Consider the following 52,281-nt stretch of genomic DNA (forward strand, 5'->3'; position numbering starts at 1 on the left):
CAAGGCTAAATAAGTATTTTATAGGCTAGATACAAACTTACCTGTCAAGGTAGAATTGTAATCTGAGTGATACCGGTGTTTTTCAAGTCACCATAAAATGACATACTATTAGTTTGTTAATAAGAAATAAGGTTAATCAACTGACCTGAATATAAGAATATTGAAAATCCAAGAAGTATAATACAAATCATCAATGTCAGAATTGAATATATCAAGCAGGAATTTTTCACTACATTCCAATATGTCTGCAGTCTAAATCTACCAGAAACAATGAAAACATATAGTAAGACCTTTGGTCTAAAGATTGACCAATCAAAAGGTTAGAATTTTCCCTCCAAAATGATATGAAAGAAATGAGGTTCACCAAAGGGAAAAGAGAATGATACTAGAACAATAGTGCTAGAAATAGAAACAATGAATAACCAAACTATCAAACCCTCCAATAAAATTAATATCATCAATATCATATTTGATATATCAATCAAATATGACTCTGCCACACTTACACACTTATAGAATAAAATGGGGGACGGGATATGCTGTTAGATATAATGAAAAAGAAACATAACTTGATCTATCTTAACTTTTAATATTCTTTAAAACGATTTCAGTGAATATAACGGAAGAAGATGTATACGAAGATTACTATGAATACACGCTGGAACCAGATGAACCAGTCTTTGTTAACTACACCCTAAGTTTTGTGACGTCAGGTTGCTATTACTGGAGTGATATGAAGGATAAATGGACGACCGATAACTGCTCTGTATGTTCTTATATATATCAGTTAATTTGATAATGTTGTTCAACTTTTTCATTGACAATTATAGTTTATTCGTGACTATTTTAACTTTTAAGTAAAGTATATTGATTTCCTCGACATTCAGGTTTTAGAAATATTGGACAGGTTTTGAATTATAACGATTTTATGTGTTTAACCCCTTAATATGAGGCGAATGAAATCTAAGGGATATTTCAAATTAATAAGTAGAAGAGAAAAATGAGACTTTATAAGTCCATACGGAATTTTTCTATTGTACTATTTTCGCACCTGAATTCAAATCTTAGTCCTTTACGAATAAATAATGTACAAGTATTGACTCATGCATCTATCTTTTGGCAGGTCAGTCCATTATCAAACACAAACTTTACTAGATGTCTTTGTAACCATCTGACGTCATTTGGTGTTGACTTTTTTGTCCCTCCAAATGAAATAGACTTCAAGTCCGTCTTCAACAACTTAGACCAGAAACTTAAGGATAACTGGGCTGTTTTGGCAACACTGTGTGGATTTATATTGTTCTATATTGTGGGTATCATATGGACCAGATACCAGGATAAGAAAGATATAATTAAGGTACTTGGAATAGTTAAATTCACTACGAAAATATACATTAATCATTATGTATGTAACACGTAACACGAACCTTATTCAAAACAGGGAACGTACTTGGATGCTTTAGAAGGACATGAAACTTCTTTTTATGGCAAGTGCAAGTTCGATGAGCAGTAACATTCGTTGTTATCCATAACACATGGATTGTCGTTGTTAAAATACTATTGCGAAAATGTGAACATACAAATTAATAGTCCTTTGTTAATTTATGTATCGGTGTCATTTTGTTTAGTTTCTTTTGATACCTTTTCTGACATCTGGTTAAGACTTCTTTTGAACTGAATTTTACTGTGCGTATTGTTGTGTGTTTGTTTTGTCAACATTGGCTAGAGGTATAGAGAAGTATGAGATATCAAGAAACATGTTTAACCCCGCCGCATTTTTGCGCCTGTCTTAAGTCAGACGCCTCCGGCCTTTGTTAGTCTTGTATGATTTTTAATTTTAATTTCTTGTGTATATTTCGGATTTAAGTATGACGTCCATTATCACTATACATTTTTGTTTAGGGGCCAGCTGAAGCACACCTCCGGGTGTGGCATTTCTTGCTGCGTTGAAGGCTCATTGGTGGACTTCGGCTGTTGTCTGCTCTTTGGTCGGGTTGTTGTCTCTTTGACACATTCCCCATTTCCATTCTCAATTTTATTATAGACCGTGAGCGTTAATCTGGTATTACACCCCTTCGTAAGACCTACTCAATAAAATGGTTAATATACCTATATATCCTCTTCGTAAAGCTAAAATCTGATAACAAAATGTTCAAACTAATTTGCTTTTTTTAGTGGGGAGTTTCACCTCTGATGGACAACATAGTTCAAGACAATTACTGCTACCAGGTAACAGTGTGTACAGGAATGAGGCGAGGGGCAGGAACCAGGTCACATGTCAACTTTATACTGGCGGGTGACTTGAAGGATACGGGTGTGCGACAATTAGAAGATGAAAAACAAATAAAGGTGAATATTTGGAATAGCAAAATAAAATCCATATTATAAGTTTAACATTTTTCACCTGATTTCCATAGTTTGTTCTCGTATTGTGCTATAACACTACTGCCCCAGGTTAGAACAGTCTTTACAAACATGTTTAACCCTAGCACATCATTCTTTATGTGCATGTCCATCAGGAGTATGAAGTTAAGTGGTTGTCGTTTAAATCAGGAGTATGAAGTTAAGTGGTTGTCGTTTAAGTTATGAGTATGAAGTTAAGTGGTTGTCGTTTAAGTCATGAGTATGAAGTTAAGTGGTTGTCGTTTAAGTCGTGAGTATGAAGTTAAGTGGTTGTCGTTTAAGTCAGGAGTATGAAGTTAAGTGGATGTCGTTTAAGTCAGGAGTATGAAGTTAAGTGGTTGTCGTTTAAGTCAGGAGTATGAAGTTAAGTGGATGTCGTTTAAGTCAGGAGTATGAAGTTAAGTGGTTGTCGTTTAAGTCATTAGTATGAAGTTAAGTGGTTGTCGTTTAAGTCAGGAGTATGAAGTTAAGTGGTTGTCGTTTAAGTCAGGAGTATGAAGTTAAGTGGATGTCGTTTAAGTCAGGAGTATGAAGTTAAGTGGTTGTCGTTTAAGTCAGGAGTATGAAGTTAAGTGGATGTCGTTTAAGTCAGGAGTATGAAGTTAAGTGGTTGTCGTTTAAGTCATTAGTATGAAGTTAAGTGGTTGTCGTTTAAGTCAGGAGTATGAAGTTAAGTGGTTGTCGTTTAAGTTAGGAGTATGAAGTTAAGGGGTTGTCGTTTAAGTCAGGAGTATGAAGTTAAGTGGTTGTCGTTTGTTTTATATCAGTCATATTTGTTTTTTCGTATTTTGTTTTGTTTGTAAATAAGCCATTAGTTCATTGATAATATAAAAAAGAAGATGTGGTATGATTGCCAATGAGACAACTATCCAAAAAAGACCAAAATGACACAAACATTAACAATTATAGGTCTCCGTACGGCCTTGTTTCATGTTGGTGCCTTTTATATCCGGCTATAACGGTATACATTTTTCTCATTGATGAAGGCCACACGGTTGGCTATAATTGCTAACATTCATTTCAATCGAACGCTGGTGGATAATTGTCTAGTTGGTCCGTTCACAATGTTTTAATATGTTATACAATAACTTTGTTTCTCTTGCCAAGCTTAAAAAAGAAATCATGTTAATATTTAAATTTGTTTCAGACCTTATCCAGAGGAAGTATAAATCATTACATAATGAGTGTCCCAGAATGGCTAGGACCTCTGACCTATATTAGGATGTGGCATGATAATAGTGGGAAGGGAAGGAATCAGGGATGGTATCTCAACAAAATTATTATCACTGACCTACAAACAAGAGAAACGTAAGTAAAAATCTGTGAAGTTAAAACAACAAAACAACAAGACTGTGATATACTAGTATAGTATTTTAATGACGTTGTAAAAATTAAAATATGAATCTTCCTTTTTCAAAAACGATCGTGATTCCAGCTTTACAAACTATATATCTAAAGTTTACAAAGTTTCTTTTTAACAAAACAATTGCTACGCTTTAGATAGTATATAACGTTACGTATTTTTATAGTCCCGTTAATATTTTTATCTAATAAGCGCAAGTGTTCCGTTATTAAGTTTATTCAAATTTAAAACGATAAAGAAAATATTTTAATCGCACATTGGATGATGACGGAACTTAACAATCAACAAATAAGATAAGCAGACAATAAGAGAATAAAAAGTAATGGTGGTTCTTTTCTTTGCAGGTTTTTCTTTCTGTGTAATAAATGGTTTGCTGTAGAAGAAGATGATGGCATGGTCGATAGGTTGATACCAGTAGCAGGATCACAAGATCTTACAAGCTTTCAAAACGTATTTATGACAAAGACAAGGAAAAATTTCAGTGATTCTCATCTGTGGATATCTATATTCTCTAGACCACAGAGAAGTAGTTTTACACGAACTCAAAGACTTTCCTGTATCTTATCGTTAGTGTTTACCACAATGGTGGCTAATGCTATGTTTTATCAAGCTGAAGAAAAAGTTACAAATGTTGAGTCATTTAAAATAGGACCCTTAGAGTTTACATTGCATGGCTTATACATAAGCGTTGTTTGCAGTTTTATTGTGCTTCCTATAAATATATTAATTGACTTAATATTCCGAAAATCACGTCCAAAGGAAACAAAGATTACAAATGCATTCATGGGAAATGTTAAACCAGTGAGAACACTATCAGAAATTAGATTAAAACCAAGAAATTTTAAGTCTGATGATATGTCTATAAAAGAGGTATCAGACTTTGATATTGTACCACAGGAAGATTCAGAACATAAAACTTGTCTGGATGATGAAAGAAATAAATCTGGTACTCCAGAGTCATCGACCGAGCATTCTCAAACAGTAAAACGTAAAGAAAAGTTCAAATTGCCTCATTGGTGTGTTTACATTGGTTGGTTATTAGTTTTTATATCCGCTGGAGTGTCCTCGTTCTTTACGTTCCTGTACAGCATGGAATGGGGTAAAGAGAAATCCTTAAACTGGTTATCATCTATGATCCTATCAATATTTGAATCGGTAACAGTCATACAGCCTACCAAGGTAAGTACTATTATGTCAATTTAATTAATAGATAGATATATACTTCGCCCTATCGGACACATTAAAATTATTTATTTGAACTGATCTGAATTTCTGATATATAAAAGTGCAACTGGAGGTTTAAAAGAAGTTACATTCATCAAATATATCCATAAAAGGGAACACACATGTTTTTAATTCTTGCCAAACAGAGAAAATATTAGTACACATTTGAGTAAATCATTTTAAAACATGTCGTAATCTATAAGTTGTTCACAGAATACATACTGACAAATTATCATGCAATCTTCGTTTTGATTTCGTTTTAATGTTGTCTTGACTTATTTCTTGTCTTTCGATAGATTATCGTCATTGCTGTACTTATTGCTGCATTACTGCGCAAACCAGATATTGAAGACGAAACAGACTTTGATGAGGATGCATCTAATCACCCAAAACCAGATGAGGAATTAATTCATTCCTCACCAAAACGAGGTAATTCTGACAGATATGTATTTGTTTATTTGATATTTATTGTTTTATGTTCAAGACGGGCATGGAAGACACACTTATTTGCAATCACTTATCAAATTGTTATGATAGAATAGCTTTGATTTTGCATACATTTTATTGATAGCAGAGGAATAGGTCCGTTTTTTCGTGAAGTGGTTTTTTTTTATATTGGAGATATATGGTATCTAAGAAAATGTGTTTGTTGGTAAATAATTATATCGCATTTTGGTTATTGTGTTCTTTGGGTCCCTTTGCTAATATAGCTCCTCCTGTGTTTAAACATATCCGAGCCTTTAATATTTGATTTAAAGCGTTCTTGGTGAAGCGGCTTAATAAAGAAAATCTTTTCAAGCACATCAAATTCATAATGAAGAATATCAACTTTTAAACAAACATTCCACTGCAATGATGTTTTAATTATAACATGATTATTTGAAAAGCTTTTTGACCAAATATACAAAATAAGAACCGTTTTATTAGTTTTTAAATGTTTTTACTTTTTCAGAAATGCGACCATCTTTACATATTGAACCACCAGATCCTGAAGAAGTTGCTAAAGCAAGAGAAATAAGGTTGAAAGAGATGAAAATGCACGCTGCATTGAGGGAAATCGTATTTTATTTTCTATTTCTGGCGTTGATGATATTAGTAGCAAATCACAACAGAGATACTAGATCGTTTAACGTAAAAGATGCAATTGTTCAAATGTTAACAGTGGAACAAAATTTAACCAAGGTTTGTTAGCTAATGCTCTGAGAGATTTTTCTTCACGTTTTATGAAATTTTATAATTAACCTGTGACGGCATTTTTTTTGTGGCGATGAAAAAGAGGGGCGAAAGATACCAGAGAGACACTCAAACTCGTAGATTGAATATAAAATGACAACGCCATGGCTAAAAATGAAGAAAGACAAACAAACAAACACATAGTACACATAACGCAACAAAGCAAACTAAAGACTAAGCAATACGAACCCCATCCGAAAACTACAGGTAAGCAGATCCTGCTCCATGTGTGGCACCCGTCGTGTTGCTCAATAAGTTACACGCCCGGTAATAGTCTTATTCGGTAGGTCACATTCATGAAAGGGAAGGAACATATCCGATCACATAAGTGAAGCGATTATTCCATAACATTCTTGTGATGCACAGTTCGTAATTTTGTCATGCTGTGTTTGTGTACTGCTCACATTACTTGAGGCATTCTATGTTATTTTGTGGTTAACATATCGGAAGGTATATTATTTATTTATGTCTTTACTGAGTGTCCATGCATTTATTTTTTTTGTCATTCGAACGGTAAATTTAACATTGATTTAAAGTGCGAGGTTTTGCTAGCCATAACACTAGATTCAACCCACCATTTTTTTTCTTAAAACTTCCTGTACAAAGTTAAAAAAATATGGCAGCTGTTATCTTATAATTCGTTTCTATTTAAATGGCATTGTAGTTTATTTTTTGTTGCACTTCATGTTGGTTCGTTATTTTCCTCTAATACTAGTTGATGTATTTCCCTCGGTTTTAGTTTGCTTTCTCTAAGTCGATTTATTACTTTTAAACAGGGTGTTTACGGTCGGAACGGGGACGTTAAATCCGATGCCTCGTGTAAAGAGAGTGTCACGCACTTTGCACGTTAAGAACCCTTGCAACCACTCTTTGAGGGGTCCGTAGGTGGCCTGTTGCACGGCAAGATTTCTGTCCCTATCCAATATACTCTCATTTTCCTGTGGCAGTCAGTGGCGGATCCAGGAATTTTCATAAGTGGGGGCCCACTGACTGACCTAAGAGGGGCACCGCTTCAGTGATTCCCTATATAAGCAACCAAATTTTTTCCCAAAAACGGGGGCCGGGCCGGGCCCCCTGGCACCCCCTAAATCCGCCTCTTCTTGCGAGTTTTTGTAAAAAAAAAAAAAATGAAGGCTGATGTTTTCAATATTTTGGTTATCATATTCAAAAGTATGCCTTATCAAATCTAGAAAATATCAGATTTTCAGTTGTTTTTACCTTAAAATATTGTTCTTGTTTGTTTCAGATCCATAAACCAGGGCACATATGGAAATGGATAAAGTTGGAATTACTTCCAAATCTCTATGTATCTAAACATTGGAATGGCGATCCGTTGGGCTCTCTCGGGGAAAGAATTGTTTCAACATTACAGTCGTACAGAGTTGGTCCGATAAGAATAAGACAAGAACGAGTAAGACCCGGTAAAAACTTTCTTTAGTGTTACTTATTTTATTGCTGATTGTAAACATTTTGTTTTGTTTTAAATTACGTCTAGTGTCTATTGTATAAAGAGGGACGAAAGATACCAAGGGGACAGTAAAACTCATAAATCTAAAACAAACTGACAACGCCATGGCTAAAAATGAAAGAGACAAACAGAAAAACAATAGTACACATGACACAACATAGAAAACTAAAGAATAAACAACATGAACCCCACCAAAAACTAGCGGTGATCTCAGGTGCTCCGGAAGGGTAAGCAGATCCTGCCCCACATGCGGCACCCGTCGTGTTGCTTATGTGATTACAAATACCATGAATCCGGTAAATAGTCTAATTCGGTAGGTCAAATTCAAGAAAGGGAAGGGGATTGTAGCTACGACGCAAGGAACATATCCGATATCATTTGTGAAACGGTTGTTCCATAACGGTAAACCAACTCGTATATAGGGAACACACAGCGCATCAAATTTGAGAGTTTATCAATAGGAATAGCATTTATGGTTCTTAGTGGATATATGTCTACTAAAAATTTGACAAAGGGAGACGCTTTGAAAATTTTATCAATTAAACACGAAATTATGCACAGTAAATTATTGCCTTAATTTATCATGTACCATGGTTTGACACTTTGCTATCGTTACATAAAGCTTCTATCATTGATTGAGAAGCTAAAATAACTCAAATAACGCAAGCCTAGTCAAGAACAACCCAAGGATAACTCTGACAATGCTTCTAAATTATTAACGTGGTGATTAGTACATTATCAAAACATCATAAAATGGCATATTATTTTTGTAGACAAAACGCGCGTCTGGCGTTCGAAATGTTAATCATGATATATTTTATCAGATAATTAAAGCATTTCGTGATTTGAAAAAAGTAGAACAAAATATATCAAACGATTACAAACAAACAATATACATTTTATTTTTCGTTGCAGAATCTTGTAATATTCCATTAGTTATCAATTCTGTTATCGATGTCTGTAGTCTGGATTGGTCAACCGATGTGGGAGATGAACAAACGTATAGCAAAGGCTGGTTAGCACTGCCATCAGGAATGACGTACCGTAATGTTCCAAATTATCCTTGGAAATATCGAGGTCTAATGGATAATGAAGGCATTCCATATAAGGGTACATTTGGTACTTATCCTGGAGGAGGCTATGTAGCAGATCTAATTGGAAAATACGACCGTGTAAAACAAACGGTAGAGGAATTAGAAAAAGATAATTGGATAGATAGATATTCGAGAGGAGTTTTTGTCGAATTTACTTTATATAACCCAAACGTCAATATGTTTTCTAACATATTTATATCATTTGAGCAGAGTACTTCTGGGAAAATGATACCAGAATTTTTCTTGAAAACATTTCGTTTATTTTCCTATATTGGAGGCTACGGGCTATTTGTTGTGGCATGTGAGATTTTGACTGTTATATTTATTGTTTATTATCTTGTACGTGAAATAAGACATATACGAAGGCAAGGCCGACAGTATTTCAAAAGTTTCTGGAACGTTTTAGAACTAACTAACCTGTTGTTAGCTATTGTGAGTGTAGCTATGTATACCATGAGACATGCCATTACCACCCTGGCACTGAAAAGTGTGACGAAATTAAGAGGTAATTCAGTATCAATATTTCAAATTTAATCAGTTTGTTTTCCGAATTCAGTTTTTGTAAAGAGTTTATGGACATTTTGATTTTGTTCGTTTCATCATTCCTTACATTATGTTGTATATTTCATTTGTAGTCATCTTTTTTGTATGAAATATAGGAAATCGGACCACACTGTTTAAAAGTTTTCTATTCAACCAATGAATAAAAATATAAAATACAATTAATTCGACGATGCTTGTGAATTGTCAATGCCCGGCTAAATTCAATTCGAAATATTAATTTTAGCAGCTACTACAGACACAACCTTGAAAAGTATAGCCAATATATCTGAGCAGTTTTCAATTAGCATTTTCAGTATCGCGGTCTTCATCATTTCTTTTATATAATGTGATAAGAAGATTTATTTTTATCAACAATGCTGCTAACAGGGTTTTTTACGATTTCTCTTTTCAGATAGATTTTATAATTTTCAAAGACTGGCTATGTGGGATGAGATATTTGGATACCTCGTAGCTTTCACAATTTTTGTGTGCATTATTAAACTTTTACACATGTTTCGATTTAACCGTAAGATGTCTATGCTTGCGGGTGTCATAAAGAACTCAGCAAAGGAGCTGGCTGCTTTCTCAGTAGCATTAACAGTATTTATGCTTGGCTATGCTATATGGGGCTACATGATGTTTGGACCAAAGTTAGCTTCATATCGGACTATGCTTGACTCTTTAGAGACTCTATTGGCGTTTGCTCTGGGAAGTTATGACTACAGATCATTGGAAGAAGTAAACAGAGTATTCGGTCCGATGTTTTTCTTTGCATTCTTTTTTTCTGTGATGTTTTTGCTGATCAACATTTTTGTTGCTATATTGAATGAATCTATAGCAGCCATCAAAAAAGATGTTTCAAAACAGAGCAACGAATATGAACTTGTTTCTTTTGTTTGGAACCGATTTATAGCATGGACAGGAATAAACTTGGACAGAATTGTCCAAAATATGAAATTAAAATATTTCCTAAGTAAGTATTGCACATTTCGTATAGTTATATATATTTGTTGTCTAAAATCCGTCATTGTGGCCTCGCACTACCCTCATGATAGGTACATGTATTTATTTTTGATATATCTGTGATTCTTTAAAAATTGATAACATTAGTTGTAATTTTATCTTTATTCAACTTTGTCATAACAGTTGTTTATTAATCAAGTTTATGTAAACGATTCTTTCTGAATCTGTTAATACTGTCATACAAGTCGGAAGTTTAGCTAGCTAATAAAACTTGGTTTAATCCACCATTTTCTACATTAAGAAAACATTAACCAAATCAAAAATAAAGTAGTTGTTTTTCATTCGTAGGATTTGTTTGAGCTTTTAATTTTGCCATTTTAAAAACTGCCCGTTTTGAGTTTTTCTTTGAGTTTGTTATGTTTTTTATTTTACTTTTTGTATATTGTAGGTGATGAAGACATCAAAGAACTAGGAGAATCTGTTGACAACATCGAGGATAAGTTGGATGATATATTTGTACGGCTTGATAACCTAGCCGCTGCATGCACAAAAACCGAAAATTCGTTTGGAGAGAGTAGTGGTCTACAACCTCCCGTCTTTACCCACCTTTTCCCAGGGTCATTTAAGAAACCAATCACGTTTAAACAAGGGAATTCACTACAACATCCCGTTTTCAAAACTGAAAAATGGTATGCACCAGATGCTTCCAAATGTTAAATTTTGCATCTTATACAAATCGAAAATAATCAGAAATAGAATTTGCCAAAACGATTGTGTATCAGTCTTCATAATTACGATTCGTTAACGTATTATAAAGTTAACATGTGTGCTGTGTCTATAATATTTGCAACAGATGTTCTATACCTATAAGGGTAATATGTATTTAATACAAGAACTTAATTGCAAATATAAATCTGTTGGGTCCTGATACATATGTTAGTTAGACATAGAAAATGTTATGTTTTAATTGTGTTATTAATATATATTTAATCTAATATATGATTGCCCTTGCCTTTTAAATTCCTAATCTGAAATAAAGAATAGTCGGAAATCAGGATTTATTGATTTCAATGCATCATTTTTAACTTGAAGTTGACTATTTTAGAGAAGACCAAAGGCCTATCTGGTGCACCGAATGACATGCCTGGTATCCTTGATGAGATTACCACTTGCTAGGTATATGCCACTGTTGACTGACCTTTGACGTTTCGTCCTAAAATATATCACTAAACTTCATGTGCGCAAAGTGATGCCATTAAGGGGCTCATTTCTCATAAATTTACAGTTCATAAAATGTCAAAATTATTCGGAACACTTAAAGTTTGTCAACCTAAAGGCATGAATGCTATAAGAGTTAAAGGTATTTAATACAATATCCTGGCAAGATTGTGTCTCTTTGAAATATGGGGTGATAATTTATTGTGTAATAATTTAGATTATTGATTTTTTTTAATTTTGATTGTTTACCATTGGTGGATCTATGTACTCGAAATATGCGTCTTGCGCATTGGTTATAAGCATGCTATCCTTTGTTTTGTTTTTTGTTGAGTTTTCCAGTTCTTATAATTTACATTAAAACATAAAATATTTGAATCAGGATATTTGTTCTTAATGAAATGCATGTCAGATGAATAAGCAAATAAGCAAGTTCATTCAATGCTCTTCAACTTTGTATTTGTTTGGCTTTTTAATTATTTTGATCTGAGCGTCACTGATGAGTCTTATTTAGACGAAACGCGCGTCTGGCGTTTAAATAATCCTGGTACTTTTGATAACTATTTACACCACTGGGTCGATGCCACTGCTGGTGGACGTTTCGTCCACGAGGGTATCACCAGCCCAGTAGTCTGTACTTCGGTGTTGACATGAATATCAATTATATGGTCATTTTTATAAATTTTCTGTTTACAAAACTTTAAATTTTTCGAAAAACTAAGGATTTTCTTACCCCAGGAGTAGATTACCTTAGCCGTATTTGGCACAACTTTTTGGAATTTTGGGTCCTCAATGCTCTTCAACTTTGTATTTGTTTAGCTTTTTTACTATTTTGATCTGAGCGTCACTGATGAGTCTTATTTAGACGAAACGCGCGTCTGGCGTTTGAATTATAATCCTGGTACTTTTGATAACTATTTTCATATGTGACGTGTTGCGTAAAGACAAGTAAGCAAGTAAGTCATAGGGGAATAATTGCATCAATTTTATTCAAACTAAAGTTCGAAGAAACATAACAATGAGATCTTTGAAGTTGCATGCATATAACTGCTAATTGTTTTTTGATAACTTTTTGTCATAATTGAATTAACAAGACTTAATTTTAAAATTGACAATGCTTAATTTATTAGTATGGCCACAAAGTGGAATTATTTCCCAATTCACTAAACCATTGTAATGTTTATATGTGAAAAATGCTTTGAAATAAATAATGTGCATATTGGCAAATCAATAAGATTTGTTGTCATACAAAAGTGCGGCACATTGGAGTAAGTGTATAAAAGAAGGCTCCGAGAATTATAAACTATATCTAAAGGTATTTTACTGTTTGGTCACCATTATGTCAAATACTTAACATGTGAAGAAATCTTGTTTGAAGATCATTTTTTCTGTATGTCTTAATATTCACCCGTTGACAAGATATTTGGAATCAGCTTTACAAATGAACTAACATGAAGATTTCCAATATTTCAATATATTCGTTCTTGTTCTTGTAGTAAATACGGAAAAAAATTCCCTGAGAAAAGGTCTAACACAAAACTTTAAAAAAAAATGCTTTGTGAATGTATGTATCAGTGAATGGCTCTATGTGAATTCTTTTTCTTCCAATCATTAATATTCTTAGTTCACTTTCCTTGTGAATAGCTATTGAAAACAAACAACAAAATGATATGAGTAAAACTTGGAAACTCTTAGTAATATAACATGAAACAATAACAAACAAGAATCGTCAAACTTTGTCAACAATTTTCTGGCTTCAGGATGTTCGCTTCCTCTTTTACAGATTGAAGCCGTTTAAAAGTTTGTAGGAAATCTAGATTTTTCCTACATCTAACATTGGCATACTTTTTCCTTGAAAAATGTGAAAAAATAGCAAGGATTTTATAAGATATTTATGGCTTGTTTAACTGTATGTAATACAATGATGAAAAGAAAGATAAGGTTTACCGTGCAAATTTTAATGGCAATATATGGATGAAAGCAGAAGATTCCGAACATGTGACAAATTTCGAAAACAAAAAAAGCGAACATCCTTAACAGTTTTATCCTATAACACCTTGAATTTTCTTCCACATGAAATCAACAATCTCATACTCGTTCGTTTGATTGGCGACATTTTCCTTCACGGTGTTAAAAGCATCTGCAATTATCGTTAGGAAAATACTCATTAACCCAACATAAACTATGAAAATAAACAAAAAGAAAAATATTGGGCCCAAAATCTTTTGTGATGCTTCCATTGCGGCGAAATCAAAACTACCCAACGTGAATGCAAACATTGATTCTGCTGCACTGACAAAACTGGCAAATGCATATAAGGTAGAACCAAAAAGGAGGAATCCAAATATGGTGAACGCTAAAAAGTACATAATGAACGCAAACGAAAAAACTTTCAGATCTTTTGATGCTAAATTTACTGTATCTCCCAACATATTCATTTTCTTGTTAAACTGTAGAAGCTTAAGGAACTGTATGGTAGCAAGAAACACGACTATTCCAACCATATAACTGTAAAGTTCATCATACGCAGCGAGAGACTGGAAATTAACGTTGTCAGCTATAATAAAAAAAAACTTACCGGTATTAATAAGTACATGGTTGTGTATATGCAGTGAAAACATATTCTTTTCTACAAGAGAAACTGTCAACTAAACAAGCGAATTAATGTTTTATATTTGAAATAGTCTAACGACAAAAATGATTTATCGATTAAGGGGATTTAGGTAATTGTAAAAATTTATGAAGTTTATACTTTGCGAATATGACTGTCTGCTTCGTGTAAAAACAGTTACCTGATATTTCACATTATTCAACGTGAACACTAAATAAGGCGATTTAAACATTGATAATATACCAAGTTATGATTTAGAATATAAGACGAGATTGATGGGCCCCTATTACAACCGGAGAACGACAAAACAAAATTATGTTCTTCAGTTTGATTCAATGGTGTTGCCCGTGTTGTTTTTGTACCCCTATATGTGAAATTTTGTTCATGCATCATTGACAATCTAAGGAAATTGATGCGACTGTCGTACAAGGTTTAGCGCTATAAAATCAGGTTCAATCCACCATTTTCTACATTTGAAAATGTCTGTTTCAAGTCAGGAGTATGACAGTTGTTGTCCATTCGTTTGATGTGTTTTAAGGATGTACTTATCCCAGACAGAACACCCCAGCCGTATTGGGCACAATTTTTTGGATCTTGTGCTCCTCAATGCTCTTCAACTTTGTCCTTTTTATTTGGCTTTCGAACATTTTTAAATAGAGCGTCACTGGTAATCATGTGTGGACGAAACGAGAGTCTGGCGTATGGAATTGTAATCTGGTACCTTTTGTTAGCTATTATTCGTGTGTTTCTCTGTCCTATATGTTCTCCTATTTATTTGTATGATAGTCCTATCATGTAATGTTGTTATTTTAATGTTACATTCAACATTGCCATAAAAGCGGGAGGTTTGGCATGCAACTAAACCAGGTTCAACCCACCATTTTTTTTTATTAAAATATCCTGTACCAAGTCAGGAAAAAGGCCATTGTTATATTATAGTTCGTTTCTGTGTGTTGCATTTTAATGTTGTGTTTCTGTTGTGTCGTAGTACTCCTCTAATATTTTATGTGTTTCCCTCAGATTTAGTTTGAAATCCGAATATGTTTTTTTCTCAATCGATTTATGAATTTCGAACAGCAGTATACTACTGTTGCCTTTATTTATCATTTGATTTTGCCATTTGATTAGGGACTTTCCGTTTTTAATTTTCTTCGGAGTTCAGTATTTTTTTTAATTTACTTTTTATAGGAGTGGGCTCCATCAGGAAGAAAAAAGCTCCAACAGAGCCATTTTTATGACGTCACATTATGTGGTGTTCATACATTCATGTAACGTACAGTTCATAATTTTATTACTGTGTACTATCGTAAATCTAATGGGGGTGTCCGTTTTCATTCTGTGGGTTACATGTTGTAATGTAATATTAAATTATGTATTTGTGTATTTCTCTGTACTATGGGTTTCTGCGTTCTTTTGTATGTGTTTCTGTCACGTAATATTGTCGTTTTAGTGGGTTTTAACATTGCTTCATAAGCAGGAGGTTTGGCTACCAATAAAAACAGGTGCAAACAACCATTTATTTTTGTCCAAGTCAGGATTTCAGCATAGTTCGTCTCAAAATATATGTTGTCGTTTGTGTTGGTAGCAGCTAAGTGTTTCTATTGTTTCGTTGTTTTCCCATTTTGTTGATGTGTTTTCCTCGTTTTTATTTGTGACCCGGATTTGTTTCAGGGAAATCGAGTTCTGACTTTTGAACTGCGGTATACTACTATTGTCTTATTTTTCACGAAAAACAAATGAAAATGACACTCCCACTGTTAACGGTCATCACCACGCATTGATATGAAATGTTTGTGTGTCAACTCGCTGACAACATTAACTACAGATTGTAATATTCTGTCCGAGTATCGTTTTTCTTCGCAGATAATGCGTGAATAGCAGGATGTGTTTACTCTATTTCCGAATGGGCCTGGTTCCGTTTGAGATTAGTGCAACTTCCCTCATTTTATGTTTGTTACCTGACTGTTTGCATTTACCTTATCAAATTCTGAGATTTGAAGACCACAAAACCTATGTTCCCAAACTTTACCCGAATGTGATCTACCGAATTTGACTATTTACCGGATTTGTAATAAAATAAGTAACACCACGGGTGCCACATGTAGAGCACAATCTGCTTACCCTTACGGAGAACATGAGATCACCCCCAGTTTTTGGTGGGGTTGGTTTTATTTTGTCTTTTGTTTTCTATGTTATGTTTTGTGTACTATTATTTGTCTGTTTGTATTTTTCCATTTTTGGCCATGGCGTAATCATATTTTTTTTTATCTATGAGGGTGGCTGTCCCTATGCTATCTTTCGTCCCTGCCTGAGTCCAATAAGTCAAAAGTTTTGTTTTTAAGACTGTTTACATGGTTGTCTTCCGAAATACAAACTAAATCTAGATTTTAAAAAACTTTGATTTGTTAAAATTAAACCATTTGTTGTTAACCAATATACGTACCTCGCTCTCTGTCTTTCAAAGCGTTCATTGCAACAGACGTCAAAATGTGTTTTAAAGCATACATAGCTATCACAGTAACACAAAACAGCATTAAAGCAAACTCTAATTTGTTCCAGAACGAATTGAAATACTTCTTTCTCTCCTTCTTTAGTTTCTTCACGAAGTGGACAAAGAAGTACAGTGTGAAACAAGCGTACAAAACTTCAAATAGCATAACAACAACTCCCATGCCTCCGATATAGCTCAACAGTCTAAAAATCTGTTGGAAGATAACATTATATTTGTTTATTTTTATTGAAATAAAATCATATGTATAATTAATTGTTTACATAACTTTAAATTATTCGACATACTGAATATTTTCTACTTCACGCAGATTATCATATCTGTATTTTGCCAAACAACTCGGAAATTTGGTTCATCGATGCTTTTGCAGTTAAGCCTTTTGGATTTTTTGTCATCGATGCTTTTCAAACTTTACCGCCCTGAATTTTGGGTTCCCATGCTCTTCCATTTCGTACCTATTTGGCATTTCATTTTTTTTTAATTTGAGCGTCCCTAACGAGTATTTTGTATAGGAAACGGGCGTCTGGCTTACAAAATTATAGGTCTCTTTGAATATCAATGGTAACATGAGGTGCTACCTAATCTTTTAATTGTGTTTAATGTTTTGGTTTATTTTATTCTATATGTAAATTTTAATGTCATGCATTATATTGTTTTTATTGCATGTAATTGTCATGCCTTTGGCCCTCTTTTGGGTGTAATTTGTGCTTTCAAAAAAAAATTGAGCATTAACTGCAGAAATATGCAAGAATAATATTTCTATAAATAAAAATAAAAAAACCATGTGTATTTTGATTGATAGTACATACATCAATTAAGTTTACTCTTCAGTATAAACATTAATAAAAGTAACTCACTGTGCTAGAATTATATATCTATATAGATTTTTTACCTTAAACTCCATTCTGGTTACAGCACCACCTGATTGCATGAATTCTACTAACATTATCATCGAACCAAATAAATTTAGATTGGGATTATACACAGTGAACTCCAGAAAAACTCCTCTTGTATAGACGTCTAACCAAACCTCTTTCCGTAAATGTTCAATAAGTTCGTTAGTTCTTTCAACATTTCTTTCAAACATTGCCACATATCCACCACCTTTATACGTTGATATTTCTCCAAGATACGGAGCATTAGCTAATTCAAAAGAACTTCTGTAAACCCAAGGTGTTTTTGACTCCTCAACGGCTGAGAGGTTACTTATATGAGGCTTCACCCATCCAGGAAGATAATCTTTAGCGTCATCGTCGGTCCATCCGTACTCGTTTCTACAGTGGTTAATTAGACTATCTAACCGCTGATTTACCGAACATGTATCTGCAACATAACATTCAGTTAACAATCGAAATGACATTTTTCATAACAAAACAACATCTCTTCCAGCACAAAATTACTGTACATAGTTAACTCCATTTTTTAACAAAATGATGACATCAAGATGAAAATATAAGAACATTATTTCACATTGAATAAGATCTAGCGGGCCAGCAGCAATATGTTTTAATCATAAAGCAAGACATTCACATCCATTTTGGTTTTTAATGTACATCAATGACAAACATTTTATCTCCGAAAAACCATCAAATTTCCATAATGCTAATTTATAGCTGTTATCCCCGTTTGTTTTACGAATTTGTTTTATTTGTAATACATATGCAACCATGCTTTATATCCCATATGTCTACTTTTGACAATTATTCAAACATTGTTTGGGGTTAATAAATTAGCACTTCGGGGAAACAATTTGACTGATAATTATAATTTTCCACGATCTTCTTCCAATATTCAAATGACTTTTTAACATACTAGGTCAACTGTTTCATAAATGTGCATATGTATTTTATTTTCCAATAAATGAATTGATGAAATCTTAGTAAATAAAATTAAGGGCTGCTGAAACTTTAAAATAATATAATCGAGTACCATATGTCTGAGGATAAATACTGCATTCAATAAACATGTGCGAGCAAAATTTGTGATTTTTATTGAAATATTATTTATAAAGGAGAAACGGGAGATAAAAAAAGGGAATTACTTTTTAGTAATAAGTACTTGACCAATCTTTACCTGGCTTTATTCGAAGCTGTCGAAGTCGCGGTATACCAACCCTACGAGAAACCATATCTGCTGTACACCTCTTATCCCACCACTGTATTATTTCAGTGCCATTGGCGTAATGCGAGGCATACATTGCTGGAATAAGCTTTTTATCCATCCATTTCCAATATCCTTCGGTTGTAGTTATCTGTGATGTGTTATAATAAAAACCAAAATATCAAGATTTTCTATGTTATCAAACAGATAATAAAATCAATTAATGCAAAAACCTTGGATTAGTAATGACAAACATATTATCTTCCGGAAATAATAAGGACCAGCCAGCAAAACATTCTGCAACAAGTGATTCTGGACGTCAAGGTAGATAAGTTTTTAAAATACAATGAAGGACAAAAATGTGAAAATGAAAGTTTTATGCATACTTGACCAAGAAAAAAATTTAAATCAACAATAATAACTCCAAGTAAAATTCTAAACGAAAAGTCACTTTTCAAATGGCAAAATCAAAAGCTCAAACGAATGGGAAAAATAACTGTCATATTTCCTTACGTAGAAAATGGTTGATTCAAAATGGTTTCTAGCTAGCTAAACTGCTCACTTGTATGGTAGTGACATAAAATTCTACTATATCATTTTAAACAATTTATTTACAGTGGATTGGGAAACAAGTTATTACAACTGACATTAATCCCTTTCCACTTAGCTTTATATCAATTTATTGATAACAATGTGTGCCCCAAACAAACATTAATAGTAAGTCGGCTGCAAATTAAAAGAATTACTGAATAATTACCGATGTAAATCCGTTATCGAAATAATTTCTAAGATTTGCAGCCATCTGGTATGAAAATGAATCCCTCTGTTGGTATGACAGGAAAAAAAGAACGAGAACAAATAATAAATAGATAGCAATCTCCCTTAACAGTGTTTCCATCTTGATCTCCATCATTCGGTTCTCTCTAGCTTTGTTCAATGCTTCCATGTCGATTGGCTTACAGTCTTCATTCGCTAGTTTTCTTTTTGCTACAATTGCTGAAAAAACAATTATCTTTTTATTTTGATTGTAAAACCACAATCTAAATACCTGAAAACAAGGTGCGGCATTTATAAATTTGATATTGTTCAGTATAAATAGCTGTTTGGTATGATCCATGTCTCCGTGTTGAAGGCTTGACCTATAAATGTTTGATTTTTACACATTGTGACTTGGATGGAGCTTTATCTCATTACCTCTCATACCAAGGCTTCTTATTTTTATTTGGTTAAGCCATATTTTGGTCAGTGCAATCAATAACTTAAATATAGTACCAATAATTAGAGGTCATTTCAGGCAGAACGAAATAGTGAAGTATAAATTTCATTATAATTTCACTTATTTAGAATGCCATTTTTGTAAGATCTAAACAAAAAAAGGAATATAGCAATACCATCTAGTTCTTCGTGATCTTTATGTAACATTTCTTCATCATGGGCTGCGATAACATTGTTTATATCTTCTGAAGCACCGTCCTCTTCGTCAATGTCGGGTTTTTTCACTATACATGCTATGAAGGCAACCAAAACCATAACCTTCAATACAAAATTCATGTAATAGGTCACCATGCTATGAAGGCAACCAAAACCATAACCTTCAATACAAAATTCATGTAATAGGTCACCATGCTATGAAGGCAACCAAAACCACAACCTTCAATACAAAATTCATGTAATAGGTCACCATGCTATGAAGGCAACCAAAACCATAAACTGCAATATGATAGTTATGTAAATAGGTCAAACAAAAACAGTGTATTGAGAGTGTGAGAATTTTAAAGTCATTTGGGATGTTCAACGATTCTATCTCCGTATTGTAACTTTGGAAGATTGATCATAATATCGGCAAAATCATTTAAGACAAGAATGTTTCCGTAGTACACGGATGTCCTTATCATTTTCTATATTCAGTGGACCGTGAAAATGGGGAAATTTTTCTTAATTGGCATTAAAATTAGAAAGATCATATCGTAGAGTGCATGTGTACTAAGTTTCAAATAAACTCATCATAGATACCAGGACTAAATTTTGTATATACACCAGACGCGCGTTTCGTCTACATAAGACTCATCAGTGACACTCGAATCCAAAAAAGTTAAAAAGGCCAAATAAAGTACGAAGTTGAAGAGCATTGAAGACCAAAATTCCTAAAATTGTTGCCAAATACAGCTAAAGTAATCAAATTGATTGGACTTCAACTTCATCAAAAACTACCTCGACCAAAAACTTGAACATGAAGTGGGACAGACGGACGCACAGACCAGAAATCATAATGCCCATAAATGGGGCATAAAAACCAGCTTACCAATAGTTCAACAAAACATTTGAATATGACTCTTTTAGTGAATTGATCATCCATCTGATCTGAATTCGAAGTTTCAGAACGTGCAATATTCTTTCTAATAAAATACCTTGAGTGGTTGGACTACAATCACTGACTGAAAAAATGACATGATGAACGTAGTAAGCCATTCATTTGCCTTCTCTGGTCCCCATTCCATACTGTACAATATAGTAAAAAATCCTGGTACTATCATACTCATCACAGTTACTGAAATTAAACAAAAACAATCAGAACAATATTCTGACTTATATATTCTATACAAAATTATTTACCTTTCATATAATCTAAACTATAATTGTGCTGCATGACATTTGTCACTTATTCACAAGAATAGATAAACATTTACAAACGAGTTATACATCAAACATGTCAAAAGTATAATACTTTGCGAAAATGTATGTGCTTCATGTACTATAAACAATGAAAACATGAACAATTATGGAAACCAAATAATAAGACTACAAAAAAAAACTATACCAGATTTAGAAAGTGCATCGAATTTTAATCACCATTAGGTTGTAACCATTAATCATAGAAGTGAAATCTCTGATGGAATACATTACTTGTTGTGTTCAGCTTCTTCTAGTTTATATTCAATTTTGTTCTTGTGCATCTACATTCACCCCTGTTAGGGTGCTTGTGTATTGCTCAATTTTCACTTAATTTTTTTACTATGTTTCTTTTTTTTTCTTTTTTGAAAATGGTATTTAAAAAGTAATATCACAAAATAATCGTGTTAAAATTATTTTCTTTGTATCTTCTAATTTCTAAAAATCAGAACACAAGTACGTAAGAAATTTCAACTTTTCTCTGAATAAACTGAATTGCAATATTTTGAATAAATAGGTACTTACATACATACGCAATATAGATGCACCAATGAGGAAAGGTTCCTGGCTTCTTTTTCTTTTTTGCTTGTTTTTCTTCCGGCATTCCTACAATTTTTGGCATTGGTTTGTCTTCTTCTTCAGGATCGATGTCCTGAGCATTGTATTTCGATCTTTGGTGAAAGTTAGTTATATTTTCTATTGAATCTTTGAACTTTTGCCATTTACTCCTTTTTGGTGCATTACCCCAGATCTGTGAAGTATTAGTTACATTCTTCCATTTCCCGCGTTTTGGCATCTGTTGATTAATTTGCATAATGGCGTTTTTCTTTGGACGACAACGGCGGAAGAACGTGATTATAATTAAGTTAACAGGAAGAACAATCATGGTACTTACAAAACTCACAAAAACCTGAAATATGATAAAAATAAATCTGAACATACATTAAATTTCATCTTCAACTCGAAATATTATTAAATGAAATATGATTTTTTTTATAAAACTAACCTAACATGGTAAATTCTGTTTTTAAAATGAGTAAGATGGGGAGGTAGTTTTAAAGACAATCATCCTAATTCTATATCTATGTTATGGACAGTTAAAGTAAGTCTGAATTATTGAATATGTTGTCTTGGTCTACTTTAAAATAGACAAATAACCTATAATTAAGTCAAAACTAAGTGCATCATAATTGTAACTGGCACATTTTTTTTATCAAATGAATACCGTAATTATTATAAAATGTTACAAGTAAAATCACAAAAACGCTGAACTTCGAGTAAAATTCAAAGGGATAGTCACTACTCAAATGGCAAAATTAAAAGCTCAAACACATCAAACGAATGAATAACAACTATTCCTGACTTTGTACAGGCATTTTCTTAAGTAGAAAAAAGTTGATAAAAGCTGATTTTAAAGCTAGCTTAACCTCTCACTTGGATGACAGTCGCATTAACAAGATATATTCAAGCAAAGTTTTAAAAAGGGTTCAGTTAAAAACTTATTGTTTTAAAACTTGCCTGTTGTAGAGTAAAGGAAACTGGTCCTATTGTCATGGCATTTGATTGCGTTCCGTTTTCTTCTGACTTGAAAAACATGGCATTTGATATCATGGTCATAAATAATAGAGACATACAGCAGGATATACGATGGACGCGTGTGAAATTACTTCTTGTTGGTCGAGAAAATATTGAAAACCACAGATGGTCACTAGTCAGTTTCTTTCTGATAGATGAGGTAAAGAGATGTTTGAATGCAGCTAAGTCCTCCCGTCCAGCAACAGGTATTATCCTATCTACCATACCATCGTCCTCTTCTACAGCTAACCAACGGTCACACAAAAAGAAGTATCTGCAAACATAAATTCTGATTTAATTAATTGAAATTACTTGATGGAAAAATGATTAATAACGGCAAGCTTATCTATTTGAAAAATTTACTGACATATCTTGTCTTCTCCAGGCCCCGGCGCCATAAAACTATTTAAGTAAAGTTTTTCTACTCAGCCTGAGAATTTTCTCAATTTTTTTATTCTCAGCAAAATACACCGCCATAAAAAAAATCTGAGATTTTTTTTACTCAAAGTTAAGAATATTCTTAAATATTTGAGTATGGCCAAGAGCATACTTAAGTATAAAAAAATCTTAAATGTTGCTATTTAGGGTATTTGATATAAAATTACAATTGTTGATAAAAAAAAAAAAAAAATTGAAGAACGTCACTATTCTACACAAACCAAGTTGTATCCAAAAAGAGAATTCACATATTTATTCAGTCCAAAAGTTTTGTTTGGTTAACGTCGTCTTTTTCATATATTTTGTAGAATAATTACTCAATTTTGTCAAAAGCTGTAAAAATTGAGGTTTCAGGCTTTTTTCCAAAGTTAATAATTTGTTGATTGATTTAAATTATTCAATCAAACTGTTGCTAAAACAAAAGAAAAAAAGTACTTACAGTTATATGATACTATGAATTTAAGAAAAGATTGAAAGACTTTTTTATTCTAGTGTGAAACAGCTTCACTGCTCCTTTGTTTTAAGAAATTACCCACATTTTAAAGGGCATCGCGGATATTTGAGCGAAACCTTTTTTTGGTTAGGGCTATTTGACTGATATTCTAGAACGGAAACCATTGTATTTGAATTTTTTTGAGGTACATATATCTTTTTACTTTACTACCACACGCAATAAATGTTAAATGTATTTTAATATTCCCCAAAGTATTTGAGATATAGACAATAATTGATATTACGTTAGACAGTTGGGCCTATCAAGGATAAAATATAGTCTAGGTGGTCGGTTTTTTTCTTTCTTTTTAGATTAATCTCTCTTATATCTACTTTTTACAATTTACATTTACTACTGCATGGTACCTTAATAATATTGCAATATTGGTACTTTATATCTACAAACCAAATATATGTATCAAATATACCTAATGTTACCATTTCTACTGTTTATTATCTTAGATATCCAAATTATTACAAAGATGTAAAATAATTTCCCCTCTGTTTGGCCTGTTTGTTCATTGATTCCTGTGCAATATGATATTCACCTCATTATGCTGCTTGCTGAGCAATTTTTATGACTACTTGATTAGTTATTAAATCGTTTTAAATTCTGTATCAAATTTATATTAAAAGTTACATACATGTATCTTGAATATTGATTACAATTATTTACTTGCTTTCATATTATAAAAATATCCGGTTTGTTGGTGTTTTGTTGTGTTTTGTTTTTTTGTTTGTTTATAGATCTGAGAAAAAAAAGTTATAAACAATTAACTAAAAAATGTCACATAGTGTCTTCAAATGTGTCGTCTGAATTCATAATGTATGGTATTGATCCGTCTTAATGTTTATTTGGCATGCCATACTCGATAGAAGTGCGGACGTGAAAGAAAGCACCCTTCACATAAAAGTCAACGCATATTACAATCCAAGGAGATAAAATATCGAAGATTTCGCCATTATTAATTAATCGTCATCATTAAAAAGTGTATAGATCTTAGACAGAAGTTGTATGAAAATAAAAAAAAAAAAATTGGCACCGATATAAATCTGTTGGATGTAGAAATTATCTTCAAAACTAGGTGTTTATTTATAATAGACCATTCCACACATATTACATGCTTAACAAATCTATGCAGTTTTCAACTTTGTCTAGTTTTCCAGACTGAAATAATTTGGAATAAATTATGGTATAATCAGAGACATATAATTAAGGAATACCACTATTATGTCTTAATGTGTAATGTTTTAACAGAGACATAATCTTTATAAAAAATTTAAAAAACTGAAACTCATTAAATAGTTATATATATTTATAACAATATAAGCTACGGGTAAATAACTTAAATATTTTGAGATCTTTGTCTTTTATTTCAAACAATTGTCCACAAAGTATTTGTGACTTTTAATATATCCTGTGACTTTCTCAGTTTCTGCCCATTTACAGATGCTTACAAAGCGCGCAATGTCCATTTACCAATGCTTACAAAATGCTAACGTTACTTGTCATTACATCCATCATTGATTTTTGTTATGTTTTACATTGTTGATAAAGAGATAAAACCTGCATTTTTGCGAAGTTTGGTACTCTTTTTAGTTTTCAAACATCTATTTTACCGCTTACATCACTGAGAAAAAAATTCTCAACTGAGAAAAAAATTACTCAGCTGAGAATATTCTCAACGTTGAGAATATTTTTTTATGGCGGATAAAAAAGTTCTCATTCTTAGCTGAGAAAAATAATTAATTCTGAGAATATTTTTTTACTCAGAAAAAAAAAGTTTTATGGCGCAGGTATAAAATTATATCGCAGGTTCTGATTGAAGGCATAAGGTAATATCCTGTGATAGTTTAAATGCGGAAAAAAACTTTAGAATAACAATAACAAATAACAATTAAATGTTGAATAAAGTAAAAGAAATTATTTCTCTTTTTGATTTTCTAACACAGTATGTAATCAAGATAATTGTTTGTTATCCGATAAAATATGGTTAAACGAATATGTTTTTCAATCTAAGGAGAGTGAAATATCTTTGAAAGGATAATTTACCATGTCTTAGAAACACATTAAACGTTTTCCTACCTTTCCCCGGTTTGTATATCTGACACCTGTATTTGGTCCAGTTTCCAAGATCTCATCTTTCCTTTTCCACTATTGTCATGCCATATTCGGAGAAATGATAATGGACCTAAACATCGTTCAACACTTAGAATGTAATTCAATATACTTCCAGTGGGTAGAATCTGTAAATAAATATAAAATTTTAAATATTTATTGTGTTAATTTGAATTTACGTGAATTCTTTATATCTATTTAAATAATAGTATCGGATAATGAAAAAATACGTTGTTACTGTTCGTTAATCTAAAAGATTAACTTCGATCATAACAATAAGAATGCTCTAACTTTCTTAACGTAATTTGAAAAATTGTAATTTGAATTTAATCGCATGAGGTTTCTTAATAGTCATTAGTACCTTTCTGTGTCCATCATAAAGTCTTCTAGCTCCAGAGTCGTTTGTTTCTCCAGACATTACAAAACTAATCTTAGAGGAGGTTCCAGATTTCTTTTTCATTCCAGTTTGAACTGTTACCTGGTAGTGATAATTGTCAGTAGGAAGGTTGTCTTCCAAAGGTGTCGCTCCCCACTGTGAAAAATATCATTCATTAGGTACTGGTAACAAAATTTAAAATATTGGTGTCTTACCTGTTGTCAACTGTAACAATAATTTAACTGGCGTTTTAGAGTTAAAAAATGACAAGACCATGAATGGAAATAAACATTTAATTTTAAAATAAAGTGTTCTAGAAATCATTGCAGTTTGACTGGATCATAAATATAAGCTTCAAACTGAATAGTTTTATGCGATTTTAAAGTCTCGTGTAATCCTTAAAATATACTACAGTCTTCCTTTAATTCAACCTTGTAAAATTTTTAGGAAAAGGAGTATATTGTAATATTCATATTTGGAGGCTATGAACGCTACAAGATGTTTAAGTCTGATATATTTCGATAATAGAGTAAAATGAACTTACTTTTAAAAGATCCTTCTTATCCATATGTTGTGCCCAAATAATACCAATGATGTATATACCTATTAGTGCAATAACTGTTGAGAATACGGCAGCATTGCTGGTCAAATCAAATTTAGCCCAAACATTGCTAAAGTCAATTGTATTAGGTGGTACAGCGAAGTCACCACCAAAAGATGTAAGATGGGTTGATAAACACTTTGTCTTCCAGATTGTTGTTTCATTGGAAACCTACAATAATTGAATCGTAAAAATTCCAACACTAAATCACATTTTAATGCAGTTTTCATTTATCAAATTATCTGATAGTATAAATAATCAGCCTTATAAAAATATGCATATAGGCAAAGCATATTTGTAATGAAACAGTTACACATGTACTACCTTTTTTAGATTTGAGAAATAGTTTTAAATGAACACATATGAATGAAGCTTTTGTGCATTCAGTATAAGTTAGATCAGTTGCAAGTTCTTATGATTTTTGTATACCAATAGGTTAAAGTATTATAACAAGAAAAATATGTCTTTGAAATTCAAGCTAAACATGTATTACTTCATTGAAAACAAAAATTTAAATGTCATGTACAGTTGTGAAAATAACAAGGTTTGCCGTATATAGTCATGAATAAATTTGCATTTCAAACGTGTATCACACAAATGAAGGCACTTATGTAACCAGAAATAAAGAGGAACTAATCACTTAATGAATAACATGATTTTTTAAAAGGTCTATTCATTTTTTACTGTGGACAAGTTCAGATGACTAGAAAAGATCACCATATCATTGATTTCCGAACGAATAGCCATTTGTAAAAAATATTTTTCAGTAAACGATGAATCTAAACTGTTCCATCACTGAACGTTTTGATTGTTAAAATGTTATCATTCTCTACAAACGTTTATATAGTTACATTTGTATTTAAAACGAAGACTACAATTTAAAATGTTCAAAAAGAAATTAGTCAAACTGTTTAATATATAAAACAGAAACATTACCAAAAGACCATCTCCTTTGTATGTTTGATCTTCTTCACTCCAGAATTTACATCCGGATATCATCAACTGTGTAGAGTAGTTCAGACAAACTTTGGTCTCCTCAAAATTTACAGTTGTCTTTTCTTATTTAAAGAAAAAGAAACATATGAATTAATGCCTTCAAATCAATAATCACATAACAGCAATAGTATATATACTAAACATTATAATAACAAATATCCTATCTCAAAGTCAAGGATTAAAATCTCATCACAAACAATCAAATCAAATTTCTCAGACATTTTATTTTTTTATTTGGAAACCAAATTTCATACCAATTAAATAAAGGCAACAGTAGTATACCGCTGTGAGACACTTTATTTCGCAGATTACATTTGTTAACTTGGAACCGAAATTACTTTTTTGAAATAATCAACAGGACAGACTCAATAATTAAAAGTCCAACCAACATTAGAGGTATTCATAAATAGGTGCATCCACATATAAAAACAGTCAAAACAAACTGTAATACCATCAATGATTTATTTAACTGCAATAGTTGTCATCTCCATTGCGAGGTGAGATAGGTTTCTATGAAAGTATTCACGATCAAGTCGGTAGGACAAAAAGATGCAGCACACAATAATGATAAAAGTAGTTGTTTAATAGAGGTGAAGATAAACAAAACTAAAGCATTTTGACTGCTCCTTTTGTTCACGATTCACTTTCAATGCGTTTCGAAATGATCAAAGCTAATGTTTCTATCTGCTGCTGGTGGTGGACTTTAAGTCCCTGAAGGTATTTTCTGCCCAATAGATTGTACTTCGGTAATCTAATTTTCAAAATTTAAATTCCTTTTTTTCAAACATCAATTTACTAATTATGTAATCGAATTTATCTTAAGGTTGCCACTATCTATCTATGTTGACCTATGAAATTGTTTGCTAGCTTATTTTCATTTTTTATATATCGAATATTAACCTTACATAGTTTGATCTCTGACATACACGAAGATCATAGTTCTATAAACGTATCAAACGCGAAAAGATTTGTACAATAGGTCCATATGTTAATACATCTATGATATCATAAAAGAGGGACGAAAGATACCAGAGGGACAGTCAATAAAGTTCTTATTATTTTAAAATTTTAAAATATGAAACGACATTTGTAGACCAACCTATTGGTATCATCTTTTATAAAAATCATATCTTTAAATGAATAAACAAACAATTATAAAAACTATATACTTTATTGCCTAACCAAATTAATGAAAGGAACATACAAGACGTTAGCGATGTCAATCATCCAGTCTAGTAAGCAATATTTAAGCCTTACCATGTAACTTGATAGCAACTCTATATGTTCCATTCAGCTTAGTTAAATGCTGAGGAGGGAAGTATGTATGCTGTAGATATCTTCTTTTCTCGGGATACTTATCTGGATCAATATGCTGAAAAGCGTCCTTGTCATGAGGTATGATGGTAGTGTGGTCATAGAAGGTTGCATTTGGGTAGTCCTCATACTTTAAAAACACTTTAAACCTATCTCCCTCTCTGTCAGGCCATATTGTAAAATGTATTGTTGAATCGTTTGTATCCACTTGAACTGGGTGATAGTTATACTCTCTGGGGTCTACGCCAGTTGTTTTTCGGGACAGACATAGTATAAATTCCATTGGACAATCTATTTTATCTGGATTACCTGCAGTTTGATGAGGAAATAAGTATAGTGTGAATTAAAATAATGGCAATACACGTCGTAAAAGTATATGTGTTGATAAACTGCTTTTATGATTGTGTATTATTTCGGTGTTATTTATAAATGAAACTTATACTTTATAGTAATGCATAGGCATCTTCACTATCTTAAAAGTGGTAAACTCATTGATTGTAAAACAAAAATATTATTCAAAATTGTTTTATCAGTTATAATAGTGATGTTTTTTCATAAAATGAAAAGTAACATGAAAAACAGCTTCTAAATTTTAAGTATATATTACCTTCCATTTCTACTTCTATAGGTTTAGACGTGTTTTGTACCACAGCCTTCTGTCCAGTGCAGGGATTACTCAAATCAATAGAAACTACTCTGGTCTTCACATTAGAATCGGAGGTATTACCAAATGTAAAAGGATTGTCTTTGTTAACTACCACCTGCAAAAATACAATGATTTTTGTTTACCTTTCTGAATGAAGTAATCAGCCAATAGGTATTATTCATTTGATCGCTAGTAATAATTTTGTATACGACAAATATATAGATAGTCTTATCAAATTCCGTTATATTTACAATGATGCGTGAACTAAATAGGCATAATAAATAAACTGCATGTACGTCTGATTATGATAATATATAACACAGATGTTGGTCATGATTAGAAGCTAAACGTTGTGCAATATCTATGTCATAGTTAAATTTTACAACATGAAAAAGCATGGATTGTGGAGACATCAATAAAGGAAACAATAGTATACCGCTGTTCAAAGTAATAAATTGATAAAGAGAAAAAAGTGTCGGGTTAAAGGAAACAAAACATTTATCAGAGGAAAACAACGGAACAACAGAAACCCTGAAGTAGAACAAAATAACCGCAAACATTCATACAAACTGGCTATTCATTAACATCTGATATATTCCTGTATTGGTTCAGGATAAATTAATAACAAAATGGTGGATTTGACCAGGTGCGATGGCTAGCATATCCCCCGCTTACATGACAATGTTTAAAAAAGATATCGCGAAAAAGACATCAGTTCGTAACAGGAATACAGTAAAAACATTCACAAGAAAACTCAGCACAGAGACACGCATCAATAAAATTGGTACCCACGAAAATAAATAAATCCACAGTAGCATAAATTACATGAAAAAGCTTAAATATCTGTATGAATGACTTACAGTGGCACCCACAGCACAACCTCCTTCAGCTCCCATATCACCAAACAAACTGGGATCCATTGAAGCTCCACCCGAGTCAGTTCCCATTGCCTGAGCGCCTGTCATGAATTAAGAAAAGTTACAAGCAAATGACAGACTCGTCTACCAAATTTGATAAAAGTCTTTCATTCAAATCATAAAAACTGAATCACTTGAGTTCTCAATACTCTTCAATTTCGTACTTTAGTTGGACTTTTAACTAATGTTACTAATTTGATTTGGACGTCACTAATGAGTCTTTTGTAAACCAAACGCGAGTCTGGTTTACACATTGTAATACTGATATTTATGATAAGTTATTTGGAGTGAAACCAGACACATTTTTAGATTTATTTTAAATAAGGTTGTCTGTAGGAGCTAGAACTTGCAGAAGACAATGTAACAAGCAATTTTTGGAAATAAAGGAATATAAAAAAAAAATCGTCTCTCTAGTTGAAACGAGGAAATGTTTATTCTGAAACGTACCTTCAGCATTAGGGTCTATATTCTGCATTTGAACAGCAACATTATCGGCCTCTATTGTCAAGCTCTGATCAACATCCTCAACATCATCGTCGTCATCATCACCGCCAGGGTCGGTCCCGTTAGCAATAGCCTCTCTCCTTCTCCTCCTGCGTCGGGATGCTTCCATCTTACCAAGCATCAAGTTAGAAACATCGCCAATAGCATTCATACTAGCTACTGCCACATCTTTATCCTACATTTTAGATTATCGTTTATTGATAAGACACAGGTAGATTTTTTTCTGTTTTTGATAGTCTTTTTCTCTATTTTGTACAAATCTCCTGTTTTACTTGTTTTTTAAGAATAGCTTTAATCATGCAGGGTTTTTTATCAGAGAAATAACAATTGTGTCGAGAAACGTAACATGATTGTTTTAGAATTTATTTAAAGATTGGCGTTATAAAAATTTATAATTTATATGATTAAATGTGGACGTTCAAATAGTAATATTGTATACCGAACCATCACAAACAAAAAAATCCATTAAAACCGAGTTTTTATTTTTGATTCTGCGTCTTATAAATGGAATTCGTTTAGTTAGTTAATATGATATAAAAACAAACTTACAGCTTCGAGTTTCTCTCGAGCAAGCCTCTGTATTTCCTTCATACAATATTCATTAATGTATTCATCCACATCAAAAGGTTCCCATTCCACTGAATATTTAGCAAAAATCTTCTCATTGTCCACTTCTAGAATAGACAAAGGAAACCACATGATATGTCCATACTTCCGAACGGCTCCTCGGAAAGCCTTAGGGAAATCATACAGACAGTCGTAAAAATACAGGAGTTCTTTTGAGGTTTTTAAGTCGTATCTTTTAAGGAAAGCATTATAACTATCAACTTCTTCTTCCTCCTCTGGTTCTTCAGTTTCTTCGGTTGGAACAGATGTCTCGACTGTACAATGGTCAATCTATGAAAAAAGAAAATATCCATTTAATTTGCTTTATAATGTTTAGCCAGCTTTAATCTCACCTCATATACATTTCTGTGAAAATCATTGTATTAAAGCAACCAATTGAAGACCATGTATATTTAATCTTTGGTCACTGTACATCTTAGCAACGCATTTATAAATGGCATTAATAATCAAATTATCCCTGATCAGGAGCCTTTTACGGCTTGAGTGGCATGAGACATTTTTGGATAAAGTATATATTATTACTGATTAAATGGAATATGGAAAATTTGATAATATTCACAGTATCTGATTTTAAAATAGTGTGACTACATACTACCAATTATTACAAAACTCATACTTATTCTAAGGGTAATTGTTGATTTTATCACTACTGTAACATACAGATAATGTGCATAAAAGACTAAAATTGGTTTTACATAATTATGAAAAGTTGTAAATACTTTTCAGAATAAAACACAACACATAAACTTTACCTTCACTGATAAGTCATTTTCTAGTTTCAGTTGTCTCTTTTTACGCTTTTCTGCCTTGTCTTTGTCTTCGGTTGATTCTTTAGGTAAAACATTGCTTATACCTTTTAATCCCACTGAAACAATCCAAGATTATTCATCTTAAAATAGATACAATGAAATACGCTTAAAATAAACAGTAGTATACCGCTGTTCAAATATCATATATTGGAGGAAACAAATCCAGGTTACAATCTAAAACCGATGAAAACACATTCACTATAAAAGGGAAGCAAAATAATAACAAAAACACTGAAGTGCAACAAAAACAAACGCAAACATTCACCAAAATATTTTGAAAAAACTGGTGCAGGACATGAAAAAAAGGTGTGTTGATCCTCGTTGTATGGCTAGTCTAACCTCCCGCTTATATGACAATTAATGTTACAAAATATCGATGAAATTACAACACTAAGTGACAGAAATACAGCACAAACAAATGCAAGAATACTCATTACAGAGAAACGAACAAATAAAAAATATAATAGACGTTGCCAGATTTAAACCACAAAATAACAACGAACAACTTTCATTGGCGACAGATAGCACAGAACATCACAACCAATGATTTACTTTTGTATATGTTACATGTGTAATATTGTATTTCATACAATAATTTTTAAGATATTAGTCTACCAAATTATCATGATAATGGCGGTATTAAAAGGCTAATTTAAATAAATCCTGTGATAACGTCATAAATTTTTTGACGAACACAATACTTTGTCCATGGGAAATTAAAATTAACTCGACTATACTGTCAAATAAGACATATGTAAAATGTATCGAAAGTACAGAATGTTAACCACAAACGATAAAACATAACACATTATCACACCGAAACCACAACAGAAACATAAATAAATACATAAAGGATGCAATTTCACACTCTGCAAAACAGTCATATCGGTCACGCTCTGTACTTAGATGAAGGCGACATAGATGTGAAACCACATACCCTCTAAGACGCAGTAAAAATGACATACGTAAGTTTAGACAGAGACATGTCGTATAGAATAACATATTCGTGTAATGTCCATAAACGTTTTTAATATTTCCTCCTCATAACTCAGTTGAACAGTTTCTACGGAGGAAGCACTTTCCTTCATATAAATTCTGTATAGTGTCTACATGCACGAGCCTAACATAATTGTACGTAAGTTGTATATTGATGCTTTAATATGAAACCATATTAATATTTCTAACCATTATTGTTGTGTTTTATCAAATTGTAGTTGTTTTTCAACTGTGAGCCCTTCGTCACAATAAACTACAAAGTTCTTACCGCTTGCAACATCTGTCAGTGTTCCCATGGACTCATCAGCAAATTTAGTTGACATACTGGATGCAGTCTTGGCTATGGCACCACTACCTTTTGACTAAAGAAACAAGAAGTCTCTCTTACTAAGTATTACAAAAGATTTTAAATTAAATAGTCACAGTGCACTTTATATGATAACTTGCCCCCTTCGACCGATCAAATGTTCATAATTGTACTTTTTCATATAACCTCTAATATTTCAAAATATTATTCGTTTAAGGAAAATATAAAACATATCTACTTTTTTTGGCAACTTTTTGTAATTTTTCCTACACATTTCATGATCACTATTTAATTGTTCCTGGCCCTTCTTGGCTAATATTTTTATAAGTACATAATATTTTCGTTCAAGGAATTGAATAACTGAGCAAAAATTGTATACTAGTATTATGGAACGAATTTAAAAGTACATACCCTCGTTTTCATACTGATATCACCTTCCGTTAGTCCGTTGACTGCCGAGGCTGCCATTTTAGCCTGACCAAGATTCTGAACTTTGTCTGATACTGCCTCAACATAATTCACTAAAGCTTCTTTCATCTTATAAAGTAGAACATACAATTGTTAAGGTGGTACCTAACACTACAGGGAGATAACTCTGTAAAATCAGCAGAACGTTTTAATGACGTTGTGTTGTTAAGGAAATATTGATTTCTCAATATCAAAATAAGTGTTTGTCAAACTGCTATATAACCAGTGTAATTTTTCTGATTAAACGGTTGGTTCAAATTTTTTGAATTTTTTATATTTTTGTCAAAGGGTCAAAGTAAATACTTTGTCAAAATTTTAAGAAAATTAAATGAGCCAAATTAATTTTAGTTAAAGTGTTGGGTACCACCTCAAGTGAATATGAAATATGCCGATGTAACTTTTCTACTTTAAATAATTAAAAATGTGTGTTGCTCGGTCATTTATTTTCTATTTTGTGTTTTTTGTATTATTGTTTGTGTTTTAGTCATGTCACTTTTTACCATGGAATTGTCATATTTCTTTTCAACTTATTGAAGTTTGGATATCGCTTTGTTTCTTTCGTCTCTAATTTCTTTGTGAGTGGTTTTTTACGAAGGTTTCCATAGCTTTGAAATACGATAAACTATAAATTCAAATCTTATTTAATCAACTCAATAATTTCAATTTGGAAATTACTGCGCGCATTAGTTCTGTTGCATTTTTTTTTTATTTACCCACATTTTAATGCACTCGATGCGATCTGAATTGCATGTTAAATACCCCCATAGTAGTAGTAATTTTATTCTAATATTGAATTCATTAAAACTAAATGTCACTAACCTCAGTCATTTCTTCTTGGGCAGCCGTACTATTGTCCTAGAAAAAAAAACATCGGTTACTGGCTTCATTTGCTTAGAAACGACATCGTAAAAGAAGAAATATGGGGGGAAAATAGTATTTGTTTAAAACATGAAGACATATTGACAAAAGCAAAATTCCTATAGTCGTATGTTTTTATTTTGTCTCTATGATATATTCAAGTTGGTTAAAGATGTTATTTGACAGGGTGTTTTACAACAACAAAAAATGTAAAAATCGACATTATTTGTTTGTTAAGCGACTTATTATTAAATGACTAATTACAAACTTACATCTCCACCAATACCAGAAGACAAAATGTTCACCGCAGCAAGTACTCCAGCTACATCTTTCTTTGCCAGTAGAGCATCAAGTTCACTGAAAGCATCTGTAGAATTTGAAACACGAAGTTCGATTGTTTTCATAGTTTTGCTGGTTCTTCCGCTTTTAGTCACAAATAGCACAAATGTTTTAAAAGGTGTGTCGGAGTTAAACATACGTGATGGCATATTAAACATTCCACCAGAAAGGGATATATCTAAAGTAGCGTTTATTGTGTTTGCTGGATCTAGACACTCTGCATAATCATAAAACCGGGCTGGGTTCCTTGTTTTGCCTCCAAACAATGTATCTTCAATGACAAATAGAGATTTTCGTCTCATCATTTCCAGTTCATCATTATCTATAGTGGAATAAGCACTCTCTGGCATACAAAACAGATCATACTCAAGACCTTTTCGGTAATTGGTCAGTAAATCTGGATCACGTGATAGCCTGAAATCTATAGTCGTGCTACCAAACGTTAGAAACCACATATCATCATCGCCTGCAATGTAAGCAACTGGTTGTGACGGAATAACGACAAGATTTATAGTCTTGACAGTTGCTGCTCGAGGAAAACCCTTTGGAGATACTGTAACTATGATACGGTAGTGTCCAAACTCTAGAGACACGGCTGGTATTTGCCGTGTTCTGTTTGCTGATTCTGTGTCACAAATCTTGTCAAAGGACTTGTAATAACCATTGAGTAACCTTGTCATCTTCCACGAGTAAGTGAACTGGTTACTGCATGAAGACATAGAATTGATTAGAATATCTATTTGTTCAGATCGCACGCGTTCATATGGTTGACTAATATCAATGTTATCAAACGATACTGTTGGTGGACCACAATTCTCAATATCTGTATCATCTACTATTATTGTTGGGCATAACGTTTTAATATCGTGTGCGAATTCATTTTGAATAGTTACTGTTACCTTGTAACTTCCTGTCTGACGGTACATGTGTTTTACGGATATGGTTTCAAATGATAATCTATCCGCATACGACATTGGTATCACTCCGTCTGATCGAGGGTCTTTACTGGGCTCAGCCGTCACCATAAGAATGTTATCAGTAGTGGTCATGCTGTTATCCGGAACCGTCGTGTCGTTGTTCCCAAGATTGATGAAGATTTCACTGAACACCTGACCTCTTTCTAATTCGATATCAGTGAAGGTAAAAGGAAACCCGTCACCAAAATCAACAACATATGTTCTATCCGAACCGGATGTACTTGTTAAAGTTACTTCTGCGTATTCTGATGTACTAGCACGTGCATCTGTATCGGTTTGAAGGTCGTTGTAAGTCATATTTTGTCCTACTTGTACTTTGGTACAGCCAGTCACATTGCTGATTTCATTAATAGCAGTGACACATATTTTATATATACCCCATTCAGCATACACATAGTTGTTCGTATATGTTGAAAACATTTTTGCTGAGCTGAAATAATTATAATCTCGGACATTTCCGTCACCATGGTCAATTCTAAACCTAGCCTTTTGTGGACCATCCATGTCCATATTCAAACTGATGTTCAAAACAACAGGCTCTGTTCTGTCAATTATATTTTCTGTGTCTATTTGCAAAGATACAATAGGAACCTCAACAGAAATCAGTTCAGACATGGAGGTCTCGCTTATGTCGTTTGAGGTGCTTACAACAACATCGTAATATCCTATACTTGTGTAGCTGATGGTGAACTCGACTGCGACCGTCGTATTAGATTCATAGACATAGAACATGTCATCCAATGACAAACCAAAGGTACAGTTAACGAAAGTATGGTACCCCGACGGTATAAGAATGGTGATGTTTGTTGTCAGAGTCCAAGAGTCAGCCTTTGTGTTTATCTCTATTTCTGCTTCAGTAAGCTTGGTCTGTATATAAAATATTCTTTTCTGAATTGACTCTGTTCCTACATCAAATGATACAAGATTTTCAAACGGGCGATAAAGTGGAAGTGTCAAATCTCCATCTTCACTATAGAACGATAATGATTCAATTTCGTTTTGTAGAATTTCTAGATTTTGATTGTAGTTAAATCCCGGTGAGTACTGTGTAGTAAAATTGTGCCCAACTTCGAAGTAATTGAACAAAAGATCAAATCTCTTTGCCAGGAATATATCACTGGTTGATATTTTCCCATATACATTGACACAAGTAGCTGAAACGTTGTAAAGTCCAAGCTGTGGAAACGTGTATTCAATATTCTGGCGGGAAAGGAAGGTTTTTGATGAACTAACCTTTTGCAGAGGTGATACATCACCAAAACTAACCGAACAATCGGTAGAATAGTTACTAGCAAAGGAAACTTCGAATTTCGCCTTTCGATTGTCAGTTTGGTGATAGCTTGATATGTGAACCATCTGTGGAGGAGTTCCTTCGTCAACATCTTCGATTATGAAATAGGTAGATCCAGAGACAGATATAGACCCTAAGCTGGCAGTTACAGTTATGGTATAGTTGCCTTCTTTATACCAATAGTGGTAAACACTCCGTTCATATGTGGTGATTTTAACTCCGTCACCCATGTCTATAGTAAAAGTAACAAATTCTTGAAGATTAGATGTTATTTTGATCATAACGGTTTCTAACGGTTTGACGTAAGTTCTGTCAGTCAAACAATTAACTGCCACGTTGATGGAATACGGATTATCGTTGGTCGTTCCTGATGCGAAGTACACTTCCCATTCTTCACCATCACAAGCATTGTTACCAAGTACGCTATATGTGATATCAATCTCGGCACAAGAACAGTAACTACCTTTTACAAGACATAATCCTGGTTTATCGAGTCGGGTACACATCTGTCGACATTGTTGGATAATACCGTTGGTATTGGTACCATTCAATTCAGTTCCTTGTATGTCATCATGGTTACGATAACAACCTAGAGGCATGATGTTCTTATCTGGAATACATAAAAGATACTTAGGCTACCAACAGAGAAAGTGATATTTTTCATTATTACACTTCATATTGAATTACAAACTCGTATTGGTTTATATGAGGTGACATTCTTCTCGATCTTGTATAGTGAACAATCGTTAAATTTTAATCGTCCGTGAATAAGTCGATATGTTTTTTAAATAATCTAAATATACTCTAAAAATTGTAAATGAAAGCAACTTTAAGAAAAGACTCAATTGTTTATAAAAGTATAATTGTTATTTTTTCGAATAGTGTTATATGCAGTGGCTGGTGTATAACAGATTTTAGTAATCATATACGAAATTTTTAATTATGTCAGCTACTAAAAGTACTTACAAGTTCAATATTCCTTCTTTTTAGATTATTCATCTTTTCACTATGTGTCTCCGTTGCTCATCGCGTATCGTTCGTATAATGAAAAGGGTTGTGGGAACCGATTGTTGATCAGATTAAAGATTTATCAAAATTAGAAAGAAGTATGCGTTAGGAAAGCATATATACGACACTCTAAGATTGGTTTGCTGTTTGTTTAATATACATTGTTCTTTTACCCTCTAGACGTTTTGTAATTCGTTTATCTGGTAAATACATAAACATATAAAGCGTTTCACTTACCTAAATTGTTTTGAATTACTTTATCGTGGAATTCTATCGACTGAATCTCAAATAAATTGTCGTCTGTCACTGGTTCAGCATGTCCATCCAAACCAACCGTGAATGCACTGAATGTGTCATAACTGTCACCATCGTTGTCCTCTTCTTCAAAATACTCATCTTTATATTCTTGTTCGTCAATAAATACTTTCAGTCCTGACGATTCATTCCACGTGATCATTAAATGAATAAAATAATCTGGTATAAGTCTAAAATTTACCCGCCATTTCTTGTTGCCCTTGGTAACACCAACCTCGTATTGGTCTCCAAGTATTTGATAAAGATAGAAACCTTCCGAGAAGAACGATTTTCCACCATTTGATAGGATGACAAGTTCAGATGTGTCCACATTTCTTGGATTCAACTTCAGCCAAACGTCCAATGAAAATCCATTGTCGCATTTTTGAATGTTTCCAAGACACCATTGAGGAAAGTCTCCAACAAGTGCGTGCGAACCTGACTGCTCTATTATTTCAGGAATATTTAGATCATCGTGTTCGTTGTATTTAAATCTAAAAGCCAGTACATTCAAATACAGTCCTAAAATGCAGAAAAAGTTCTTTTAATCATCATCATATAAATTATATAAATTGTACAACTGATTACATACTGTAAACCAACTTATTTTCGCGGATTCTTTATTTCACGTTTTACCCTTTCTTGACCACTTCACGGCTATTTAATTTCGCGATTTTCTGATTTACATGATGAAGATTAATAGGGAAATATTCAAATTGCAAATATTCGCGACGATTTATATTCGCGTTATTTCTCTACTCGCGAAAGTCGCTAAAAATAACTAGCTCGCGAAAATAAGTTGGTTTACAGTATTTGCAATAACTATATTTGAAATTCCTCTATGAAAATTCAAACTTTGTATACAGCATCTACAACTCAAAAGATTTACCATAAAACTCATCAATCGTGGATAATTTTAAAAATTGACAAAATAAAATAGATACAGTCAAGTACTAGAAAAAATATCAAATGCCAATGAAACATTTTATTGATTGCTGAAAAGTTTTTAAAATAGGCATTTTGTGAAAATACTAGTTATTTCACAGTGATCCATGATATCTTTGGACCAATTTTTTACCACATGCATCCTTAGTAATTAAGATGTTCAAGGTATTAAAATATCCATTTTAAATACTTTCTCAACCTGCGATAATTTTAAGCATATAACTCTATAAAAAATAATTATAGAAGATGCCACTCCCGGCTTCCGACATGAATGAAAACAAGTTTCAGGGTAAAGATTGATTCACACAAATTTAGAACATTAATGCAACAGCACAACATAAGAAAAACAAACTATGAAAATAAGTTGAAAAGGGTTTGTTTTTCTACAGGTGGAGGGTTGAGATCTCACAAAACATGTTTAACCCCGCTGCATTGTTGCACCTGTCCGAAATCAGGAGCCTCTTCTGGCCTTTGTTAGTCTTGTATTATTTAAATTTAGGTCATTTATATATTTCAAAGTTTAGTATGACATCCAGCTGAAGCACACCTCTGGGTACGGAGTTTTCTCGCTGTGTTGAAGACCCATTGGTGTCCTTCGGTTGTTTTATGCTGCTTAGTCGGGTTGTTGTCTCTTTGACGCTTTCCCTATTTCTATTCTCAATTTCATTTGACTCTTTAGATAGGTATAAAAAAAAATAATAAAAATATAATGAAAAAAATAACAAACAACACCCCAAAAAATACAGATTAAAACTTTAACCTCTAATGATGCCTTTACACGCAACCTCTAACAGCTTCAGTGTAAAGGCATTATTAGAATTCTGAGAATAGCATGACCTTTTAAAATGCCAGATATTAGCATCAACAGGATGTATGGCACTGCATAGCATGTACTAAAAATGAGCTTGTTGTTAGAACCGTTAATGATAATATTACATCTTAGTAATACTATGGATATTGTGTTTTCATAATTTGCTGTTATCAAATTTTTGAAATTATTATAGAATAAGAAATATTTCACGCTGATGCAAAGCTCTTATTCCTTGTCCGGCTTTGGCTTTACATTTCATCTCTCTCTTTTATATATATATATAAAACGTCTGAATAGAATTCAACGATTTTCCCCACCAGGGCGCTGGATCGTTACGAGTAACGATACATGTACACAATAAATATATTATATAAACGCCTAAAAAAGTGTACACAACTCCAAATACAAAAAAGGGTAACTATAAATGTAATTATTTATAAATATTTCGGATAACAGATATCCTTCGTCAGTCAGATTCTGATGTTAAATGAATCATCTTTAAGTCTTCTTAGATTAAACTTTTACTAAATCTTGAAATTTATTCAATAAAAAAGTCAAACCGAACATCATTTTAGACGCTTGCATTATTCTAAAAAATTGTTAAACATGACATAGGTTATATGGCTTATTACAACAGAGAGCTCACATATATGCTTTAAATACAAATAATAATGTGCGATTTGAACTAGCACAATTCTAAAACTTTATCAGGAACGACAATTATGATGGTATAACATGTATAAGCTTGATAACGTCTGTAAAATTACCAAATAGACAGCACTGAACGATCTAAGCACTTGAAATTGACAGAGTAAAGTAGCTACAACAGAGTCTGAATATTTAAACATCGCAAACAAACGGCCGTTAAATTGTAATAATAATTTTGACTAAGTATATCTAGAAGAACGTGGCTAGGTACTTATACATCCCTCAAAAAATTAAGCAATTTAATTTGGTATCTTCAACAAATTTATTTAATAAATGAAAAAGGTTAAGGAAAAGAAACAGAGACTGTAATAATAAGTAATATAACCTGAATGTGAAGCACTACAATGAGTCGAACTACATCTTTTCATTTATCCCATTTGGTGCCAAAGTTGTTAATTTTCTTATCCAAAATCTTTCCCGAGCGAGTCTATCCTTTAAAATCATTGACCACAACTCTGCTTGGTCTAAGGAGGATAGACTCGCTCGGGAAAGATTTTATCCAATTTTATACAGAAAATAGAAAGCGTATTGCTGGAATTTGATGATAAGAATATGCTTGTAATGTACAGTACTTCCTTTAAACTAACAAAGTTCACCAAATGATCAGTTTGAAAAAATAAAACTTGGAAAAATACTTTGCTTCATAATATTGGCAAAGGATTAATCCTTTTGGGTGATCAATAGCGTAATAAGTCCTATAAACTTTTATTACTTTAATTGAAAATAAAGATATATCGGCGTTGAGGAAAAGGAGTTAAAGCAACCTGTGTATTATTTACGTTTTTGAAATACTATAGTAGGTTTTGCAAAATTCTTCTTGTATTGCTATGAATGATAGTTGATGGCCAAACCCAGTAAAATTTCAAAATATTTACCGTTTAACTTACCTGGGGGATTATTTGCTTTCACAAATCAAGATTTGTTTTTAATTTATTGAAAAATTGACCCACGGATATTTACTTAAGATGAACTTATTTCAGACAGCAATAATTGTTCTCTACGGGATTTTTATATTTCAGTTTCATATGAGAAACTATACACAGGAATTCGATAACAAAGAGACGACTTTTCGTTCGATATTGTCATTTTTGTGATTTTTTTATGCTGATGTTCCTTTGGTCCTATCTTACGGTGTGTATTCTGAGACCTCATACCTGATTTCCTTATTTTTATATTGGAAAGATACATATAATTTTAGATAATCAAACATTTCACTTTGTATGAACAGCCAACTAATAAAGTTAGATCGGGTAAGTTTTGACTATCAATACTATGAGTTTTCGGAAGGTCTGTCCTGATCTGGCCTTGTAGTAGGCAATACTAATTACTTTCAAATACCGATACTTAAAACACAATGAAAGTTATCGTTTGAACATAATGATCTTCCCTTCATTTTGGTTATGTCACGTCAAGAAAAATATCAATATTAAGGCATCTGGGGTTTATGTCATTGATGCTGTAATCCAGTTCAACTAAAAGTCAAAAGGCATCGAATAGAGGTCAGCTCAATAGACACGTGTCTATACAAAAGGTTAAGCTTTAACTGTCCCAAAAAAATATAAACATTTTTATAAAAGACATTCAAAGACAAATTTATCTAAATCACCAAAAATCAAAGAGCTGAATAGCTCTGAGGGGAAAGACGGCCCTTGTTTCTATTTTATTATGTTTTTGGAAAGGGGGGTTATCTTTTGATAGTTTTCATATGAAGAATGAAAAAAGTAAAATCACAAAAATACTGAACTCAGAGGAAAATCAATATAAGAGAACAGCTAGAACATGTAGAAAGGTTGACAATATTGAAATCAATTGTTGTTTATGTACTTTCATTTCCTTAGTTTAGAATTCAATTTGGACCAATGGAAGTGATCTGCATCTTCTAAATCTAAACATTTGATTAAATTTGATAGCTAATTATCTAAAACTCAACTGAATTCTGTCATTTCACAACAACTACAATATTTTTTGAAATCTTGATTGTGTACCACTGAACTGCAGGCTAGGGCCATTTTCCATTTTTTGTGACAGTACTCTTGGATTTTTAAGTTTTTTCTTTAGAAAGTGTGGACTGAAAAATCTATTCAGTTTTAAATTTCCATTGTTGAAGTTCCGAGTTACAACTCTCATCACAGGGAAACAGGTACTAATAAAAAAAACAATATGAGTGATGTAAACTGTGTGAAGCTTGTTTCCAAATCATAATTTTGAAATATTTGTAAATAATAAATATGTTTAAACTACAAAATGCAAATTTTTATTACTTATTTTTTTACCATTACAATGATTATGTAGGTACACAAAAATTTAGTTTTAATAGAAGACTACTAATCCAATGAAATGTCACATTTGAAGTGTTTAAATACATTAACTTTTATTTTAGTGGATAATTACTCATCAATTGAGGTGCTCCTGAATTGGAGGAAGATTCTCAGAATTTTTACAGAAAAAAGTGGTCTCACTAATTAGCGACAAGAAGAATTTTAGCGACAAAAAGCGACAAGAAGAATATTTTTTCTTGTCGCTAAATATTCTTCTTGACGCTTCTTGTCGCTTTTTGATGCTTCTTGTCTCTAATTAGTGAGACCCGAAAAAAGTAATAAAATCGTTTCTTTCCCCTGTCTCATGTAACTCCACGATCTTTGTTTATTTTGAAAGTTGTTGACCTACAAATTAAAGTATTGCATGTTGATGTTTAAATCATCTACAGTAAACAATATTATGTTTAGATTTAACAAATGCAAATTTGTGATTAGTGCACGATCTCTAAGATTGATTTAAATAACCAGTGAACTGGTGAAGGATATCCCTGCTTCTTCCAAGAATGACGTCACTATAAAATACAATGTAGGTTGGATATATTTAGAATATCTCCTCATACTAATTTTTCCGGATTGTTGAATAAACGTAAATAGTGTAAAGGAGAGTTCAAGATACGATAATTTCGTGAGAAACAGAACGGAAATGGGTAAAAAAGTGTTTAAAGTCAAACTATTCATTTCTGGGTCTCCTTCTCTTCAATCTAAGTAAGATTTGTTGGGGGGTTTTCCACACCATAATAAGTATAAAAACAAAATGAATGATGTGAGGGAGTGTCACTCTGGTCAATCCCATAGGAGATTGACGGCTTGAAGCCGTCTTTCCCCAAAAACCAACAGGAGACAACCAAGATAGGGTTTCATATAGGCATGTGATTATATGGTGGTTGTAAACAAAATGGTAAGTTTTTTTAATGCCGATCATTGGAATAACAAAACGTACGATTAAACGTCAGCACAGACAACTCACAAGATTTTGAAATAACGATACAAATAAAAACAACAAACAATATGGCACACCGCAAGCTCGAAGTTACAATCGATGCAAATCATAAAATATGGATAAAACGATGGTTTCACGAGGATCTGGGAAGTCTAGTGTATGGATATGAGGAAACCGACTTGGACGCTGGACATGAAATCATATTTTCCTATACTGTAATATCGGCGGCTGTTCTTCGGAGGATGTAGTGATATTGCATACAAGAACAGCATGAAAGGAACTGTGACCGGTAAAAACTTTGTAGATGTCCAGAATAAATCCTTTAAAATTCAGAACATGTTTCCTTGTTAAAAATTGTTCATACTTCTTAGAAATAAATTGTCCTTTTTTTTAAGATTCGATCGTTTCTACATAGATTGGTTAACGTTAAAAATTGACAATGCGATATTTCGTATTATACACAAAACGTGAAATGAAATATAGATTTTTTTATAAATCTGTGTCATTTCAAAAACTGTATTGAAGTAGCTATAAATTATATTAACTAGCAAGTTCGACACTGTTTTCAAACATTTTAGATTTTGTTGTGTCGATTGCTCGTACCGATACTTTTATACGAATAACGTCATTCCAAAATTTTAAAGTTGACGTAGAAACTAAATCGACATTTGTTACCAACGTTATCCCTTTCTCTCCAATTTTTTTTTAACATTTATATCCTCACATTAGAAAACAAAATTATACATGAAATTCAATCAAAATTACAATAACTTACCAAGTAAAATGATTATCGTAAAACATGGTTTCATCTTCTTATTCCTTATAACAAATATCACAAAATAAAATTCATCCTGACCCTCAATAACCCGAAACAAAAACTGTATGTATTCCTCGGTATCTTTTTGTTAACCATTAATTAATTATTAAGCATATTGAGGTGAACTAAAAACAAAATTTAATTAAGGCCTCGCACACCTGTTGATCTCAAGGGCCTTCTAAAATTCACCTTTATATGTATTGGTGTTTGATTTGACCTTTCTTACGTAGGACTATCAATTAATTATTTATGCATAATTGACTGAAAACAAGTGTATATAGCATCTTAGGGGGTAAAAAAATCTTCATTAATTTATACCTTGATTAGTATCTATAGAAACGTCAATTGGAAATTATTGATTCTTTATTTACGTAAAAAATAAATTTTGATAAGATGATTATTATCATCTTGTTTCAAACGGATTCGTGATGCTGCGTAGTTTTCTGCTAGTATTTTTCTCCCTGTTGATTGTATGTTCAGTGTCTGTCATCCAGAATCAATTTTCATCTCCTTGTATGCATAGAGATAGAAATTGGACAATAATTAAGAAATATAGATGCATCCGTTATTTTGATTGGATAACAACACCTGTGCGTCATACTCAAATTCACCTTCATATCCCAAATGAAGTTGAACATTCATGATGCCATGTGCTATCACAAAAAAATGTACATAAACAAATGAATAAAATAAATCGATTTTTCATGATCATAGCTAAAAAAATGTAATTATAATGATCGAAGCATTGAATGCTTCTTTTAGTAATTCCATAAGGTGGTAAAAGCCTTGACCGTGCGCACATGTTTAGAATGAAGCACGGCATCTTCGCTAACCTAATTGGTTGGTTTTTTTAATTTGCCATGCGGTTGTTGTTTCTTAATGTATATCTCAAACCCCCTTTATTTGCCAATCGACTTGGGTTTCCACCCATCATAAATTCAACCAGAAGACTTCATTTACTTGCTTAATTTCAAACGTAAGTACATGAGAAAATCCTCAACAACATCACAACTGAGAGACTGGTGGAGTTAAAAGAATAAATGAACTTGGAAACATATAATGCCAGTTATAAGAAAACTAGATAAAAAATACACCTGCTTTGGTGATAGGTGGTTCTGGTCCACGTAAAACAATTCTGACCTATGGCCAAGAATCTACCGAAACTACTCAAACCTCGTGTCAACCAACCAGAAAATGTGTCTTCATTGTAACACAGAGTTATATTAATGAAAAGGCATTATACAGGTCAAACAAGAGTGCACACGCTGGATTGTCTTGCCTGTACTACTGATCATGATAAAATCCCCCAAAATGTGTATTGAAAGTCTTTAAAATACTGAAATATTTTACACAAATATGCCAATATTGTAAACACTATTTATGTGTATCCGTGTACATAAGATAGTACTGACATGTAATGATGATTTTTTTCATTCAGGTGAATGTGTACACATTACAATCATTCCATGCAATTATTTCTTAATTTCTGTGACATTTTTGTCTCATATGGAGAGTTCAGTGTCTCATTGGCAATCATAACACATCTTTTTTTATAATCAATACTTATTGCTAATAATAGTATCGTAGAAAGAGACATAAACAAAACTAGATGCTCCAAAGAGCCTGTGTCGATCACCTTGATCTATGTGAACATTAAACAAAGGACACAGATGGATTTATGACAAAATTGTGTTTTGGTGATAGGGATGTGATTGTAGATCTTACTTTACTAAACATTCTTGCTGCTTACAATTATCTCTATCTATAATGAACTTGGCCCAATAGCTTTAGTGGAAAATGTTAGTGAAAATTCACAAATTTTATGAAAATTGCTAAAAATTTACTATAAAGGGCAATAACTCCTTAGGGGGTCAATTGACCATTGTGGTCATGTTGACTTATTTTTAGGTCTTACTTTGCTGTTTCCAGTTTATCTCTATCTATAATATTATCAAGATAATAACAAAAAACGCAAAAATTTCCTTAAAAATATCAATTCAGGAGCAGCAACCCCTAACAACGGATTGTCCGATTCATCTGAAAATTTCAGGGCAAATAGATCTTGACCTGCTAAACAATTTTACGTCAGATGTGCTCTAAATGCTTTGGTTTTTGAGTTATAAGCCAAAAACTGCATTTTACCCTTATGTTCTATCCATAGCCGTGTTGGCCATCTTGGTTGGTATGCCGGGTCACCGGACACAATTTTAAAACTAGATACCCCAATGATGATTGTAGCCAAGTTTGGTTATATTTGGCCCAGTAGTTTCAGCGGAGAAGATTTTTGTAAAAGTTTACAGACGACGGACACCAAGTGATGCGAAAAGCTCACTTGACCTTTCAGGTCAGGATGGCTAAAAAATGACATGGGCGATTCAAACATGAAAATCAAGGCAAAATAAAAGTATCAAGGCAGGTAAGTACAATCATTATCTACACCAAATATGGTTGTGCTATTGATTTAAACATTAGGAGAGAAAACCCAAGACCTGACCACAAAAACTTAAACCAATTACCATGAAAATAAAGTGAAGTGCATATCACCCCTGTTGGACAGTCATATACAGTTTGCAATCAATAAACACACCAAATGACTTCATCAATAAAAAATAACATTGAACCATGAAAAAGAGGTCAGGTCAAATAAACCCTGTGAGATGGACATGAACATCTTTCAATCACTCCATACACAAAACAGATTGACAAACAGCTTAAGCTATTAGTACCCTAGATACAGAACTTAACATTGTTCATTGAACCATGAAAATGAGGTCAATTCAGATAAACCCTGACAGACTGGTATATCTCATCATCATTTCGGTCTGTGAAATGAAGTTAATCATAAAACTTTAACCTTGACAGGTCTTTACTTTGTTAAAAATAAAGCTTCAAACCAAGTAGTTTATGCTTCTACTGCCACTGAATTAGCATTCCTATGTCTTTTACCCTGCATTTATTTTGTTGCATGTAAGATAAAAATGAATAGATCCTCATGATATCTTACCTAACATTAACAATAATAAGAATGTGTCCAAAGAATGGACATGAATGCCCCCCTTGCACTATCATTTTCTATGTTCAGTGGACCGTGAAATTGGGGTAAAAACTCTAATTTGGCATTAAAATTACCATATTATAGGGAACATGTGTACTAAGTTTCAAGACTTCATCAAAAACTACATTGACCAAAAACTTTAACCTGAAACAGGACAGACAGACAGATGGACAAACGAACGAATGAATGAATGGATGCACAGACCAGAAAACATAATGCCCCTCTACTACCGTAGGTGAGGCATAATAAAAAGACAATTCTCCTTTTGAGGGCAGAGGGATTTTTGGGATACGATTGCTGTCAAGCAATCTGTAGACTTTTACCATTGACCCTATGACACACTCCCTCACGTCATTCGTTTTATTCTAAACATTCGGCAACATCTCAGATTCTTATGATTGTCTTGCTTTAAAAGGTAAAAACAAGCAAAACAATTGAACATAAACAACTTTCCTGTAATGTTTTACTCATTATCTTCATGTATGATATTTTCCTTGACTTATATGCGTGTTTTTAACAATACGGAAAATCAGAATTAAACAGTATTTATATTTAGTGTTTTTATAAATTTAGAAACACGTCAGAGGGAATTCCCAAATTTTGATAACTTGCGAGAGTTCTCTGAAAGCCGATCGATAATTCTATTTCTGTCACAAGAACTGAAGTGGAGTATTTCTATATTTTACCGTTATGAAACTGATATTTGATACTGTACTCTCATAAAGAAATGGAGAACCATTCATCATATCATTTAATAAACTTTCTTGTTCCAAATCGCAAGTCGCGGTTTGTTTATGTATTAATGTCCATGCGTGGTCTCACTAATTAGAGACAAAAAGAATTGTAGAGACAAAAAGCGTCAAGAAGCGACAAGAAGAATAATATTAGCAACAAGAAACTATTTAGCGACAAGAAAACATTTTTTATTTATATTACTTATTCGAAATAAATATTAAAAAAATATGCAAAAGAAAACAATTTCAACGACAGGAAAGTTAATTTTGATAGGGGGGGAAATGAAACTTGTAAATCTAATTCAGTTGCTACATTTATTTACATGATATTTTATAAGGTATCACAGGAAGTATATTTTGTCTTTTTATTTGTTTTTAAAACCATTTTTGTACAATATATAATTAACTTGCAAAATGCATTATTTGTGCATAATTGTCCAGAAAATTCATACACAAATTGTGAAATACAAATTAAGAACTGAAATCAAACAAGAGGAAAACATAATTAAAATGTGAATATTTTTCATCATTTTATTTAGTGTATTGTCTCATTTAACGATATTTATCATGTTTATGCATATAGATTGAAGATTAAAGGAAACTGATGACAATCTTGAGTTTTCAACAGGTGTTCACTATTCGGTACAAAAATTTTATATTCTGGTGCGTGTAATTGATGAAGGTGTTAATGGATGTTATTGTTGCAATAAAACAAAGGACACGCACCTAGTTAATCTCATTTGTTGCTCTTAATTGTGTATTACCTTAGAGTGAAGCCAAAGCTAATGTTGGTCCTATCAGGGAAAATTAATTGTACAGTTAGGAAGGAAATAATATTTCATGTTTTTGTTTTATTAAATCCTTCAAAAGGAAGGTGACAAATCTTTGTTTTTATTTTCATTTTATAGCGTTTACATTTCCTTTGCTCTTACACATGTTTAATTTCTCACATCTATCAATATGATAATAAAAAGTACACAATCTCTTCATCGATTTTTTTTTTTTATTTCTTCATCTTTCAATATAATCCTAAAAAATATTTTAATGTATGTGATAACAAAATGTATTCTTGTCGCTAAATAGCTTCTTGTTGCTTTTTGTCACTTATTATTTTTCTTCTTGTCGCTTCTTGACGCTTTTTGTCGCTAATTAGTGAGACCCCACATGCGTGTAGTTTTCCTGATTTCAAAGGGTATCAGATTGAGTGATTCCCCGCTTCATTGATTAATTTGAAACTCATGGGATTCTTTCTATGTCTGTCTGCATATGGAGGGCTATTGTTGTTGCATAATTTTAAATCACATGCATAATTTAAATTAAAATAAATGTTTCATCGTAAAAATTACCTATAACACCCCTTCAGCAGAAATGGAATCTTCCATGTTATCGTTTCGAGTTGTCTCCCTTTTCGAAGTATTCGTCAAGAAGAATTAACTCGTTAATGCCGGTAAACGTTGTATTATATTAAGAACGATCTCAATGCAAACCGAGGAGTGTGTACGGAAAGGAGTCATGCCCTCTGACCCAAAGGAACTTCAATAATTAAAGAGTAAGAAATGGGGTTCCTCCTAAACTGGTCCGCCGTTCTATATATAGCTTCGCACCGAAGGTCAGTGTAGCGATAAGTGAACACAATATGACAGGGGTCCAGTTTAGGGTTCCTCCTAGAATTACGGTGATAAGATACGGAAGCAAGTTAACTCGTACCACGGCATTGGAACCAAAAAAGTTAACTTGTACTACTGGGAAGTCGTAACATTCAGAAAAATATATAAAAAATATGATGTTTTATGGGTTTCTGTTTGTAAACTTAATAGAAATAAAGTTGAATTACTTGAATTTTACATAGGAGTTAAATGAAAACTTAGACAAAAATAAAGAATGTTTTAAAGCATTAATGTTTTAACTGATCTTTCAAACTAGAACATAGGCGGATCCAGCCCCCCCCTTTTTTTGTGGAAAAAATTTGGTTGATAATAAAGGGAATCATTGAAGCATGACTGGAGCGGGCCCCCTCTTAGGTCAGTCAGCGGGCTCCCCCTTAGGAAAAGTTCTGGATCCGCCACTGTAGAACTTAATCCAGAGGAAAGTTAAAACATTGCTTTAACTGTACCTTATTAAAATTGAACATGTTGAATATGTATATATCCAATTTAAGTTAATTAAAGCTGTAATCCATGATCACAAATTGAATGCTATGTTTACAATTGTTGAAAGCCATGTGCTTTTTTTGCGGGGAAAATGCGAACCCCCTTAACAGGAATCAGTTAAATTTCATTGTTACATTTATTTATAGACAGTAAAAATAATTTTGGCAATCATTTTGACTAACTGCTAAGATTTTATTATTCATGAAAAATGTTCTTCGGGTGAAACTGTATATACCTTAATTATCTACATCTGCCACAGTAACTGGGATCGTCTATTCTTTAAGTTGAGTGACTATTCAGATTGTTACATTTTGCATGTGCAGTTGAATTAGATTAGAGAATAATACTATCCAGCTGTACCAGGGTTACCGGCCAAAAATGCTTGAGACTCGCGCATGTTCATGCTTTTTTTGCAACAGTATTCTTGGATCTATTTCTTTCCTCTTTGATCTTTT

General features: G+C 32.6%; 1 protein-coding gene across 1 annotated transcript; it reads right to left on the reverse strand.

Moving 5' to 3' along the window:
* Positions 1–13,094: 13,094 nt before the first annotated feature.
* Positions 13,095–41,183, reverse strand: LOC134726291 (uncharacterized). The gene is made up of 25 exons (XM_063590691.1): positions 41,054–41,183; positions 39,292–39,870; positions 35,712–38,656; positions 35,401–35,436; positions 34,525–34,650; positions 34,075–34,168; positions 32,754–32,866; positions 31,924–32,271; positions 31,318–31,549; positions 30,814–30,911; positions 29,915–30,068; positions 29,251–29,616; positions 27,934–28,055; positions 26,941–27,168; positions 26,382–26,552; positions 25,988–26,148; positions 22,915–23,245; positions 21,922–22,306; positions 21,135–21,274; positions 20,118–20,259; positions 19,484–19,722; positions 18,700–18,877; positions 17,519–17,949; positions 16,561–16,819; positions 13,095–14,063 (listed from the first exon to the last, which is right to left on the reverse strand). Exons 1-25 carry the CDS (start codon positions 41,181–41,183, stop codon positions 13,549–13,551), a joined length of 8,523 nt encoding a protein of 2,840 aa, XP_063446761.1. The 3' UTR covers positions 13,095–13,548.
* Between the last annotated feature and the right edge of the window lie 11,098 nt (positions 41,184–52,281).

Source organism: Mytilus trossulus, chromosome 7 (assembly GCF_036588685.1).
Source record: "Mytilus trossulus isolate FHL-02 chromosome 7, PNRI_Mtr1.1.1.hap1, whole genome shotgun sequence".
NCBI classification, from domain to species: domain Eukaryota; kingdom Metazoa; phylum Mollusca; class Bivalvia; order Mytilida; family Mytilidae; genus Mytilus; species Mytilus trossulus.

What these genes read in the sequence shown, in the direction of transcription:
- LOC134726291 (XM_063590691.1), bottom strand. Translation starts at nt 41,183, where the DNA reads ATGCTATGCAGTGCCATACATCCTGTTGATGCTAATATCTGGCATTTT. An exon ending in TTGTAGTCCAACCACTCAAG is followed by an intron (nt 20,260 to 21,134) that starts GTATTTTATTAG and finishes TTTGTATTGAAG; the next exon opens with GTTATGGTTTTGGTTGCCTT. An exon ending in TTTGAAAGACAGAGAGCGAG is followed by an intron (nt 14,064 to 16,560) that starts GTACGTATATTG and finishes TTTTTATTATAG; the next exon opens with CTGACAACGTTAATTTCCAG.